General features: G+C 40.0%; 4 protein-coding genes across 18 annotated transcripts in view; 2 read left to right on the plus strand and 2 right to left on the minus strand.

Moving 5' to 3' along the window:
* Window positions 1-1,759: 1,759 nt before the first annotated feature.
* On the minus strand, window positions 1,760-39,453 carry mrs2 (magnesium transporter MRS2). 3 transcript variants are annotated; one of them, XM_034175202.1, is made up of 12 exons: window positions 38,893-39,450; window positions 37,178-37,242; window positions 36,964-37,000; window positions 31,164-31,276; window positions 15,727-15,888; window positions 15,515-15,645; window positions 10,097-10,213; window positions 9,832-9,901; window positions 9,558-9,640; window positions 6,697-6,814; window positions 4,907-5,020; window positions 1,760-2,180 (listed from the first exon to the last, which is right to left on the minus strand). In XM_034175202.1, the coding sequence occupies exons 1-12, from the start codon at window positions 39,212-39,214 to the stop codon at window positions 2,121-2,123; spliced, it is 1,392 nt and encodes a 463-aa protein (XP_034031093.1). In that variant the 5' UTR covers window positions 39,215-39,450; the 3' UTR covers window positions 1,760-2,120. The 3 variants fall into 3 exon arrangements, with proteins under 3 accessions (XP_034031093.1, XP_034031094.1, XP_034031095.1); XM_034175203.1 differs by lacking the exons at window positions 1,760-2,180; window positions 4,907-5,020 and having other exon boundaries at window positions 9,511-9,640; window positions 38,893-39,452; XM_034175204.1 differs by lacking the exons at window positions 1,760-2,180; window positions 4,907-5,020; window positions 6,697-6,814 and adding an exon at window positions 7,408-8,005 and having other exon boundaries at window positions 9,476-9,640; window positions 38,893-39,453.
* LOC117514652 (integrin beta-1-like) lies at window positions 16,479-22,912 on the plus strand. The gene is made up of 4 exons (XM_034175208.1): window positions 16,479-16,557; window positions 21,963-22,173; window positions 22,323-22,452; window positions 22,708-22,912. The coding sequence occupies exons 2-4, from the start codon at window positions 22,063-22,065 to the stop codon at window positions 22,824-22,826; spliced, it is 360 nt and encodes a 119-aa protein (XP_034031099.1). The 5' UTR covers window positions 16,479-16,557; window positions 21,963-22,062; the 3' UTR covers window positions 22,827-22,912.
* Window positions 39,454-42,943: 3,490 nt separating the features above from the next.
* LOC117514655 (cleft lip and palate transmembrane protein 1-like protein) lies at window positions 42,944-59,235 on the plus strand. Its single transcript, XM_034175221.1, has 17 exons — window positions 42,944-43,217; window positions 45,577-45,668; window positions 45,941-46,088; window positions 46,324-46,451; window positions 46,748-46,826; window positions 46,905-47,022; window positions 50,455-50,549; window positions 50,739-50,823; window positions 50,948-51,048; window positions 51,125-51,190; window positions 52,379-52,429; window positions 52,498-52,580; window positions 52,729-52,763; window positions 56,570-56,625; window positions 56,746-56,790; window positions 56,934-57,067; window positions 58,031-59,235. Exons 1-17 carry the CDS (start codon window positions 43,011-43,013, stop codon window positions 58,095-58,097), a joined length of 1,590 nt encoding a protein of 529 aa, XP_034031112.1. The 5' UTR covers window positions 42,944-43,010; the 3' UTR covers window positions 58,098-59,235.
* Window positions 59,236-61,873: 2,638 nt separating this feature from the next.
* LOC117514653 (focal adhesion kinase 1-like) overlaps window positions 61,874-71,790 on the minus strand; it is a 176,274-nt gene continuing 166,357 nt past the window's right edge. For 9 of the 13 annotated variants that reach the window (XM_034175216.1, XM_034175215.1, XM_034175210.1 and 6 more), the window contains 5 exons: window positions 70,840-70,848; window positions 68,865-69,020; window positions 67,188-67,268; window positions 66,974-67,059; window positions 61,874-63,867 (listed from right to left, as the gene is read on the minus strand). In XM_034175216.1, the coding sequence (XP_034031107.1) occupies window positions 63,741-63,867; window positions 66,974-67,059; window positions 67,188-67,268; window positions 68,865-69,020; window positions 70,840-70,848 (459 nt within the window). In that variant the 3' untranslated portion in view covers window positions 61,874-63,740. The remainder of the gene's footprint in view (window positions 63,868-66,973; window positions 67,060-67,187; window positions 67,269-68,864; window positions 69,021-70,839; window positions 70,849-71,790) is intronic. The other 4 variants (XM_034175219.1, XM_034175220.1, XM_034175211.1 and 1 more) reach the window with 2 other exon arrangements.

The following is a 71,790-nucleotide window of genomic DNA, read 5'->3' on the forward strand; positions in this document are numbered from 1 at the left end:
CAATCTTTGTCTCATCAGACCAGAGAATTTTGTTTCTCATGGTCCGAGAGTCCTTCAAGTGCCTTTTGGAAAACTACAGGCAGGCTGCCTTGTGCCTTTTACTAAGAAGCATCTGTCCACTCTATCATACAGGCCTGATTGGTGGATTGCTGCAGAGATGACTGTCCTTCTGGAAGGGTCTCCTCTCTCCACAGAGGAATCCTGGAGCTCTGACAAAGTGACAATGGAGTTCTTGGTCACCACCCTGACTAAGACCCTTCTCCCCCGATCGCTTAATTTAGACTGGCAGCCAGCTCCAGGAAGAGTCCTGGTGGATCTGAATGTCTTCTATGCACCGATGATGGAGACCACTGTGCTCATTGGGACCTTCAAAGCAGAAGAAATGCTTCGGTACTCTTCCCCAGATTTGTGCCTCAGAGACAAGCCTGTCCCAGAGGATTGTCTGAGGCACAAATCTGTACTTATTTACAGTTGTGCTCAAAAATTTACAAGCTCTGGCAGATTTTTTAATTTATTTTTGGCCATTTTTCAGAGAATATGAATAACACAAAAATGTTTTTTTCTTTCACTCATTAGTGATTGTGTGAAGCCATTTATAGTCAAACAACTGTTTACTCTGTTTAAATCATGACAACAGAAACTACCCAAATGACTGATCAAAAGTTTACATGCCCCAGTTCTTAATATAGTGTATTGACTTTATTTACATCAATTACAAAGAAATACAAACAGTATGGCACTCTATGGTAAATCTTTGTGGAGTAGACAGTTCTCAAAGACTGAGTGACTGTGCAAGAAGGAGAAGAGTGAGGAAAGCCACCAAGACCCCCAAACAACCCAGAAGAAGTTATAGGCTTATGTGCCTGTGATTGGAGAAATGCATAGTGCAAGCTTTGCATTTTGTTTCCCCAGTTATACAGCTTCATCATGAAGTGATATAGAGAAGGATCTTCTTAAAAAGATGACCTGAAAGACCGGATGTAAACTTTTGAGCACAACTGTACATGATTTCTTAGTTTATTTTTAATTTGCAAAAAATCCAAAACAAAACAAAAACCCTTTTTTCACATTGTCATTATGGGGTATTGTGTGTAAGATTTTGAGAAAAAAAAATTTCACCCATTTTGGATTAAGATTAACATAAAATGCGGACAAAAAGTGAAGCGCTGTGAATACTTTCCGGATGCGCTCTCTTTTGGGCAAATCAAATTCAAAGCACTCCCTGTTCACATACCACATATGAAACTGGTTTCTATGTGACTGATGCCACTGAAGCTGGTAACGACCAAATGAATAATGTCGCGGATGCAAGTGGAAATGAGATTCCTCCATCAGGTATCTGGGTTTACACTCCCGGAAAGGGTGAAAACCTCAACTATCCGGGAGGGATTTGCGCCAGTGCTTCTTCACATCAAAAGGAGCGAGCTGAGGTGGTTTGGTCATTTAGTGAGGATGCCCCCTGCTTAGCTCCCTAGGGAGGTCCCTCCAGGCACGTCCAACTAAGAGGAGATCCCAGGGAAGAACTAGAACACACTGGAGGGATTATATTTCCTAGTTGTTTTAGGAATGCCTCAGGATTCCCCAGGAAGTTACAGGACTTGGCCAGCAATAGGGAAGTGTGGATTGAGCTGCTTACTCTGCTGCCACTGTGATTAGGACAAGCGACAAAAATAACTAACTAACTAAATAAATGCTACCTGAACCAATGTTTTTTAAACACACATATTTAGGGAATAATTATAGAGATGTTTAACAGACATTACACTTGAATAAAAATAATTTATTTTTAGGATGGGATTTCAAAATTTTCATCTTTGACCTGTGAACAGAGTGAACATAAAACTTTTTGTATGTACAGTGTCATTGTTTAGTCTTCCACTGGCATTTTTTGTGCTTCGCCTCACCTGCACCTTCATCCACTGACCTGACGACGGCGGTATTATCTGCACCCACAGTACAACAGAACCATCCAAATATCCAATACAATCTCTATACTGCACCAGTAAGTGGAATAACTGTGTCTGCAGAGCACTCAGGGGGATCACTGTGGTAACAAGCAGCTTTAAAGCTGTAGATTCCCTAAAACGTCTGTCATGTTTCGGAGAGGAGGAGGAGGAAGATCATCTGAAGCCGACTCTGCTGTCTGAAGCCTTTAGATTTCTCTTCCAGATGGGAGGGATCTGAACACATGACACACAGGAGGCACTGATCTTTAGTCACGTTCTCTTACATCATGTGTAACTCCTGGTAAAAATTAAGGAATCACACATAGCAAACAAATCAGAAACATGACACAAAGCAATTTTTGTTCCATAGCTGAATATTCTGGCTCTGTAAAACGTGCTACAACGAAACTGCATTTATTTACAATGATTAATTAATGGTGTATTTCTGACCCATGTAAAAATGATGAAATCAAAAAAAAATTTCTTGGGGGGGGGGGGAAGAGATGACAATCTGTACTTTGCTGCTTTTCCTTGGCCTTTCCTGACAACGTGAAATCTTTTAAGCATAAACTTTACCCATTTTAAAAATAAATAAAATTCTCCATCAAGCGGTTTCCAACTTTCTCAAATAGCATTTGATAGATCAGCTTTTCCTCATAGACCAGTTTTTAAATAACAGCTACAAACTTTCAATCAGACGGACATCAGGGCTTTGGCTGGCTGTGTCACTGAGTTGATTAAGTCTTCCTGAGGAAATGCGTCAATGCTCGCTGCTCTGAGGCAAAAATACATCATCCTGACACACGAGATGTCATCAACTGTCGCAACAGATTCAACTTTAAGAATACTACTCAGTACTCCAAAGATGATGCCAAACTGTAGGTTAAAGTACATTAAAACATAGGACTCATCATCACAGTATGATGCAGATGAATGAATGAGGAAGTGAAACAGCTGTGCAAGAGGGAGGACACTGATAAATTCAGGGTTTGTTGAAGAAAACTTGCTCCCGGCCAGGTCAATTTCACAGACTACATTACCACAGCAACTGACTCTGAGCTCGACTTGCCTCCCTTTCTGAAACCGGCTTGAGTTGTCCCTGTTTTCCAGGGTTTCATTAACCTCCCTTTCTGAAATAGAAACCCCAGAGTTTGCCCTCATTTTAGGGGACAGTTTTATAATCCTTTCCACTGTTTCAAATGACATGGTTTCTGTATAAGTCCAACAGCTTGTTAAGGTCTGTAAGTACTCTAACTGCAGCCTAATGTATTTATTTACTTTTTACTTGAGGCTATCAAATATGGCCATCGGATATTGCAAAGACTTTGAGTCCATCCGTCTGTCTGTGCTCAGCATAAGTCCAGTCCTATTACTGCCAGAGTATCTAAATTCACAGGGAACATTCTTGGGACACAGACCTTGGACAAGTTCAAAATGGCTAAGTTTGACCCATTTTAAGAGGTTAAAAAGTCAAATTCTGTTCCTTTTTTTTTTTTTTTTTAGGGGCGAGGGTGAGTAGAGCAGCACCGTGATGTAAGTGGCTGGTCTAGCTAGCTGCAAACTTTGTTTTGTTTTGTTTGTGTGTAGTTAATATAACATCTGTCATATAATATGTAAAAGGTAGTGAGAAATAAACACTTCGAAAACTGAAAATGCTGTTTTTAGAATACCTCTGGAGTGATTTACAAGACATTTTGCAGATGTCAGCATGCACGCTAACTTCCACTAACTCAAAGCTAACTTCCACTTTTATCAAAAGCTCATATATGCACACACGCATACCCTCCTGCAGATGCCGTTAAAACATAAATATTGTTTATGATTGACTGATTAATAGAGGGGCTTTATTGAACATGTACAAATTGTATGTAAGACAATAGGATTTTAATAATTATTGTAAATAACAATACACACACACACACGTCTTTGCACAGGGATACCAAATAAACAACCACAAATTATAAAGAAGACAATGCTCATAAGGCCGAGGGAATTTTAGCATTACGTTATTTTTTAGATTTGTGCTGGTCTTTGTTCAAGAAATTCAAACTACAAGGCGGTTCCATGATTGTCTGCTCATCACTGAGTGACCATAATAGGAGAAAAAACCAACAACAAGAAAAATTCAACAACCATATTTTGTGGAGTATAAGTCTGTATTATCAGTGTTTTCATTTGGTATTTTTGTGCATTGTTGTAGGGTATTTTTAATTATTGGCATTTTTTCTTTCATTGGTGGAGTTCATTTTGTTTAGTGTTTTGATTCCTGGGTAAGTCCTACATAAATAGTTAATAATAATAATAATAATAATAATAATAGCAACAATAACATGTAAATCGCATGGGAGTATAAGTTGAAGAACATCCCCAACTAGTAGAAAAACGCACGCACGTGCACGCACACACACACACACACACAAAAAAAGGTGACTTACACTCCGAAAAATATGGTAATCACATTTCATTTGTTTCTGGTGTTACACTGTGCCTTTTACTAAATAAAAATGGTTTTCTTTCACATTTTACTAAATAAAAAATGGTTTTCTTTCACATTTGTGACTGTATATTTGCTATGAAGTAAAGAAGCTGGGTAAATTCATGTGTGGCAATTTTACCAGGGGTTGCAAAAATGAGTATAACAACCACTTGGAGCAATGACCACCATTAAGTGAGCGTGTAAATCAAAGGAATTTGTGTTTGTGACACAAGGAGCCATTAACATGAAAACAGTTCAATACATTTTTGCTGTTACTGTGTCTTACAAGCAGCCATTTCTTCCCATTTTACTGTCACAGGATGCAGTTAGATTAAAAAGGTTTCAGACACTCAGAGCCAAACATAATGGTGTGGTTCAAACAAACTAGTGCATTTACACATTTCAGTTTGTTTATTCTGGTGTTAATGTGGTCATTCACACTCTGGTGTGAATTAGATTGTGCATTTGAGTGAATGGGCCTTACTGGTGGCAGTACTGCAGGGTCTAGACGTTGCCCCAGAAATGACAGTAGTCGCCTCCATATCAGCCCGCTGCCCAGGAACATAAAGCCTGTCACCACATAGAAAGCACTCGGGTCCTGGAAATAGTAACATGTAAACGTAAAGTGGTATGAACATACAGAGTGCCATAACTGAATTCATCAACTGCTACGATCACACTACAGGCTGAAGTGGTTTAAATCTGATGTCTTTCCCTACTTTTGACACCGATAGCACATTTTCTGAATTAAAGTTTTTTCCCTTTAACCCCCCCCCCCCCCCGCTGTAAAAAGTTAGACACCCTTAAAAAAAAAAAAGTCATATCTTGTGCAAATGTACAAGTTAAAAAAATTATCTATACAGAGTACTTGGCATACTGCAGTTTACTGCACCTCTGGTGCTGTGATTGTGTGAGCAGGACAGAATGTAGATGCCGCTTTTGTGTTTCTTTAGGATTAGACCTGAGCTACTCTTACACTGTCAACAGACACCTCATCAGCGACAATGTTGTTAGAGAAATTATGCACCTGACTGTATATCATCACAATATAATCATAATATCATTATATTATCACCAGCACAACTATATATATATATATATATATATATATATATATATATTGTCACAACGTATATTATTGTTTGTTCTGCATCACGTCATATGCATGCATATATCTTTTGCACCATGTAGTTTTGCATGTCTCTGTTGGGATTACGGCCTTGAAGCAAGGACAGTGTCTGTGGGAGGACAGCGAAACAATGGAATTGATGTACACCAGCTGGATTCACGTCATGTCGGGTGACATGTTTGATGGGGAAAAGGAGTACAGGCAGACAGCAGCAAACCCACGGAAACACATATTAGCTTGCAATAGCTCACCAGCTGCACAGGATGTTTTGCTCCTATTCATTGCCTTTATTCATGATATTCATAATAACCGACAATGTCATCACACCCTGCTTGTATGCCACTTTTGCTTAATAAAAATGCTGAGCACAGGAAGACAGTTCGATGAGAGTCAAAGAGAGAAAGGAGATGGCTCTCAGACTGCTCTTCCCTTTGCATGCAAAGCTGAAAAGGTTGCTAGTCTCGTGTTCACTCATTTATAAATGTCCGGTAGGGTAAGGTATTTGACCCTGACAAATGTGCAAATGCAACATGGGTGACAACGGTCAGGTTGTGTTTTGTTGTCATTTTTTCCCCTCATATTTCTGCAAATTTTCATTCTTTCCATCATCAACTGTCAACTGACAACCATTTAAAAATAAAGGAGGAGAGCTGCAGTCCTGACCGTATAACCCGCTTCCACGTACACGTGTAGGTGGGTGATACTACTTTTGCTCTTTGTTTTATGCTGTTCTTCGTTTTTGCAAGCAAACATCCAATAAATAATATCTGACATTTCAACAGACTAAAATGATCAAAACAATTATTCAGCACAATATTCATTTTTACAATCAAACTCCATTTACATCTACAAGTGTGGCCTTTTAGGAAAGACAGAATTTAGCACTGAGAACTGTAATCTGAACATAACTGAGAGGCGAATATACACAAAGAAGCTCATACAATGCAGAAAGGCATGAAAATTACAATGTACACAAGCACAGTTTTCAAGCCACTTAAAAGTTAAAATGTCATTCATGCCAAGGGGAAGAGAAATAAACAAGATCTTCAACAAAGATACGCAACTGTGAAAAATGAGCAAAGTTTAATGTTTCAAAGGCTTCAACTGCAACATACAACACCAGCTTTGACATAAAGGCATCTCACTTCTTCAAAGGAAGACTGAAGATTCATCCCAAAGGCCACGCCCATCAGACCAAATAAGGAAAGGGAGAAGGTCCCCATTGTCAGCTGTAGATTCAGACGCATCATCACATTACGATGGCTAAAATCAAAGGAAAAGCAGAGAAAACAATACCATAGAAATATAAGTTAAGCATTTTAATTTGTAAGCCCGAGGAAGTTCCACAATGAGGTCGATACGGCCGATGTGTGGCACCAGTGTCTGTGCCAAGACTTGATGGGATTTTAATCAAGATTAGTAACTATTTTTTTTTTTTATAATTCACAGAATGAGCAAAATATGAGTGCAAGCGTGACAGAGAAAGATTTCACATATTTTACAAAAAAGCACACGGTGTGTTCAAACACTAGCTACTTAGATTTTTACAATTACAATTAAAAAATAAATTTTAATTAGTCCAAATACCTTTAAGAAGAAGCAATACTGCATTTTACATTTGGTTAAAACCTGTGTTCAGCTACAAACTACAGCAAAACTCATGACAGCAGAAACATTTCAAAGAGCAATTGTGTATTGAAGGAAAGAAAAACTGTTGCGGTTTGAACAAATACACACTAGACAGTGAGCCTTATTCAAAAATATATTCTAATTCACCAGAACTGCACACAGATTGTAACAGATCAAAGAGCTTTAGATTACAATCAGGTGTGAAACACAGGTGCTTTTATTAAATATAAAAAAGCCTCAAGTGTTTTTGAGTTGACAATTGATATAATTCTTTGTTGTGAGATATTGTGTTAAACTGGATGTGTTGGACTCATCCATCTACTTCTCAGTGGAGCTTCTGTAGGACTACAGGTGAACCAATGGTTCACAAATATTTCACCTTCTCCACACACACACACACACACCCCAAAACTCCCCCTCACAATAATCTTTTTCTTCTTCTTCCTGAAAGACAGAAATGTAGTCATTATCCTGCTACAGGCAGAGCTGCTTTTCTAAAATCAGATCCTTACAATTACAATGTGTGAATCAGTGCTACTCAACTGCTTCAGTTGCAGACATATCAATGTAACTGTAGACCATCACCTGAAAGACAGTTCTGTCCATGAAATAATGGTTCACTTGTACAAGTTATCAAGTATCAAGTTATGCAATATCTAGACCTCAATGACTGTCACAAAATGCAGAACCAGTCGGGCCACCCCACTCTGTACGCTGAATATGCAATTGCACAGGGTCTCCCAATGTAATTCTTGGAGTTCCACTTGCATGCATGGTTGTCTTACCAAAAGCTTTGGTCAGCAGCTGCAACTGCTGTCCGTCTATCTGCAGTAGTGTTCAGAATAATAGTAGTGCTATGTGACTAAAAAGATTAATCCAGGTTTCGAGTATATTTCTTATTGTTACATTGGAAACAAGGTACCAGTAGATTCTCACAAATCCAACAAGACCAAGCATTCATGATATGCACACTCTTAAGGCTATGAAATTGGGCTATTAGTAAAAAAAAAAAAAAAAAGTACAAAAGGGGGCGTTCACAATAATAGTAGCATCTGCTGTTGACGCTACAAACTCAAAACTATTATGTTCAAACTGCTTTTGTAGCAATCCTGTGAATCACTAAACTAGTATTTAGTTGTATAACCACAGTTTTTCATGATTTCTTCACATCTGCGAGGCATTAATTTTGTTGGATTGGAACCAAGATTTTGCGCGGTTACTAGAGTGCTTGGTGTCATTGTCTTGTTGAAACACCCATTTCAAGGGCATGTCCTCTTCAGCATAAGGCAACATGACCTCTTCAAGTATTTTGACATATCCAAACTGATCCATGATACCTGGTATGCGATATATAGGCCCAACACCATAGTAGGAGAAACATGCCCATATTATGATGCTTGCACCACCATGCTTCACTGTCTTCACTGTGAACTGTGGCTTGAATTCAGAGTTTGGGGGTCGTCTCACAAACTGTCTGCGGCCCTTGGACCCAAAAAGAACAATTTTACCCTCATCAGTCCACAAAATATTCCTCCATTTCTCTTTAGGCCAGTTGATGTGTTCTTTGGCAAATTGTAACCTCTTCTGCACGTCTTTTATTTAGCAGAGGGACTTTGCGGGGGATTCTTGCAAATAAATTAGCTTCACACAGGCATTTTCTAACTGTCACAGCACTTACAGGTAACTCCAGACTGTCTTTGATCATCCTGGAGCTGATCAATGGGTGAGCCTTTGCCATTCTGGTTATTCTTCTATCCATTTTGATGGTTGTTTTCAGTTTTCTTCCACGCGTCTCTGGTTTTTTTGTCCATTTTAAAGCATTGGAGATCATTGTAGATGAACAGCCTATAATTTTTTGCACCTGCGTATAAGTTTTCCCCTCTCCAATCAACTTTTTAATCAAACTACGCTGTTCTTCTGAACAATGTCTTGAACGTCCCATTTTCCTCAGGTTTCAAAGAGAAAAGCATGTTCAACAGGTGCTGGCTTCATCCTTAAATAGGGGACACCTGATTCACACCTGTTTGTTCCACAAAATTGACGAACTCACTGACTGAATGCCACACTACTATTATTGTGAACACCCCCTTTTCTACTTTTTTTTTTTTTCTTTTCCCTAATAGCCCAATTTCATAGCCTTAAGAGTGTGCATATCATGAATGCTTGGTCTTCTTGGATTTCTGAGAATCTACTGAATCTACTGGTACCTTGTTTCCCATGTAACAATAAGAAATATACTCAAAACCTGGATTAATCTTTTTAGTCACATAGCACTACTATTACTCTGCACACTACTGTATTCACTCCCTGCTTTTTACAGGTTTACATACCTAGGCTTTTTCAAAGCCTAGTAATATACGTGTGTGTATGAAGGTACCTGTCCAGATTGATAAAGATGACACTTTCAGCATCATCTATCAGTCCCTTCAGCTCTCTGGTCATGTTCGCCAACTCTTCAGCCTGAAGGGACAATTTACAATCACTATCGCAGCATAAAACACAGTACAAATAAATTTATTATTACTATTATTGGCAACATCTGACTTAAATGTATATTATACGTACATATTGCAGATGACATTCAAATTTCAGTATTGGTTGAACAGTGCAATAATGAAAACATTAAAGTTCTGTGAGGTGAGAGATAATACCTGCATATAGTAATTCTCCAGTAGCAGTTCCATCTCCTCAGCGTGGTCAATACCCAGACCGCTTTCCTCACTAGAAAGGCAGGCAGGAAAACAAAAGAAAAAACAAGCTGCATTTTAAGGAAATGCTTGATTTTTTTTTTTTTAAGCATGTCTGTCTTTTTAATACACCTACATCCACCCAAAACCTTGCTGACGACAGCCACTAAATCAACACTGCATGAAAACAGTTTGGGTGCCTTTAAAGTGTAAATGAACGTGTACATACAAAACTCTGGGATCCATCCACTTGGTCAGGCAAAGTTCTTCAATAATCTCATCCTCATCTAGAATTTTTAGCAAGGAATCCTTAAAAACCTTGATGTCTGTTTCCAGCTCTGACAAACTGACAAAGACACAAAATACAAGAATCAAACAACATATTCAAAGTCTATTGCAAATTTTTGGGGTTTAATTGAGAGTTAAGCTCCTTTTACAACGGTGTTGCCAACTGAATGGTCCCCCCTAAAAATCAGTCCACCCTGCCTTTACTGCGTATGTGTCATTAGCCACGGTTCACCGATTATCACCTTGTTTCTGCTTACCACTGCACTCCAGTCATCATCTACCTCAGCGACAGATATCTGAAGCTTTTGTACAACAATCATTTCCACATAAATTCAGCATTATTTCATCATAATAGACAAATGAAGCAATCAGAGCACCATGGCTACACGAGCTGCTAGCTGATGCGTTCACTGCGTCACAACATTTTGCAGTTTGTACTTAAAACTGGCTTGAGAATGATTTAGGAGGTTTACCTTGTCAATAATCCCAATAATCCATGTGATTGCTTTGGGTGAAGAAACTGTCTCAGACATGCTAGCGTGGTCCGAAATGACACATGCGCAGTGAAGGCAGGCAGGCAGGCAGGCTGATTTTGGGCGGGTGGGCGGGCGCTCAGTATGCGACACCGGGCCTGCGTACAGTTCCATTGTGCTGCGTATCTAGTACGCAAGAATGGCTGTGTAATTTGGGCGGGGGGGCTTGGCAGGAATGGCTGCGTAAAGCCCCTTTCACATTGGCGTATTCGTAGAGCTGCGTATTGCAGCCTTGTGTTTCATTTAAATATGACCGAAATGCTCAGCCTTTTTCCATGTTCATTTCATTCTTGCAGCTGCGTGTGTTGGCTTTTTTAATGTGTGTACACAGTCGCATGTACCTTGCCACTATTTAAACCCAGTTCACTCCTGCTGGCTGTGCAGAACACATCACTGCACTTGGAAAACAGTGGACTGTATCATGAGGTTTTTACAGTTGCATTACTGCCACGATCAGGGCGTTTAATGAGCGCACCGACATGCAGCGAGTGCGCTTTTATTTTAAAGTCACAGGTTTGATGAGAGAGAGAGAGAGAGAGAGAGAGAGAGAGAGAGAGAGAGAGAGAGAGAGAGAGAGAGAGAGAGAGATGCTGTGGGCTGTGTGATCATGTTCTCCGCTGATTCCTCTGGATGCAGCACTCAGTTTTTATTGTGTACGGGAGCGCCGTGTTGCACAGACTTGCATGCAGTAACGCTGTGCTGCGCAGACCTGCTTAAAACTGTGTCCAGCGCTCTACGCCAAAGAAAATTAAACATGTTTAATTTCTTCCATCCTACGTGTGTAGCCCTCAACATACTGCTGCGTAGGGAGAAAAAACTTGACGTAGAGCTGCTAAAAGTGGGCGTAGAGCTGCTCATCTCAGCGCAGACGATATGCCACAATGAGCAGCTCTACAAATATGCCAATGTGAAAGAGGCTTAAGTTGTGCACAGGGGGAGAAGCTTGGCTCCATGATGCTGTTTTTACAGACCGCCTGGACATGCAGATAGATTTGATATATTGGGAAAAAGTCAGAATGTATTATTTCCAGGAGTTAATGGACTTTATTTAACATGTCACAATTGTGAACTTGAAGAGCTGAGGGCAGAGCTGCAGCCGGTGATCACTTGTGCGATCCGTCCGTGAGGAGTTATAGCGGACACGGAAGCTTGGTCCACCGATTCTTCTTCCGTGGATTATAAGCTTCACTGCCAGCAAAATTCAGCAGAGTCCAGCGAGATGAATAAAATGTAGCAATGCAAGTATGTACTGATAAAAAAACCTGAAAAGATTTTTTGCTGGACTGGCGTAGGATTGTGCACAATTGCAGAGGCATGGTGTACAGTAGCACAGTGTTGCACAGACTTACATCATGGGTTAAAGCAATAAATTTTCATCTGACTGAAATTTTTTCCTGGCAAAAATCAATGCCAGAAATTCCCTAAAATGTGGCGTAGTGGGGGCACACAGTTTTTTCCTCAATAAATACAATAAACACATTATACAGCATACAAAATCAATTCTAAATAGCCTCTAAGGAGAGACAGACAAAGCATAAAAAGAATGCAAAACCTGAACATAAAGGTACATAAAAGGGTGGTGGGGGTGGGGTGTAGTCTTGATTCATTTTTTTTAAAGACCAAGTCAAATTTTGTGTATTCTGGTGAATTTTAATGGGTATGAAGCCCTCTGAATCAAATAAAACTCACTTCAATCTGTGAAGTAAAAACACAGTATTGATTATGGGGGGTCTGGGGGTGCTCCCCCAGAATTTTTTTTTAAAAGAGCAAGTCAAATTTTGTATATTCTGGTGAATTTTAATGGGTATGAAGTCTTCTGAAACAAAGAAAACGCACTTCAAACTGTCAAGTAAAAATTCTTTGTCTTCTGTAGTATTTTGATTTGTTCTAATCCGGTGAATGCACCAAATGGATGCTGTGTCGCTGTACAGTCAATAAAATACACAATTAGGGCCTAAAGCAACTGACAACGTTGTTCTGCTGTGCACAAAGTAACACTGTCACCAGTTTTGAAAACGCATGCACACTGAGAAACTCAAAACTGGCTTATTCACATTTAATCTGTAAAATGCTCACTCCTAAAACAAACTGGGGCTGCAACTAACGATTATTTTAGTAATTGATAATCATTTTTTTTGTTGTTTTTTTTTTTTTTTTTTTTTTTTTACTTACATGTGAGTTTTGCCATTATTTCTTGAAGTGAGTTATTATTAAATGGCCTTTATCACGCAACATCAACCTTTGACCTTGTAATAAAGTTATGATGTTATATTCTCGTCAAAAACATACCTCGAATAATGTTTTGTTTTATTTTGAGAGATTTCCATCAGGTTTCATCCGATTATGAGCATTTTTATATGCCTACAGAAACTATCTCAACCACTGACAACATATTACAGCAAGAGTCCACAAAAGTATTTTAAAGGCCTGACTAAAGTGTAATATGTGATCTTTAATAAGTTATTTTCATGAAAAAGACACAAATGTGCAATTTTTTTGTATAAAAACACAGCTTAGATGTGGTTTGACCGAAACAAATTGTCATTAAACTTAACCAGTTGTATATAATTCTCGTTTTACATTACTTAGTCCACATTTCATTTTACATTATGTTTATATTAGTTGTGCATATACTCTGCGATTCTGATTCTTCTGATTATTATTATTAATACATAAATAAAAATAAATTATAATTCGTAATACATTTGACTTTTATGACAACAAACACTAAGCCATTATTTATTATACAGAAAACATGCACACAAACTGTGCTGAGATGCGAACTGCTTAATGCTAACTTTATCATTGAAAACACCAGACATGCTAACGCGTTAGCATCGGTCCTGTTTTTAAGTTATAAAATACATCTATCAACGTATGCGTGGTTAAATTTTCCAAATGACGGAAATCTGTCGCGGTGACGGAGAACTTTAACCCATGACTTACACACAGTAGCGGAGTGTTGTGCCCTGAGCGTATTGCCACATAGGGCTGCATAAACCCAGTACGCCGCATTACCCAACTCTACGTTGGCCCGGTGTGAAAGGGGGCTTAGGGCCCAGTCACATGAAAGCTGAACAAAGGAAAAAAAAAGTCACAAAGTCAGAAATTGTTGAGAAAAGGTGGATGAAGGATCCTGCACTTCTCCCATTACTGACAAGCCAAATCAAGAGCGCCAAAAGTAATGAAACAAAACCAAAACTAAGAAAAGAAAAACAGAGAGAACGGCGACCTTGATGCTTTAAACAAAATATTCATGATGATGTGACTGACAGCGGGTAATGAGTCCGAGTGCAGCCAGCCGTTTCCACATGTCCGCAGCACTGGGTGATGCGAGGTTTGGTTGTCTTGACAGCAACGTCTGTGCACATGCAGGCCAGCTACTAGCGGCTGGGACGTGCGTAAATATTTACAGTAGTTGATAAAACGTTCTTGCCTCTATTGTTTTTGTATGAAAACGTTTTTTGTCCCACACATGGAAGTGTCACGTTCAGCGCGTCGGATCTTTAGTCATTGATCCGATCAGATATCGTCAGTGTTCGTGCAAGACGTCGGACTTGGGAGGCTGGACGAAGTTGAACAAAGATCAAACGGAACGCTGACATTATGGGAACTATGCAAATGATGAGGAACCATCAAGACAGAAAGCAAAACGGAATACGGACGAACTGTGGTTGTCGTCAGGATTCGTTCACATTTTCTCAACAGTTTGAAAATTCTGACGATCAGCTACAGGAACGAAACTGGACGACGGTTAAACGATGTCTCTGAAAGTCAACGCAAGTCCAGATTTCTTGTTTCCTTTTGGCTTCGGTGTCCTTCGTTAGTGCCGTGTGATTGAGGCTTTAGGATGAAATGCAGCTATAAGGGAATTAAAGCAAACAGGTTGTTAAATATCAACAAGAACAAAGAATCAGCATTTATCAATAAACTCATTTCTAATTTTTTTAACCACTGTATTCCACTCTGAAAAAGTGATGTCCTGGTCAAAATCTCTGTTTCATTAATTGTATTTTGAGAGCAATTTAACTTTTAGTTTGGTTGACTGGAAAAAAAGTCTGACATGTTAACAAATTATATAATTAATCTGTAAAGAAAATCATTAGGAGTTACAGTACAACTGTTTTGCTTTTGCTAGGAAATCAGATTCATTCATTCATTCATTCATCTCCTACCGCTTAGTCCAATTAAGGGTTCGGGGGGCTGGAGCCTATCCCAGCAGTCAGAGCGTGAGGCGGGGTACACCGAGGACAGGACGCCAGTCTGTCGCAAGGCCACAAATAGACAAACAAACACAGACACACCCACACACACACCTACGGACACTTTTAAAGAGTCCAATCCACCTAACCCGCATGTCTTTGGATGTGGGAGGAAACCGGAGCACCCGGAGGAAACCCACGCAAACACGGGGAGAACATGCAAACTCCACACAGAAAGGCCACGGGAATTGAACCCACGACCTTCTCGCTGTGAGGCAACAGTGCTAACCACTAAGCCACCGTGCTGCTCGGAAATCACATTCTTTCAAAGAAAAACAACCTCACAAAATAATACCAGCCAGTGAACAGAGACTTAAAGATAGTTGAATGTCCTTATCTAAATGTGCAGTCCAGATAAGAGTGTTGTTTCTCCGAAATACAAACAAGATGAGAACGACAACAGATCAATGGAAGGTGTTTAATTAAGGGCAGGGGACTATTTTGAATGACTGAGCCAAAGGACATTCATCCAATACCAAAGGTACCAAATCAATGCTGCAGCTGTCGCTGAAAGAGCATGTCTCACAAACTCTTTTCCCACATTGATGTAAATGTGCATATTACCTCTTGCTGTTTTGTAGTAGTACATGTAGTTTACTTCTATCAGCAGAAAGGATTTTAGGATCCACTAAGGACTCCAATGTGTCTAGTATTACTGGATGGACTTCATTCAGCTGTCTTTGAAGAGTGTTCACCTTTGACAGACAGACACGTGTAAGGACATTCAGGACTGTTTGAACTCTGCCAAAACATGCTTTAATACACAGAACTCTTACCCTGTATTGTAGAATGGCCTCCAGTGCTCTGAACTCAAAGGGCAAAGTGTGTGTCGGTGATGCTAGCTGTGGGGCGAGCTCCAAGACCAACCAACGCTCCAATCCCAGACCACGAAAATCCAACACCAAAAGACTCTCCGGGGTTACTATGGCTTTCAGTGTCTGTGGAGAGACAAGGGAATGTTGATAAATGGATGCCAATCTCAAACATTGTACATTTGGACAAAAACTGACATTTTCATTCCTGTTTATAGGTAATTTATCAAAGATTGTGTAATGGAGTCTGTGTATGCAGACTGAGGTCACAGACCTGCTCAATGAAGAACACAGATTGCATTTACAAAACAAACAGGACAGTGTTTGTTTTGTAAATGCATAAATAGTCAAAATAGTCATAATATAAAACTCCCACTTATTCAGATTTTATATATTTGCCTTCAATCTAAGGGTTGAAACATTTGAAATTCCTGCAAAATAAAAGCAATTTAATATTAACCCAGTAATAGCCCATTTGTGACTGTGCCAGCATACTGTAGGTTGGTACGATGTTACACAGACATGAATTACATTTGAAGGCTTTTGAAATATTTGTTTCTTCTTGTACTGTAGTTAAATTAAACTGCGAGCCCACTGCAATCTATAGCTTCAACAATGATCAGATAACTGAATCAACATTCCTTTCAGACGATGATAACATGAAACAAGCAGCATGCAGCCCCACTCAATATATAAACTCATCAGGGCGTCACAGCACACAGTCTGCAGAGGCTAACGGCCCAAGGAACGATAGCAGCACAGAAAGGACTCAATACACAAGAAAGTGGCTTTCAGGTAATGTGTTTAAATAAAAAAAAAAAAAAAAGCACAAAATCAATTAGAGAAGCAAAGAATCATACCTGTGCACAGTTTTAGGCACTTCTGTGACTTTTGTCACCATTTTAGTCATTTTTACACAATTTCATTTGCAAATGAAAATGCAGTGTATGAAACAAGAACTCTGGTAATACAAAAATGTGCAATATCAGGTATTAAAGACTATGTGCTAAAATGATTAGACCTCAACACTTAAAACTCTCTGCAACAGTCATCAGAAAGATGTTAATCAGTAAAATCTCATTATACAGCATGAGAGCAAGAGAAAAAAAATCCAGTCTCTGCCCTTTTTGAAACCAGAATGAGACCACCATTTAAACAATATCAAATCCCATTGGGTGGAGGACTTTTTCTCCCCGCAAGATTATGAATGTTGTTCATTCGGCTGCTCCTGGTTTTGTTCGGGGTCTCCACAGCGGATACAGCCAGATCCGCATCGGTAATTGCCACAAGTTTTACGCCGGATGCCCTTCCTGACGCAACTCGTTTTACCTGGACAAACACACAGCCGCTGGTGTTCCAAAGAGGTCTCCTATCTAAGTGCTTAGCTTCTGAGATGTGACGGGATCAGGCAGACACAGAGCTGACTGGCTGCTCGCAAGATTATTAATGGAAGTTAAAAAAAAAATAAAAAAATGCAAGACTTAAGTATTTTATTTTCCGGAAAATAAATCTACGGCCACAAGATGGCAATGTCTACATGTATGACAAGCTGTTCCTATGTACTGATGTGAAAGACGGACTGTTATTCACAGTCTGGAGCAGAAGGTGGCAATAATGCACCATTAAGCTGGATACCAACTGCCATAAAACAAGACAATAATCTGAATGAGAAGGACAAGCTGGATCTTAGAGAATGAGTGAAATAAATAAACCACGTCTTCAAAAAGACTACATTCTTGAAGAAATGGAGGTAACTAATAACCTTCATATTATTCAGCACTCCATTTGTTGGGACTCTGTGGGCAGCCAAAACAGCAACAAGAAGAAACCTTTTCTAGGGGAAGGCTAACCATTAAGATTTAAAAATGTACAGGCGTTTTACAGATTTAATATTTAGTGGGGCAAATATGCAGCAGTTCACACTTTACGTGTTTGTACTTCGTACAATAACAATTAAACCATTAACTTTTGCTTGCTAATGCATTATTTTTTATTATAAATAAATGCACAGATTAAATTAATTAATTCCTGTTGTATGAAGCAATAGCACCATATTTCAAAGATAAATACAACTTATAGATAGACACGATATGTTTTTTTTCCTCTTTATAATGCATTTTTGAACAGATGTGACTAATGCTCCAGAAAATACGGTATATTTTTTTAATGACAGGTTCCATAAAAAGAAATATGAGAGATTTTTTAAAACAAAGAATAAAGTACCATAAAAATGTAACCATTTTGTTGTGTTAACAGAAATAAGTATGAGGGGCAATTGGGAAGTTATGAGCCTGCCCCAAAAAAAGTAAGGCGTGTCCATCTTCTGCATTCTAAGAAACCAACATTTCTCAACACTGCACCCAGTGAGTCAAAACACACATCCTCAAAAATTGTTGATTCTGGGCCAGTTTCAAAACTTCTCAAGTATGCTCACAGAATGTGTGGGGAAAAATTGGTTTGTAGCCCAATTAGTTATTTTACACTCGCCAAATATACAGGAAGCAAGCACATCCTATCTTGCAATGTTAAAGAAAGTGTGGGTGAATTCTGGACCGCCCCTTAAATCAAAGCACTGTGCAAGTTGTGAGGAATGAAAGCAGGTTAAGTCCCAGCTTGAAACATTTTGTGATTTCGAACCAGCAATACCTGTACCTCAGATGGTACTTCAGCAGATCCCAGATGCTACATGGAGATTTTGAACTACGGATTAAAACTACAAAACGAAGATTTCTCCAACAGCAGAAGATCGTGCCGTAGTTTAAAAGAACAAGAAAAACTTTTCATCAGATGTCACAAAACATAACTATATTACCACATCAGATCTTACAGGGTGTGTGTGTATATATATATATATATATATATATATATATGTGTGTGTGTGTGTGTGTAGTTGAACATGAAGCTTACATTTCAAGTCTTTGTATATAACACCACATCACCACATTTAGTGAACATCTCTACTTTTTAGTAACCCTAATTTCTTTTTTTTATTAACTGATGTGTGAAGTCACTTTTGTTGGCATAGGAAATGATGTTAACAATATAAATACTATATTTTTTGCCAGAGTAGAAGTCTTGCTTCTTTTTTGTTTGTTTCTTTGTTTTTAAATATTCCAAAAAGTCATGCATTCATCACTGCTGCTACCACTACTAGTAGTAATAATACTGTTATTGGGCTTTACCAGGAATCAAAGCACAAAACAGAATAAACTTCAATAAATATCATTAATATATCATAAATGAAGTCAATATCATAAAAAAATGTCAAGAATAAGAGTACACTACAACAATGTACAAAAATTCCAAATTACAACAGCTATACATAGAAGTGAAACCTGTTCTACGGAGCGACTTGTACATGTATGTTTTTCCATTTTTTTGACAGGTGTGATATATATTCTGGAAAACATGGTATATGAAGAGGTATGGACAAAGTTTGATATACAGTTGTGAAGGAGTTTTGGTTTTGTGTCAACACTAGGATACCAGTGCATTACAAATAATACTGAGGTGGTATGTAAAATCTAAGGGTTGAGAAACATACTGATATGCAACTGTTCAGGAGCCCCCACCACAGTCAAATGCGTATTCTCGGAACTGCGAAAATTATACTGACTTTCGCTAACTGTTCAACACTGTAGTGTCCTTGAAATCCAACATAGAGCAGAGTAGCTACCTAAACTCTGTAAGGGAGTTAGAGTATCTTGTCAATAGTTTTACATCCTCATTGAAGACAACTTTGGATGCTGTAGCTCCTCTGAAAAAGAGAGCTTTAAATCAGAAGTGTCTGACTCCGTGGTATAACTCACAAACTCGTAGCTTAAAGCAGATAACCCGTAAGTTGGAGAGGAAATGGCGTCTCACTAATTTAGAAGATCTTCACTTAGCCTGGAAAAAGAGTTTGTTGCTCTATAAGAAAGCCCTTCGTGAAGCTAGGACATCTTTCTACTCATCACTAATTGAAGAAAATAAGAACAACCCCAGGTTTCTTTTCAGCACTGTAGCCAGGCTGACAAAGAGTCAGAGCTCTATTGAGCTGAGTATTCCATTAACTTTAACTAGTAATGACTTCATGACTTTCTTTGCTAACAAAATTTTGACTATTAGAGAAAAAATTACTCATAACCATCCCAAAGATGTATCGTTATCTTTGGCTGCTTTCAGTGATGCCGGTATTTGGTTAGACTCTTTCTCTCCGATTGTTCTGTCTGAGTTATTTTCATTAGTTACTTCATCCAAACCATCAACATGCTTATTAGACCCCATTCCTGCCAGGCTGCTCAAGGAAGTCCTACCATTATTTAATGCTTCAATCTTAAATATGATCAATCTATCTTTGTTAGTTGGTTATGTACCACAGGCCTTTAAGGTGGCAGTAATTAAACCATTACTTAAAAAGCCATCACTTGACCCAGCTATCTTAGCTAATTATAGGCCAATCTCCAACCTTCCTTTTCTCTCAAAGATTCTTGAGAGGGTAGTTGTAAAACAGCTAACTGATCACCTGCAGAGGAATGGTCTATTTGAAGAGTTTCAGTCAGGTTTTAGAATTCATCATAGTACAGAAACAGCATTAGTGAAGGTTACAAATGATCTTCTTATGGCTTCGGACAGTGGACTTATCTCTGTGCTTGTTCTGTTGGACCTCAGTGCTGCTTTTGATACTGTTGACCATAAAATTTTATTACAGAGATTAGAGCATGTCATAGGTATTAAAGGCATTGCGCTGCGGTGGTTTGAATCATATTTGTCTAATAGATTACAGTTTGTTCATGTAAATGGGGAATCTTCTTCACAGACTAAAGTTAATTATGGAGTTCCACAAGGTTCTGTGCTAGGACCAATTTTATTCACTTTATACATGCTTCCCTTGGGCAGTATTATTAGACGGTATTGCTTAAATTTTCATTGTTACGCAGATGATACCCAGCTTTATCTATCCATGAAGCCAGAGGATACACACCAATTAGCTAAACTGCAGGATTGTCTTACAGACATAAAGACATGGATGACCTCTAATTTCCTGCTTTTAAACTCAGATAAAACTGAAGTTATTGTACTTGGCCCCACAAATCTTAGAAGCATGGTGTCTAACCAGATTCGTTACTCTGGATGGCATTTCCCTGATCTCTAGTAATACTGTGAGAAATCTTGGAGTTATTTTTGATCAGGATATGTCATTCAAAGCGCATATTAAACAAATATGTAGGACTGCCTTTTTGCATTTACGCAATATCTCTAAAATCAGAAAGGTCTTGTCTCAGAGTGATGCTGAAAAACTAATTCATGCATTTATTTCCTCTAGGCTGGACTATTGTAATTCATTATTATCAGGTTGTCCTAAAAGTTCCCTAAAAAGCCTTCAGTTGGTTCAGAATGCTGCAGCTAGAGTACTGACGGGGACTAGCAGGAGAGAGCATATCTCACCCGTGTTGGCCTCCCTTCATTGGCTTCCTGTTAATGCTAGAATAGAATTTAAAATTCTTCTTCTTACTTATAAGGTTTTGAATAATCAGGTCCCATCTTATCTTAGGGACCTCGTAGTACCATATTACCCCATTAGAGCGGTTCGCTCTCAGACTGCGGGCTTACTTGTAGTTCCTAGGGTTTGTAAGAGTAGAATGGGAGGCAGAGCCTTCAGCTTTCAGGCTCCTCTCCTGTGGAACCAGCTCCCAATTCAGATCAGGGAGACAGATACCCTCTCTACTTTTAAGATTAGGCTTAAAACTTTCCTTTTCGCTAAGGCTTATAGTTAGGGCTGGATCGGGTGACCCTGGACCATCCCTTGGTTATGTTGCTTTAGACGTAGACTGTGGGGGGGTTCCCATGATGCACTGTTTCTTTCTCTTTTTGCTCCGTATGCATCACTCTGCATTTAATCATTAGTGATCGATCTCTTTTTCCTGGTTCTTTCCCTCAGCCCCAACCAGTCTCAGCAGAAGACTGCCCCTCCCTGAGCCTGGTTCTGCTGGAGGTTTCTTCCTGTTAAAAGGGAGTTTTTCCTTCCCACTGTGGCCAAGTGCTTGCTCATAGGGGGTCGTTTTGACCGTTGGGGTTTTTCATAATTATTGTATGGCCTTGCCTTGCAATGTGGAGCGCCTTGGGGCAACTGTTTGTTGTGATTTGGCGCTATATAAGAAAAAAGTTGATTGATTGATTGAAATAGTAATTTTCTTGCTATCACTACTGAGTCCCTGTAGAACTGGTCCAGCAGAAGCCAGGTCTCTGTTCCTGCAGCCCCAGGAGCTTTCCATTCATTTGAGGCTAGGTGTGAGCCAATCCTTCCTTCTCACTATAACTATGAATACAGACCAGCCTGTCACAGACCTGATCATGGACACCAGTCCTCTGCCACCAGGAGTCAACATCACATTCAGCAACATCACAAATGGCAACCCTCTGGACATACAGGTCAGAAAACCCTGAGACAGACATCCACATGCAGACAATGTCCAGGGCATTAAGTAATAACCTCTTTATAAGAAGATCAGGTATTTATCATTGTACATAACATTAGAAATAAGCAACATAATCACAAAATAATAAATTATTTACTCTAGGTGAACGTGGAAGCTAATGAGTGTCCCAGTGACGACTGGAATCAGATGCAGAATAGTACTGGGCCCTGGTCTGTTCACATCACACCTCGAGGTTTTTCACTCAGTGTGCAGCTGCACCTAACTTTGGAATGTGAGTATGTCTGCAGAACTATACAAAAGAAATCTGCTGATTACATCAACAGTGCACAAATTAGTAAATTAACTAAGGTGAATCTTTGAAAAATGTTCTGCAGGAAGTGCTGGCTATCTTTTATTATTATCTGTACATTTTGATGTTAATGTCGCTCTATAATGCAGAAGATTAGCACACATTTTCTGCAATAATATACAATTTACTGAGTGGAGAAAAAAAAGTTGGCATGCATTGAAGAATGCTTTTCCTCAGGTCAGTGTGACTGTAAGCATTTCACCATGGCTGATACTAACCATGCCCAGAAGCCTTATACGACTCGTGCCGCCCAAGCCCAACTGCTCAGTTGTGCAGCGGCAGGGGATCGTGTGTGATGGGTGACTGTGTGTGCAACAGGCGACCAAACCCGAAAGATACACTGGACGCTTCTGCGAGTGTAGCAACTTTGACTCTCCACACTACAACAGGTACAGTGTGGGATGACATGCTAAGTTGCAGCAGTGCCTACACACATTACATCGATGTGAATATATTTAACTCCGTTATATTTGTTATGCACCATCCAACCTTGACAGCATTTCAAATTCCTGACACAGAACTCTGAAACCAGTGATTTGTATGAACAACAGTACTTATTTTCAATGTAACAGGCTGTGTGGAGGCCACAGGATTTGTGAGTGTGGAAGGTGCAGGTGTGATCACAAGTGGACGGGTGATGACTGCGCATGCTCTATGGAAACTGCTTCCGGTAGGGCAACGAACCATCAGCTGTGTAACGGTAGAGGGAGGTGTCTGTGCAGAAAATGTGAATGTTACCCGCCATACAGAGGCCCAACCTGTGAGGAGTGCCCTTCTTCTCCTGGAGTTTGTTCTCAGCATGCAGAATGTGTGGAGTGTCTGGCATTTGGGATGGGAATGAATAAACCCAGGTGAGAAAAAAAAAAAAATAAATAAATACTGGAGTGGTGAAAGGAGTGTGATAAATTAGAATAAAAATTCTGCTTAAAATGATTTTATAGCTAAATACATGACATTTGAAAGACAGTGGAAAGTAATTTAGAATGCCTTCAGATCTCAAAATCTGACTGATTACAAAGGATATTTGCAGAGGACTTGATCATTAGAATATAAGAATGCATTTTTAAAACTGAGTCAACACGACAGTTTGAAGGCTTATAGCACTCCATTTCAAATCATAGAGGATGACACACCTCTAATATTCAATCAATCAACTTTTTTTTTTATATAGCGCCAAATCACAACAAACAGTTGCCCCAAGGCGCTTAATATTGTAAGGCAAGGCCATACAATAATTATGAAAAACCCCAACGGTCAAAACGACCCCCTGTGAGCAAGCACTTGGCAACAGTGGGAAGGAAAAACTCCCTCTTAACAGGAAGAAACCTCCAGCAGAACCAGGCTCAGGGAGGGGCAGTCTTCTGCTGAGACTGGTTGGGGCTGAGGGAAAGAACCAGGAAAAAGACATGCTGTGGAGGGGGGCAGAGATCGATCACTAATGATTAAATGCGGAGTGATGCATACAGAGCAAAAAGAGAAAGAAACAGTGCATCATGGGAACCCCCCCACAGTCTACGTCTAAAGCAGCATAACCAAGGGATAGTCCAGGGTCACCCGATCCAGCCCTAACTATAAGCCTTAGCGAAAAGGAAAGTTTTAAGCCTAATCTTAAAAGTAGAGAGGGTATCTGTCTCCCTGATCTGAATTGGGAGCTGGTTCCACAGGAGAGGAGCCTGAAAGCTGAAGGCTCTGCCTCCCATTCTACTCTTACAAACCCTAGGAACTACAAGTAAGCCTGCAGTCTGAGAGCGAAGCGCTCTATTAGGGTGATATGGTACTACGAGGTCCCTAAGATAAGATGGGACCTGATTATTCAAAACCTTATAAGTAAGAAGAAGAATTTTAAATTCTATTCTAGAATTAACAGGAAGCCAATGAAGAGAGGCCAACACGGGTGAGATATGCTCTCTCCTGCTAGTCCCCTTCAGTACTCTAGCTGCAGCATTTTGAATTAACTGAAGGCTTTTTAGGGAACTTTTAGGACAACCTGATAATAAAGAATTACAATAGTCCAGCCTAGAGGAAATAAATGCATGAATTAATTTTTCAGCATCACTCTGAGACAAGACCTTTCTGATTTTAGAGATATTGCGTAAATGCAAAAAGGCAGTCCTACATATTTGTTTAATATGCGCTTTGAATGACATATCCTGATCAAAAATGACTCCAAGATTTCTCACAGTATTACTAGAGGTCAGGGAAATGCCATCCAGAGTAAAGATCTGGTTAGACACCATGCTTCTAAGATTTGTGGGGCCAAGTACAATAACTTCAGTTTTATCTGAGTTTAAAAGCAGGAAATTAGAGGTCATCCATGTCTTTATGTCTGTAAGACAATCCTGCAGTTTAGCTAATTGGTGTGTGTCCTCTGGCTTCATGGATAGATAAAGCTGGGTATCATCTGCGTAACAATGAAAATTTAAGCAATACCGTCTAATAATACTGCCTAAGGGAAGCATGTATAAAGTGAATGAAATTGGTCCTAGCACAGAACCTTGTGGAACTCCATAATTAACTTTAGTCTGTGAAGAAGATTCCCCATTTACATGAACAAACTGTAATCTATTAGACAAATATGATTCAAACCACCGCAGCGCAGTGCCTTTAATACCTATGACATGCTCTAATCTCTGTAATAAAATTTTATGGTCAACAGTATCAAAAGCAGCACTGAGGTCCAACAGAACAAGCACAGAGATAAGTCCACTGTCCGAAGCCATAAGAAGATCATTTGTAACCTTCACTAATGCTGTTTCTGTACTATGATGAATTCTAAAACCTGACTGAACCTCTTCAAATAGACCATTCCTCTGCAGGTGATCAGTTAGCTGTTTTACAACTACCCTCTCAAGAATCATTGAGAGAAAAGGAAGGTTGGAGATTGGCCTATAATTAGCTAAAATAGCTGGGTCAAGTGATGGCTTTTTAAGTAATGGTTTAATTACTGCCACCTTAAAAGCCTGTGGTACATAGCCAACTAACAAAGATAAGTTGATCATATTTAAGATTGAAGCATTAAATAATGGTAGGACTTCCTTGAGCAGCCTGGCAGGAATGGGGTCTAATAAACATGTTGATGGTTTGGATGAAGTAACTAATGAAAATAACTCAGACAGAACAATCGGAGAGAAAGAGTCTAACCAAATACCGGCATCACTGAAAGCAGCCAAAGATAACGATACATCTTTGGGATGGTTATGAATAATTTTTTCTCTAATAGTCAAAATTTTGTTAGCAAAGAAAGTCATGAAGTCATTACTAGTTAAAGTTAATGGAATACTCAGCTCAATAGAGCTCTGACTCTGTCAGCCTGGCTACAGTGCTGAAAGGAAACCTGGGGTTGTTCTTATTTTCTTCAATTAGTGATGAGTAGAAAGATGTCCTAGCTTTACGGAGGGCTTTTTTATAGAGCAACAAACTCTTTTTCCAAGCTAAGTGAAGATCTTCTAAATTAGTGAGACGCCATTTCCTCTCCAACTTACGGGTTATCTGCTTTAAGCTACGAGTTTGTGAGTTATACCACGGAGTCAGACACTTCTGATTTAAAGCTCTCTTTTTCAGAGGAGCTACAGCATCCAAAGTTGTCTTCAATGAGGATGTAAAACTATTGACGAGATACTCTAACTCCCTTACAGAGTTTAGGTAGCTACTCTGCTCTGTGTTGGTATATGACAATAGAGAACATAAAGAAGGAATCATATCCTTAAACCTAGTTACAGCGCTTTCTGAAAGACTTCTAGTGTAATGAAACTTATTCCCCACTGCAGGGTAGTCCATCAGGGTAAATGTAAATGTTATTAAAAAATGATCAGACAGAAGGGAGTTTTCAGGGAATACTGTTAAGTCTTCTATTTCCATACCATAAGTCAAAACAAGATCTAAGATATGATTAAAGTGGTGGGTGGACTCATTTACTTTTTGAGCAAAGCCAATAGAGTCTAATAATAGATTAAATGCAGTGTTGAGGCTGTCATTCTCAGCATCTGTGTGGATGTTAAAATCGCCCACTATAAGTATCTTATCTGAGCTAAGCACTAAGTCAGACAGAAGGTCTGACAATTCACAGAGAAACTCACAGTAACGACCAGGTGGACGATAGATAATAACAAATAAAACTGGTTTTTGGGACTTCCAATTTGGATGGAAAAGACTAAGAGACAAGCTTTCAAATGAATTAAAGCTCTGTCTAGGTTTTTGATTAATTAATAAGCTGGAATGGAAGATTGCTGCTAATCCTCCGCCCCGGCCCGTACTACGAGCATTCTGACAGTTAGTGTGACTCGGGGGTGTTGACTCATTTAAACTAACATATTCATCCTGCTGTAACCAGGTTTCTGTTAGGCAGAATAAATCAATACGTTGATCAATTATTATATCATTTACCAACAGGGACTTAGAAGAGAGAGACCTAATGTTTAATAGACCACATTTAACTGTTTTAGTCTGTGGTGCAGTTGAAGGTGCTATATTATTTTTTCTTTTTGAATTTTTTTGCTTAAATAGATTTTTGCTGGTTATTGGTGGTCTGGAAGCAGGCACCGTCTCTACGGGGATGGGGTAATGAGGGGATGGCAGGGGGAGAGAAGCTGCAGAGAGGTGTATAAGACCACAGCTCTGCCTCCTGGTCCCAACGCTAGACAGTCACAGTTTGGAGGATCCAAGAAAATTGACCAGATTTCTAGAAATGAGAGCTGCTCCATCTAAAGTGGAATGGATGCCGTCTCTCCTAACAAGACCAGGTTTTCCCCAGAAGCTTTGCCAATTATCAATGAAGCCCACCTCATTTTTTGGACACCACTCAGACAGCCAGCAATTCAAGGAGAACATGCGGCTAAACATATTATGACATAAACAGCAAATGTGGTCTTATGTGACAACAGTAGCTGGCTGACCACCTGAACCACATCAGATTGCCTCCACTGAGACACACACACACACTACTAGAGCAAAACAAGTCCCCCAAAATATATAAAGTTGGCAAAAACAAGTTACATTTTGAAATGTGAAATTTACTGGCTGATACTGACATACTGATAGTGGTGTCACCGACCAAACGGTCCCCCCTAAAAATCGGCCCGCCTTGCCCTCACTGCACATGCATCCTTTCAGAGCATCAGCAGCAATTCACAGATTATCACCTCGTTTCTGCTTAAAACTGCACTCCAGTCATCATCTATCACAGCATCAGACATCTGAAGCTTTTCTACAACAATCATTTCCACATAAATTCAGCATTATTTCATAATAAAAGATGGGGGAATAATCAGAGCGAGACAGCAGTACGTCTGGCTCTCTACTCCCAAAGCGATGAAAGGGAATAATGTGATTATTAACCTTCAGATGACAAATTAAAAGCTCTTAAATCATTCTAAAGTCAGTTTTAAGCAGAAACGAAGCAATAATCAGTGAATTGCTGCTGATGCTTTGAAATGACACATGCGCAGTGAAGGCGGCGGGGGGGCGGGGGCGGGACTGATTTTTGGGGGGAACCATTCGGTCGGCGACACTGGTATTGTCAATACATGAAACAAAAATATATTTTTTTTCAATAAGTGGGACACACAGACAAACATTTCTTTGTTTTACTTCAGGTGTCTCTAACATTTGTGGCACTGATTATGATCTATTATTTTTTCATCAGGTGTGATGAATGTGGACACTACAACCTGACAGTGGTGGACAACCTAGACAACATCCCTCAATCAGGAGGGAAAATGTGTGTAAAATGTGGAGTAGACATGACTCGTGCTACTTCAACTATTACATTTATATGCCTTCTAAATTAATCTTTGTGGTGTGGGACAGGCAATGTCCCGCTATAAAGTGATCACCCAGTTTTAGATTTGGTTTTACGAGTTATTATTGGCAATTCACAAAAAGCTGCAATAATAAATGTAACAAGTAAAAATCAAAAATGACTACATTAAATGCAGACTACTGATACTTTGTCTTCATGTCCTTTGACTCCACAGATATTTGTCCATTTTTATTTTAAGCCACAATGTTTTCCTCTAGGTCACATAAAGGATGCTGTTTACAAAGCAAAACAAACAAAATCTCATGAATCCACTCAGATTCAAACATAACAGACATGAAATATCAAGATATGAAATAATAAAACTATTAAACACACCATGAGAACACATGAGGTGGATTTTTTTTTAACATGACAATATATTGTTTACAGGCATGTCATTTTTTGAGTGAGTGGTATATGGTGCATCCAGAGTATTCACAGTATTTTGTTATGTTACAGCCTTATTCCAAAATAGAGCTAATTCATTTTTTTAACCCCTCAAACATTCTACTCACAACACCCCATAATAACAACATGAAAAAGTTTTTCTTTTGTAATTTTTGCAAATTTTATTGAAAATAAAATAATAATAAAAAAAAAACTAAGGAATCGCATGTACATAAGTATTCACACCCTTTGCTAAAAACTTTCTTGATGCACCTTTGGCAGCTATTACAGCCTCAAGTCTTCTTGAATATGATGCCAAAAGCTTGGCGCACCTATCTTTTGGCAGTTTTGCCGATTCCTCTTGGCAACACTACTCCATCTCCGTCAAGTTGGATGGGGAGCGATGGTGCACAACCATTTTCAGATCTTGTCAGAGATGTTCAATCAGATTCAGGTCTGGGCTCTGGCTGAGCCACTCAAGGACATTCATAGAGTTGTCCTGAAGCCACTCCTTTGATATCTTGGCTGTGTGCTTACGGTCACTGTCCCGCTGAAAGATGAACCGTCGCCCCAGTCTGAGGACAAGAGCGCTCTGGAGCAGATTTTCAGCCAGGATGTCTCGTACATTGCTGCATTTATCTTTCCCTCAAGCCTGACTAGTCTCCCTGACCTGTCTCAGAGGTCTACAGACAATTGCTTTGACTTCATGCTTGGTTTGTACTATGACATGCACTGTCAACTGTGGGACCTTATATGTAGACAGGTGTGTGCCTTTCCAAATCATGTCCAATGATCATGTTTTTCATGGAAAGAAAAGCAGACGGATGCGCCACCGCACTGTTCATGGCGCGGCACAAAACCACCTCTGTGTTGGTCTTTCAGACGGCTGTCGGTGTGTTTTCAGTCATGTGACTAACCGAGAAATTGTGGATGAGCTGGACATGCCAGAACATGTCCTGTGAGGCTTCATCACGGCATTGCGTTGCGCCATGCGGCACCGCCGCAACGCGCGGAATTCCTCTGCTCCTCTTTCCATGACAAAAACTCCTGCAACAGTGGAATGTGCCGTTCATTTCCAAACTGGACGCTTTGTTTTATCCGGGACGTCCTCTGTCTAGCACAGGAATTGCGGAAGACGTGGACATCAGCACTTTTTCGGCACATTAAGTCAGACGTGCGGAGGAATTCGGCGCGTCACGGTGGAGCCGCATGGCGCAAAGCAACGCCGTGATGAAGCCTCACAGGACATGTTCTGGCATGTCCAGCTCATCCACAATTTCTCGGTTAGTCACACGACTGAAAACCCACCGACAGCCGTCTGAAAGCCATCTCAAAGCCGTCCTGTGAGACCAACACGGAGGTGGTTTTGTGCCGCGCCATGAACGGCACGGTGGTGCATCCGTCCGCTTTTCTTTCCATGAAAAAAACTCCTGTAACAGTGGAATGTGCTGAAAAAGAACTGATGTCCACGTCTCCTGCCATTTTTGTGTAAGTCAGACGACGTCCCGGATCAACAAAGCCTTCACGTTGGAAATGATCTGGTTGTTTCAGCGGGGTTTGAGCCTGTCGATCGGCGCTCGGAGCGCAGCGCGCTCTCAGCAGCTGTGGGCGGTCTTTAAACTGGCTGGAGCACTCAATCTGTGTAATCCCCATAAAATCGTCCCTGAAAGCCAACAGAATTTTCCGAATGGTGTCCACCTGGAGGTCTCTCACAGTCTCTGGAAAAAATTGATGCAGCAAAGCTCCAAATCGTTCAGACATTTATTCGCAATAAAAATCCGACGAGAGGGGTGGACCACTGCTCACACAAAGCCTGCTCACAGGCGAATGACGCAACCGACAGGCGTGAAAAAACTCACGCATGCGCACGAAGGTTCAAGCTTGGCTGATGCAATCACACATGATTCAAATCCATATGGTTTTTGAAAAAAATAAAAAGGCCCGATACTTTTCTAACAGACATCATATGTATATGTTTTTCTTTCTTTTTAAATTTTTAATAAATTTGCAAAAATCTAAAAAACAACAACAACAAAAAACAAAACTAAATTTTTTTTTTCACATTTTCCTTATGGGATATTATCTGTAGAATTTTGATGAAAAAAAAAAAACATTTCATCCATTTTGGAATAAGGCTGTAACATAATAAAAAGAGGAAAAAGTGAAGCACTGTAAATATTTTCTGGTTGCACTGTATATACATTTAAATTAATATTTGATTAAACTATAATCCTGCCAACTATAACAGAGCAAATGGTAAATATTTATGATCAATAGATTATGAAATACAGCTCAGTACACATCTGATCAAAGCTGTGAGAAGCCTTGCCCCTAAGGAGATCAATGTTGTAGTCAAAATGTAAAAATAGCAAGGTGTTTGTAATGTTACAGTCTGTATGTCTGCAAAGAATTTGTTAATGTGCTTATGAGAAAGATAAAGAATGAATACCTCCATTCGTATGACAATGCAGTTGTGTCTCGCAGTGAGGCTGGTACTGTGCTGAAAGCGAAGATCTCTGGCCTGCAGACTAAGCTCCTGGTACAGCTCGGTTTTCTTCTTCTCTGCAAAAAGAAGAAGACAAAAATCTAACCCCCCCCCAAAAAAAAACAAACAACAAATCTATCATCCACTAACATCCTTATTACACAGGCAAAACAAATCTGGATCAAAGTTCACCAGACATGAATGTTTAACCTCATTTTATGGCCTTTAAATCTTTGTGAGTTACAAACGGATAGTATTTCCTATTGTTGAGATACTAGCAGATTACCCACCATAGGACGGGTTTGAGTCAGAAACTGAAATGAAAACTTCATCTTCACCAACAAGCTATCACCCACCCATCCTGGATTCCAGAGAACTGTTAGGGCACAACTAAAGCTGCCTCAAGAATAGACAGCTGCTGCTACTCGACGTCTACTACTCCATTTACCATTTTACTACTACTACTACTAGCAAAAATGAAGAGGTAAAAAGTTTAAAGGAAAAAGACAAAATTAGAAAACTATGATACCAAACTTTTAGCAGACTTGCCATTAAAGATGCAGCACAAAAGTGTCTCTCCCCTTAACTACTAGTACTACTGTGCTCAATAGTCTATGTCCCTCCCTATATGTCAAAGTATGTGTGTGCCAAGTTTGGCTTATTCTGCAGCACAAACATATTTCTCCCCTTAACTACTCCTACTAAAGCGCTCAATAGCCTATGTCACTCCATGTATGTCAAAGTATGTGTGTGCCAAGTTTGGCTCAATTCTGAGGTGCCGTATGGACAGGAGAGGGAGGAATGAACACACAAACTCACAGTAGAGCTGTCTCTTAATATATACTATAGATGTTGAACTAGAGGCGATGGATCCATTTATCGAGCTATCTGGTCATGCATGTTAGGGGGAACATGCCTAGGTATTCTTAAAGTCTAAGAAAATGAAAACTTAGCCCTTTTATTCATTTTGTTAATACATTTTTGCAATAGTATAGGATTTTGTGTGAACAGCCAGCTAAATACAAAAATCCAACATCAATAGTACAACCCCAATTCCAATGAAGTTGGGACGTTGTGAAAAACATAAATAAAAACAGAATACAATGACTTGCAAATCCTCTTCAACCTATATTAAATTGAATACACCACAAAGACAAGATATTTGATGTTCAAACTGATAAACTTCACTGTTTTGTGCAAATATTTGCTCATTTTGAAATGGATGCCTGCAACTTGTTTCAAAAACCTGGGATGACGGTATGTTTACCACTGTGTTATGGCCCAGTAACACGGCACATGACGATTCCTGAACGAAGGGAAAAAGTAAAAAAAAGTCACAATTCATTGAGAAAAGGTGGACGAAAGAGCTTTATCACCGAACAGCCTGCGAAGCAAGAGCGCAAAAGGGACAAAAGAGGAACTAAACAAAACCAAAGCAAACAATCTCAACGCTTTAAACGAAACACACCTGGAGCCACTGCTGGAGCAGTATGTGTCTGCATCTCTGTGTTCCAGGACTTGGCGCTGGGATGGAGCTCATAGCGCCTGAGTCCTGGAGAAACTGCAAACAGAACTATGGAGATCTGTGCCCCACCTGCTTTGGTTCCTCGTCCAGAACAAAAGAGGGATCGTCTCCTTCATCATCAGAATCCACACTGTCTAATGACACGCTGCGCGCTCCATCTTGCTCCAAAAAAACCAAAAAAAACAAAACTGCAATTTTGCAAGTTCTCCCACTTAGAAATCATGGAGGGGTCTGAAATTTTCATCTTAGGTGCATGTCCACTGTGAGAGACATAATCTAAAAAAATAAATAAATAAAAAAAAAATCTGCAAATGACAATGTACGATTTTTTTAAAATAATTTATCTGTATGTTACTGCTGCAAATAGGTATTTGAACACAGTGAAAATCAATGTTAATATTTGGTACAGTGGCCTTTGTTTGCAATTACAGAGGTCAAACGTTTCCTGTAGTTTTTCCACCAGGTTTGTACACACTGCACCAGGGATTTTGGTCCACTCATCCATACAAGTCTTTGCCAAATCTTTCAGGTTTGGAGTTTCAGCTCCCCCCAAAGATTTTCTATTGAGTTCAGGTCTGGAGACTGGCCAGGCCACTCCAGGACCTTGAAATGCTTCTTACGGAGCCCCTCCTTAGTTGCCCTGGCTGTGTGTTTGAGGTCATTGTCATGCTGGAAGACCCAGCCATGACCCATCTTCAATGCTCTTACTGAGGGAAGGAGGTTGTTTGCCAAAATCTCGCAATACATGACCCCATCCATCCTCCCTTCAATACGGTGCAGTTGTCCTGTCCCCTTTGCAGAAGAGCACCCCCAGAGTATGATGTTTCCACCTCCATGCTTCATGGTTGGGGTGGTTTTCTTGGAGTTGTTCTCATCCTCTAAACATGGTAAGTGGAGTTGATTCCAAAAAGCTCTACTCTGGTCTCATCTGACCACATGACCTTCTTCCATGCCTCCTCTGGATCATTCAGATGGTCACTGGTGAACTTCAGATGGGCCTGGACATGTGCTGGCTTGAGCAGGGGGACCTTGCTGCCCTGCAGGATTTTAAACCATGACAGCATCATGTGTTACTAATGTAATCTTTGTGACTGTGGTCCCAGCTCTCTTCAGGTCATTGACCAGGTCCTCCTGTGTAGTTATGAGCTTTCTCAGAATCATCCTTACCCCACAAAGTGAGATCTTGCATGGAATCCCACACTGAGGGAGATTGACAGTCATCTTGTGTTTCTTCCACTTTCTAATAAATAATCATAACAGTTGTTGTCTTCTACCAGCTCTTCTACCAGCTGCTTGCCTGTTGTCCTGTAGTCCATCCCAGCCTTGTGCAGGTCTACAGTTTTGTCCCCGGTGTCCTTAGACAGCTCTTTCGTCTCGACTATGGTGGACAGGTTGGAGTGTGATTGATTGTGTGAACAAGTGTCTTTTATACAGGTAACAAGTTCAAACAGCTGCAATTAATACAGGTAAAGAGTGCAGAATAAGAGGGCTTCTTAAAGAAAAATTAACAGGTCTGTGAGAGCCAGAATTCTTGCTGGATGGTAGGTGTTCAAATACTTATTTGCAGCAGTAACATACAAATAAATTATTTAAAAAAATCATACATTGTGATTTCTGGATTTTTTTTTTTTTTAGATTATGTCTCTCACAGTGGACATGCACCTAAAGATGAAAATTTCAGACCCCTCCATGATTTCTAAGTGGGAGAACTTACAACTGTCCTCCGTGAAGCGCATGTCTCTGCCTGCTGTCCTCACGTGGAAATGCATAAAAAAAAATCTTTCGCCTCTGCGCCGGGCTGCAGCGGCTGCATACAGCACACCTCGGCAGACTGTGGGCCAGCCCGACACGTGTGTCCATACACCATCTAATTTCTCTTTTTTGAAACCATACATTTATCTCCTTGTTGATTTCAAGCATTTCACATTCGTGTTATAAGATTGCAGTGCAGTGGTAAAGCTTCCCTCTGTTAATCAGCGCTTTTGTAAATCGCAGGTTCGATTCCCGTGAGTTTTTTTTTTTTTTAACCGTAGGATTCTGTATTGGGTCCCATTTTATTTACACTCAACAAAAATATAAACAACACTTTTGGTTTTGCTCCCATTTTGTATGAGATGAACTCAAAGATCTAAAACTTTTTCCACATACACAATATCACCATTTCCCTCAAATATTGTTCACAAACCAGTCTAACTCTGTGATAGTGAGCACTTCTCCTTTGATGAGATAATCCATCCCACCTCACAGGTGTGCCATATCAAGATGCTGATTAGACACCATGATTAATGCACAGGTGTGCCTTAGACTGCCCACAATAAAAGGCCACTCTGAAAGGTGCAGTTTTATCACACAGCACAATGCCACAGATGTCGCAAGATTTGAGGGAGCGTGCAATTGGCATGCTGACAGCAGGAATGTCAACCAGAGCTGTTGCTCGTGTATTGAATGTTCATTTCTGTACCATAAGCCGTCTCCAAAGGCGTTTCAGAGAATTTGGCAGTACATCCAACCAGCCTCACAACCGTAGACCACGTGTAACCACACCAGCCCAGGACCTCCACATCCAGCATGTTCACCTCCAAGATCGTCTGAGACCAGCCACTCGGACACCTGCTGAAACAATCTGTTTGCATAACCAAAGAATTTCTGCACAAACTGTCAGAAACCGTCTCAGGGAAGCTCATCTGCATGCTCGTCGTCTTCATCGGGGTCTCGACCTGACTCCAGTTTGTAGTCGTAACCGACTTGAGTGGGCAAATGCTCACATTTGCTGGCGTTTGGCACGTTGGAGAGGTGTTCTCTTCACGGATGAATCCCGGTTCACATTGTTCAGGGCAGATGGCAGACAGCGTGTGTGGCGTTGTGTGGGTGAGCGGTTTTCTGATGTCAATGTTGTGGATTGCGTGGCCCATGGTGGCGGTGGGGTTATGGTATGGGCAGGTGTCTGTTATGGACGAAGAACACAGGTGCATTTTATTGATGGCATTTTGAATGCACAGAGATACCGTGACAAGATCCTGAGGCCCATTGTTGTGCCATACAGCCAAGAACATCACCTCACGTTGCAGCAGGATAATGCACGGCCCCATGTTGCAAGGATCTGTACACAATTCTTGGAAGCTGAAAATGTCCCAGTTCTTGCATGGCCGGCATACTCACCGGACATGTCACCCATTGAGCATGTTTGGGATGCTCTGGACCGGCGTATACGACAGCGTGTACTAGTTCCTGCCAAAATCCAGCAACTTCGCACAGCCATTGCAGAGGAGTGGACCAACATTCCACAGGCCACAATTGACAACCTGATCAAGTCTATGCGAAGGAGATGTGTTGCACTGCATGAGGCAAATGGTGGTCACACCAGATACTGACTGGTTCCCCCCTCCCAATAAAACAAAACTGCACCTTTCAGAGTTTCCTTTTATTGTGGACGGTCTAAGGCACACCTGTGCACTAATCATGGTGTCTAATCAGCATCTTGGTATGGCACACCTGTGAGGTGGGATGGATTATCTCAGCAAAGGAGAAGTGCTCACTATCACAGATTTAGACTGGTTTGTGAACAATATTTGAGGGAAATGGTGATATTGTGTATGTGGAAAAAGTTTTAGATCTTTGAGTTCATCTCATACAAAATGGGAGCAAAACCAAAAGTGTTGTGTTTATATTTTTGTTGAGTGTATATCAACCCAGTGATTTTTACTAATGATACACCAATATCTCATCTATCAGTATCCGATGACTGTATTAATTATTTATATACCCGGCTGGACATAAAAAGAGCATACTGCTTCATTCATGTCATTTCATGACTATAAATCTGTGACCATGGGTCATATACAGAGGCAAAGAGGGATCATACTTGTGTGTAGTTTTTATTTGTTTCTCCACAGCAGCTGTGCGATATGGTTCAACATGTTCCAGCTGGTTTTTATTGTTTTTATCTTCGCAGCAGTGGTGCAATGTGGTTCCACATGTTCCAGCTGGTTTTTATTGTTTTTTTTATCTCCACATAAGTGGCATGAGGTGGTTCCACACGCTCCAGCTACTCACATACGCTCCCGCTCCGACGGTTTCATGCACGAATCCGTCACAGCGGGATCGTTCACACCTGCCCGACTGTGTGTCCCTCCCAACGTTGGCTCGATGTTTTCGGGGTTCACTCATTTGGGCTGTTTCGCTGTGATTCCTACTTATTTGTGGTATGTGTGAAGGGGCCCTAAATGTTGCATCACTTACCAAACGATGTCACATTTCCCTCTTGGTCAAACTTCATCTGTGAAGTTAATGAAACATATGGTGATTCAGATTATTTAGAGCTGTGAAATCCAACAGTCTGAATCAGTTTCTTGCATCTTGTTCTTCAGTACAAAAAAAAAAAAAAAATCTAGATTTAATGTTTTAAAGCCACTTTATAACTCATCTAAAAGTGGGATTCTGAGACATGTCTCACCACAACAAAAGTCTGAGTTGCACTGGAAAGGGGGGTGTCTGTCACTTTCTGTCGGCTCAAAGGCACTGTTTCAAAGACAACAACAAAAACAAGGTAAAACACATATTCATTCATTTTATATATGTTTATTCCAATTAACCGTCACAGTGGAACTGCACAACATACAAAGTAATCACCAGTGTAATGATGCATCACAATACAAGAAAAACCTGCCAACATATATTGCTAAGATAGAATATGGATGATAAGTTAAATTCTAGTTTTAAGAACATAATTTTATAATCTTTATAATGTATCACTGTCTCTAGGGATTACAGATCATGTTTTAACCATGGGCCAAAGCCAACACAATTAATACCAAGTATCTGCAAATACAGAATTGCGAGCAAATAATAGTATTTTCCCACATATTGCACATGCACGGAGTACAATGCAAGCACACTAAAGTCCTGTGCCATGCATCAAGGGTTAAAAAAGTAAAACTAAGCTGCTTATTATGTTTTATTTATTTGTTCATTTTAAATTTAAGTAAACAGCTTTTTTATGATTAATAAATTCCACTCAGTGCTCAATTATAGTAATAAAATAAGGACAGTCAGAGTAATATTGACTGCACATTTTAGCTGTTAAAAATGTATTCTAATCCAATTACATTTTTTTCCGCAAATCTGATTGGTTAATCGTGTGAGATTTCAGACCATAAAATATCGCATGGACGGTGACAAAATATTTGACCATTTCACATTTGATGTATTACTCCATACCCTTACTGCGCGTGCTGCTACACAGATGTCATTAATGGTGCTGCCAGCTGAAAGCGAGAGAAAGTAGCGTAGCAACGATAACGCCGAAATGGATTAATTTAAGCTACGACACAAAAGTACTGATGTGGATTTTGCTCACAGAATTTCCAGTTTGGCATGAAGACGCTGCTGCTACGGTAAGATTCCCTGCAACCTTACTTCCAAAGGCATTCCTGTGACGAGTAGAAGTTTGAAAATTTCGGGATTTAAATTTTGTATTGAAAAACTCGAAAACATTTGCCTTGAAAGGCGAGTAGGATCATTTTCAAATCATGTAGACTATTTAATTCATGTAATTATCTACCTTTCTGCAAAGTTTGGAGGCAATTGAAGCCTCGCATGCATATTTTTATGAAGCTCCAACACCGATGTCAAGTTGGCAAGACGGGTCATGGTGAAATTGACGGTTTTTTAGCTTGGAAACTCCTCTCAGAAAACAGTATTTAAACAGTGGATCTTTGCAAATCACACATTTAAATGAGATAATAATTAGGTTTGACAGAGTATCATCATTTTGAAATGTAAATGATAAGAAACTAGTTACAGCTTTCTGTCAAAGACGGAAATTACCAAGATCTTCCAAAATGTAACTGCTCATCACTTTCATCATATTTGACACAGAACAAATATTTAAACGCTATATTGAAAGTCTCTAAGCTCTTTCCAGCCATGCCATTTCTGTAACAATTCCTTTGACTTAATTTTTTGTCACGTACCTACACGACCTAACAATAACACTAGAAGGATCCAGGTCTCGCTCACATCTGGGCCATCATCTGAAGCTGAGGTCACTTTGAATTTAAAACTAGTGGAGAACAAATACGTATATGTGGCCAAAACTAATGAAAATAAATGCATATTCACGCTGTTCAGGAAAGATTAGATTAAGGTCACATGCCAAAATCAGATCACCTGTCGACAGGGCGACTGCAGATGAGGTAGCACCTCCTTGTAGCAGGGTCTCCCTTCTGAGCACGTTACAATGAGGTCTCCAGAGTGGACGTGTGAACGCAAACAGCATTTGGTTTAACGTGCAAACATCACTGTAGCTCCTGCTGCAACGTCCAAGAGGCAGCGTGGACCTCAGCATCGTGCGTCCACCGCTCCCACAAACACGAGCTGAACTTAAAAGTCGTTTTGACGAGAAACAGTCGCCAAATGACAACAAATGTACCTTTCTGCAGTTCAAGCAGCGAATCATCATGTGCATGTAGAAGGAGGTTGTTGACATCATCTCCTGAAACTTTCTCTACCAGTCAGGCAGCACACTACATGTTCTGCTAGCTAACTTCGCTGCTAAGACTGTCGTGTTTTTTTAAATAAATCTTTTCAAGTTTATGCTTACAGTAGGCTAAAACTCAAGCAGTACCAGTGTATTTATTACCTACCGCTAACTACAACTGCCCCAAACGAATACACAAAATTGCGTTTAAAATAAAAACCGTCGTTCTACCGGTTAGCAAGGACAGCACCCATAATGCACCGCGAGAGAAGACGCACGGGAAGGGGAGGGGGAGTTGGGGAAAAAAAAAACTTAAAATGAATAAAATACACGAAATTAAATGCAGCAAGTATCTCGTTACTTATTATGAAAGGCAACAAATCGTGTAACAAAAATATATGTCAATTAATTTGCACGGTTGCTTGTGGCTAGCACTGTTACCTCACAGCAAGGTCATGGAATCGATTCCCACCTGGGGGCCTTTCTGTGTGGAGTTTGCATGTTCTCCCCCTGTTTGTGTGGGTTTCCTCCCACATTTTACGACATGCACGTTAGGTAAACTGGAGACTTTATAATTGTCCAGGTCTCCCTTGCAAAAGAGATCTTGGCCTCAATGGGACAAACCTGTTTTTTTTTTTTTTTTTAAGGTTTTTGTTATTTTTTAAAGATCATACGAAAAATACAAACAAAAATGGAAGGCCAAAAACCTTTTTTTTTTTTTAAGAAAAGAAATGATAGTAATATTAATAATTAATTTTCTAATCACTTATCCGGGTATGGGTCATGGCAGCAGGAGCTCATTCCACACTTCCCTATCCTCGGCCAAATCCTATAACTTTTCTCGGGGGATTCCGAGGTGTTCCCAAGCCATCCATCCATTTTCATCCGCTTTATCCAGAGTCAGGTCGCGGGGGCATCAGCTCAAGCAAAGCCATCCAGACCTCCCGATCCACACACACCTCCCCCAGCTCCTCCGGGGGAACCCCGAGGCGTTCCCAAGCCAGCCAAGAGACGTCGTCCCTCCAGCGTGTCCTGGGTCTTCCCCGGGGCCTCCTCCCAATGGGACGTGCCCGGAACACCTCTCCAGCGAGGCATCCAGGGGGCATCCAGAAAAGATGCCGAGCCACCTCAACTGGCTCCTTTCAACGTGAAGGAGCAGCAGCTCGACTCCGAGCTCCCCCCTCTCCACCTTGTCCTGGGTCTTCCCCATGAACTCCCAGTTGGCAGGTGTTACCAGTGTCTAGAAGACTTCCCTAGTGAGACCACCAGGGGGCAGTCTCGCCAGATGCCTGAACCACCAATTATTTAATTCGTTTTCTCTACCCGCTTACTCTAATCAGAGTTGATAAAATTTACTTACTTTTTTATCAGGTAAAAACGTTGGTGTGAAGTAAACTGAGTTTTTTTTTGCGGTATATATATATATATATATATATATATATATATATATATATATATATATATATATATATATACACACACACACACACACACACACACACACACACACACACACACACACACACACACACACACACACAAAAGGTTGGGTAGGATTACTTTGAAATGTAATCCAAAAGTAATCAGATTACACGTAATCCAAATGTATGTAGATACACACATGTAATCCACATGTGTTCTTTCAAAGTAATCCTACCCAACCTTCTATATATATATATATATCTATATCTATCTATCTATCTATCTATCTATATATATATATATATACACAACCCCTGGCAAAAATTATGGAATCACCGGCCTCGGAGGATGTTCATTCAGTTGTTTAATTTTGTAGAAAAAAAGCAGCTCACAGACATGACACAAAACTAAAGTCATTTCAAATGGCAACTTTCTGGCTTTAAGAAACACTATAAGAAATCAGGAAATAAAATTGTGGCAGTCAGTAACGGTTACTTTTTTAGACCAAGCAGAGGGAAAAAAAAATATGGAATCACTCAATTCTGAGGAAAAAATTATGGAATAATGAAAAACAAAAGAATGCTCCAACACATCACTAGTATTTTGTTGCACCACCTCTGGCTTTTATAACAGCTTGCAGTCTCTGAGGCATGGACTTAATGAGTGACAAACAGTACTCTTCATCAATCTGGCTCCAACTTTCTCTGATTGCTGTTGCCAGATCAGCTTTGCAGGTTGGAGCCTTGTCATGGACCATTTTCTTCAACTTCCACCAAAGATTTTCAGTTGGATTAAGATCCGGACTATTTGCAGGCCATGACATTGACCCTATGTGTCTTTTTGCAAGGAATGTTTTCACAGTTTTTGCTCTATGGCAAGATGCATTATCATCTTGAAAAATGATTTCATCATCCCCAAACATCCTTTCAATTGATGGGGTAAGAAAAGTGTCCAAAATATCAACGTAAACTTGTGCATTTATTGATGATGTAATGACAGCCATCTCCCCAGTGCCTTTACCTGACATGCAGCCCCATATCATCAATGACATTTACATGTTCTCTTCAGGCAGTCATCTTTATAAATCTCATTGGAACGGCACAAAACAAAAGTTCCAGCATCATCACCTTGCCCAATGCAGATTCGAGATTCATCACTGAATATGACTTTCATCCAGTCATCCACAGTCCACGATTGCTTTTCCTTAGCCCATTGTAACCTTGTTTTTTTCTGTTTAGGTGTTGATGGCTTTCGTTTAGCTTTTCTGTATGTAAATCCCATTTCCTTTAGGCAGTTTCTTACAGTTCGGTCACAGACGTTGACTCCAGTTTCCTCCCATTCGTTCCTCATTTGTTTTGTTGTGCATTTTTGATTTTTGAGACATATTGCTTTAAGTTTTCTGTCTTGACGCTTTGATGACTTCCTTGGTCTACCAGTATGTTTGCCTTTAACAACCTTCCCATGTTGTTTGTATTTGGTCCAGAGTTTAGACACAGCTGACTGTGAACAACCAACATCTTTTGCAACATTGCGTGATGATTTACCCTCTTTTAAGAGTTTGATAATCCTCTCCTTTGTTTCAATTGACATCTCTGTGTTGGAACCATGATTCATGTCAGTCCACTTGGTGCAACAGCTCTCCAAGGTGTGATCACTCCATTTTAGATGCAGACTAACGAGCAGATGTGATTTGATGCAGGTGTTAGTTTTGGGGATGAAAATTTACAGGGTGATTCCATAATTTATTCCTCAGAATTGAGTGAGTCCATATTTTTTTCCCTCTGCTTGGTCTAAAACAGTAACCGTTACTGACTGCCACAATTTTTTTTCTTGATTTCTTATAGTGTTTCTTAAAGCCAGAAAGTTGCCATTTGAAATGACTTTAGTTTTGTGTCATGTCTGTGATCTGCTTTTTTTTTTCTACAAAATTAAACACCTGAATGAACATCCTCCGAGGCCGGTGATTCCATAATTTTTGCCAGGGGTTGTATATAAAACCTGTGCCAAATCAATATGCAGATCCATATCTGGCGACCTAGATCGTAAAGGGAGATGCAAAAAGAACTTAAGTGAGAAAACAAACCAAAAATACAGCAGTTAAAAATGGCCAATTTTTGTTTTCATTGTATCAACAGTGCAATAATGTTCATTATTACTGCAATTATTATTATTACTAATTTCGGATCTTACATTTAATTATTTTAGAGTGCTGCGTTTCTTTTGACGTTGCTTGTTTCTTTTCACATGATCTGGCAACAACGTGAGTCGGCGGCGTAGCCGCGGGTCTCTCTTGCTGGATGCTGCCGAGGAGTTTTACGGCTTATAAATTCAAACAGATCGCCACCATTTCTTATTATCCTCCTTGTTTCGATGCGCACGAGCCGTCATGTTGCCGTGGTGCTGCTCCAAACCCGGAGGGAACAGCAGAGGAGCTAAGAGGAGCTCCATAGCCAAGCTCCTCCTCGGCGTGTTTGTGGTGTATTCGCTCCACACCTGCTGGCTCCTGCACGGCTTCCTCAGCACCAAACCCTGCGACGGAGGTAGAGGAGAACTCTGCATCGCCTCCTACCTCTCAGCCAGACCCAGACTGCAGGTCAGTCCGCTCAGCCTCGGAGTCCTTCAGAACCGGTTTATCTGTGGTTTGATTCTGCAGCTCACGGCGAAACCTGCAGTAGGGGAGACCGGGACAGCTGCAACAGAATTTCACTTCAACCATTCGAGATTTGGTTCAGTTGTCTCTGTAAAGACAAATTGAAGCTTTCATGTAGATTTTTATTTATAAAGTCTTCCGTGCGTCCATCGTATTCAAATATAGCACCATTCATCAATTTTAAAAAATAACTAGCTAAATTTACATGAAGGATTTCCTCACAACACCAGTTAAGCGTCACAGGAGCCTATCCCAGCAGTCATAGGGCATGAGGTGAGGTACACCCTGGACAGGATACCAGTCTGTTGCAGGGTCACATGTAGACAAACAAACACATTCACACCCGCACACACACCTACAGACAATTTCAAGTTTACTGCATGTCTTTGGATGTGGGAGGAAGCTGGAGCACCTGGAGGGAACCCACGCAAACACAAGAGAGAACGTGCAAACTCCACCACAGTAAGGCCACAGGTGGGAAACAAACCCACAACCTTCTTGCTGTGAGGCAACAGTGCTAACCACTAAGGCACTGTGCTGCCCACAGCTAAATCATTCTGGTAAACAAACAACAAAAAGTGTGAGGGTTTTCTTAAAGTAGAAGAAAACGTGTGTAGATGATTTTAATGTGGTTCCTGCTGGAGAAAATTTCTGCACTTTTATTCGTGATGTATCCAGAGGTAAAGATTCCTGTGATCACTACAAATATACGAGGTCTGTCAATAAAGTATAGGTCCTTTTTATTTTTTTCAAAAACTATATGGATTTCATTCATATGTTTTACGTCAGACATGCTTGAACCCTCGTGCACATGCGTGAGTTTTTCCACGCCTGTCGGTGACGTCATTCGCCTGTGAGCACTCCTTGTGGGAGGAGTCGTCCAGCCCCTCGTCGGAATTCCTTTGTCTGAGAAGTTGCTGAGAGACTGGCGCTTTGTTTGATCAAAATTTTTTCTAAACCTGTGAGACACATCGAAGTGGACACGGTTCGAAAAATTAAGCTGGTTTTCGGTGAAAACTTTAACGGCTGATGAGAGATTTTGAGGTGATACTGTCGCTTTAAGGACTTCCCACGGAGTGAGACGTCGTGCAGCGCTCCCAGGCGCCGTCGTCAGCCTGTTTCGAGCTGAAAACCTCCACATTTCAGGCTCTATTGATCCAGGACATCGTGAGAGAACAGAGAAGTTTCAGAAGAAGTCGGTTTCAGCATTTTATCCGGATATTCCACTGTTAAAGGAGATTTTTTTAATGAAAGACGTGCGGGCGGATTGCAGCGTCAGCTCGCAGCCGCCGCGACGCTCCACCACAGGAAAAACACCTCCGCTGGAAGCCTTAAGGACAAGTTGGAACATGTCCAGCTGTTAAACAATTTCTCATATACTCACTCCACTGAAAGCCATCAAAATCCGCCTGGATTTTACAAATGGTTGTCAACACGGAGGTGTTTTTCCTGTGCCGCCGCACTGCGCTGGCTGCATCCCGACGCGCGGACCCGTCTGAGAGCGCTGCACAACGTCTCGCACCGTGGGAAGTCCTTAAAGCAACAGTATCACCTCAAAATCTCTCATCAGCCGTTAAAATTTTCACCGAAAACCAGCTTAATTTTTTGAACCGTGTCCACTTCGATGTGTCTCACAGGTTTAGAAAAAATTTTGATCAAACAAAGCGCCAGTCTCTCAGCAACTTCTCAGACAAAGGAATTCCGACGAGGGGCTGGACGACTCCTCCCACAAGGAGTGCTCACAGGCGAATGACGTCACCGACAGGCGTGGAAAAACTCACGCATGCGCACGAGGGTTCAAGCATGTCTGACGTAAAAACATATGAATGAAATCCATATAGTTTTTGAAAAAAATAAAAAGGACCTATACTTTATTGACAGCCCTCGAATGTGAGCAAGAAACCTAAAGAACAACAAATTTGATGTATGGGAAGAAGTGATTTGAATTTGTTTGGGATCAGCCAATCGAGGTCAGAGGTCAAGGTCAAATTTGTAACTTTTTCTCTATACCAGAGCCTTTGAAATGGGGGTGTGGCCTGGCTGTGCTCTCTGAGCAGGAACTAATCTGTTGCTGGATACAGTGTCACTGCTTTTACAAAACACACGTGTGTTCTTCAAATGAGAAAAATAAAAAATTGTAATTATTTTTATTTTTCATTCAACCTTTAATATTGTTATATTGAGTAGTTGTTTCAGGAATGCACTTCTCTCAGCAGAGGAAGCCCAAATGATGAATGTATGAATTGAATTAATTATTTTGTTAAGATTGTTTAAATTTATTAGAAACTATCATCTCTTGCAGCTGAGCGTGTTCACCTGCCTCGTGCCAGATGACAGCGAGCTCCGTCTGGCTTTGAAAATCGAACCTTTCAATCCGCATTCTACATTTTCCAGGTTGGTTTGCTGTAGTGATCTCGTTTTGTTTTATTCATCATAAATGATGCAGTTCATCACACTTATCACACAGCAAAAAGCTGTGTTAAAACAATAAACAATTTAAAATCATCAAAATAATTTCAACATTATAGAGAGTAATTTAATAGTTTGGATTTAAAATAGTAATATTTTTGCATACTATATAGTACGTGTATTCAGATGTTTTTTCTGCCTTTTGTCCGTCAGGTTAGCTGTGTATTTTTGGACTTTCTCTCTCTCTCTCTCCATAGGCAGGTGAATGTCTCTCTGCCAGAGGCCACTCAAGCTAACGGCAGCCTGTACGCGGTTGTGTATGTTCACAAATCCGGCGTGTCGCCTTTGGAAGACGGTAAAGAATCCCACTCTGCAGCTCAGCTCACTGCTTACATCATCCCAAAGGTAAAAACCGTCCTGACCAGCTTTTGCAGAAGGTTGTGATCAAACTCCACAGTCACACTAAGTTCTAAATCAGTGGTGTGCAAAGAGTTCCAGAAAGGGCCAAGAGGGTGCACCCTCTTGGCCCTTTCTGGAACTCTTTGCACACCACTGATCTAAATCAATCACTGCGTTAGCTCTGAACAACACAGTTAAGAGTATAAAATGGTGTAAATGGGTTCTTTTGTGGTTCCATCAGAGGTCTGGCGTCAGATCAGACGCTCCCATGTCCCACTGGAAAGCACACCTGTCAATCACTGTGATGGCCGAGGACTTCGCCTTCAACAAGGCGAGGCTTCCCAGCGACGTGCGGCGCCACATGAAGCTGTAAGTGTCACGTCGTGAAGGCCGCGCTGGATTCCAGTGTGTGAACTGTCGGTGCAGGATGTTGAGGTTGTGTTTGCCACAGAGAAGAATGTTTGAGAGGTGGATCCAGAATCTTTGTTTTTTATATATTTTAAAGCCTCCCATTCATTTTTCATGTTATTGTACTTTCTGCCCCAGCTGATGCTTCACCTCAGTGAAAAACAGATGAACTGGGAGTGTTGGGCCTCGGGGGAGGTATGAGAGTTATCAGTGACCTCTACTCTTTTAACTAATTATCTCTGTGTCTCTCCGTGAAGTTCTCAGGAGGGCAACCAGATTATCTACCTTCCTCTACTTTTGGTTGATGAGCTGAGCTTCAGGGTCAGAGATCTCATGGTAGGACACTGAAATATCTCATTACCACTGATTGAATATTTATGACAGGCTCACAAAGGACAGTGTCTCCATCCACAGGAGATCAGCAGCAGCACCGATCAGCTCCCTCTGAACATCTCCTATCAGGGAATCTCCTTAAGGAGGTTCAGGTTCTGGATCCATCTGCAGGATGTGGTGTTTTCCCTACGACAGTTTGGTGAGTAAATGGAACATCTTGGAGGTGGTTTTTAGGTGTTTTTACAGCAAGACAGATTCTCCTTTTTGCAGCATTTTCGAGGATTTTATTTTGTTGTATTGAATCCTATACAATCCCCGAGGCCCATTGCTGCCCTTGCAAATACACTTGCACACTGAGTTACAAACAGTGTGCACCTGTCAAATGCACAAAATAGCACATGTTGTCAATTGAGCACATTAGCCTTTATGGATTTGGGGTTTGTCCACTTGAGCGTGCAAAATTCTAGGAGGCAGCATGCAACTACGTGATGTTTGAACACACAACATGATTTGTCAAGGTCAAAAAGAAATTTATCAGGTGCTGATCGTGTCTGTATTTTGTGAGTTTGAAACGTGCTTGATAGAATGCTGCTCCAGCAGAGAGGCCACACAGGTAAAAAAAAAAAAAAAAACTAACAGAAAACCTTCATTATAAATGTCAGGCATACTTAACTTTATTTTGTGCTTGCCTCCATGCACAACAGGTGGAAGACACACAGATGCATATATCTGTGTGGGATATCATGGCTGTGCACACAGGACGCTAAGAGCATGAACACGCACATGTGCTGGCTATGACAACAAACAAAATCATCTCCTATTTCAGACATTTAATTAATATTCTGTCTATGGTATTTCAGCAATCTGGTGAAAACAGAGTTGGAAGAGGTTATGTTTTCAGCCCTGTTTGTTTGTGAACAGCCTGGAGCCCATGATTTTTCATATATCATGAAATGTTTCACTAAAGATTCATATCCTCATAGATAAGAACCGATTAAGTTTTCTAGGTTAAAGGTCAAAGTCAGGAAAAATCTTGAAAAATTGGAAAATCCCTATTCTTTAACATTGAATGAATTTTCAGAAATTGATAACTGTCAAAAAAGATCAAATTTCTTTCATATTTGAGGGTGTTATGTAGGATAGTATTCTTTATCGACTGACAAAGTTTGATCCGGATCTAATCCGGATTACAATTTTTGTGGCCATTTAAATTTAACATTGAAAACCCAAATTTAATGAATATTTTTGATTATATCTTAATCAAACATGCCCCAATCACTCTCATATTTGAAAGTGAGGTGCAGACTGGCACTCACTATCACCTGATAAAGTTTGATCCAGATCTGATCCAGATTGTAGATTTTGTGGATATTTGAATTTAATATTGAAAAGCCCATTTGTTGTACATTTTGCATTGTATCTCAATCAAAAGTGCCTCAATCACTGTCATTTATCTGTTAAGGATTCACCTACACCACCAGAATTGGATGGCGGTTACAATTTTATGCCTGTTTGTCTGTGTTCCAGTTGTCAGTCAGAAACCAAGTGCCAAAAAGCAATGACAAATTGTGCATAGCAGAGATAACCAATGATCTGTGAAAACTGTCTGAAAAATAATTCAGAAACCAAAAAAGGTGGAAAAAAAATCCTGACAGCACCACAAAAAACTTTGATTCAAGTGCATGAACTAAATTCATACTCCTGACATTTGATCACATCTAATTAATCTAATCACATAAAAGGAAAGGAGTATTGCAGTAAATGGTGTCAAATTATGGAACAATCTTAATAAAGAAATTAAAGAATTAAGGTCACTTAAATTATTTAAAAAACATATTAAATTAGATGTATTAAGTAAGTATGAAACTATGAAGTAAGTCAGTGGGCTGCAAGAAAGTCAAAAAAAAAAAAAAAGTAAACTGTTAATGTTTGGAGTGTCTTAAGTTTAAATATAACCTGTCAGTGATGTAATCTATTAATTAATGGTCATAATTATGAAATGGGTCAGTGGTATGTGACAAGTTAAAGAAATGCAATCTGTTAAATAATGTTGACTATGATGCTGTATATTGAAAGATTGTATTGTTAAAAGGGGCAGAAATCATAAGACTTGTTCTTCTTTCTGCTCCTTTTCATTCTGGTATTGTGGTGCTTTTGTTTTTTGCTTTTCTGTTTTTCTTTTAAATGAATGAAATAAATATTAAAAAGAAAAGAAAGAAAGAATTAAGCTTGTGCAAAGCCGCTTCAAACAGGACTTTGACCTTGAAAATTTTTTCCAAGGTAAAAATTTGTCTTGTCTAAGGACATGTGAATTAATTTTACATTACTTATAAGACTATTTCTATTATGAACATTTCCAGTGCCCCAATTTCTTCCTTGCAGCTGCATTTCTTTGCAGATTGCATTAGTCAGCACTTGCATTAAAGGGGTCATACTTTGCAAATTTGTTTTTTATAATCTAAACATGGGTGAGGCATCATATTATTCATCCTCATAGTATCATGCCTGAGTCCAGATGTATGCATGTGGAAATGTACCCACTGCAAACATAAGCAGTGGCAGTTTAGCCCAAGGCTTTGGAAATGAGAGAAACTGACAAACCTTCTTGTAATGGCCCTCTCACACAGAAGACATGTGCATGGCTTCTTAGTGGCCACGACTGACGTGCTATACTTGCAAGTGTGTGCGCGTCACCTGCTGCTTCCTGTCCAGCGTTTTATCAACTTTGTCTCTGTTTTCCTTTTATTTTTATCATGGATTTGGAGTTTCTGAACAACCTGGTGGTTTTCAGCTTGTCACAGAGGCATAAGGGGCGACTGTAAGACATGTGCATTTGACTGGCGGGTGTTTTGAACATGACCAAAACAATTGTCACACCTTGGCAAGTGCTGGCAACCATGTGGCGTTGTGTAACGTGTTTGTTGCAGGTAGCGGCGACCGTTACATGAGCCTCTAAAGGTCACCAGCACACTGTGTGTGAGAGTAGTAATTTCCATCATCTATCCAGTAGCCATATCTGTGGTATCTACTACGATAAGCAACAGCTTCGGGTTGTCATGTCTCAATGTTCTTGAAATGGACCAATATCTCCACCTGGTGGCCATTTAACAATAATGCAGCTAAATTGGAATTTCACCAAGAGCTCCAGTATTACATGTTTTTTTTTTTTGTTGTTAATTTGATACATCAAAGTTAACCAATGTCTAATCAGTTCATCCTTGTTATATGCCTTTTTAATTGGTGCGTTAGAAGACGATAGCATTTCTTGTTGTTGAGCAAACTGGATGAGATATGTTAATTTTAAAGGGTACAGACCAAGGCTTTTCTATGTCCTTGGAAAAATTTTGGCCTGAAATGATTTTCCAGCTTGCTCTGCGAGACAGCCACTGAATCAAATTGTTCTCCATCAGACATGCTTATTATCTGTATGGGAGAGGGCCGTACACATACCCCCGTCTCTCTCAAGGGACAAGGGGCGTGGCCAGCAGCGCTCTCCTTTCTATTTAAAGCAACAGGCAAGAAACGGGTTGTTTCCATGGTTCTCTTTTCAATGTGTAATTCTTAATGTGGTTCTTTGTTCCTCTTTAGAATATAACCAGGAGATTAAATGTGTGTTTTGTTGTGTGCTCAGGCTTCACAGAGGAGCACATTGACCAAATTAAAGAGACTCTGCTGGACTCTAACCTCTACATACTTATGCTGAATGCTCTCATCACTGTGCTGCAGGTGAGATGATACATCATCACCTGGTACACACTCTCTACTGACTGTTATGTGCTGAGTGTCGGTTCTTTTATGCAGCATCACAGGATGTCCTGCAGCTAGAATTACAGTCAAAACATATTATAATATACTTATAATATACAGTGGGAGAAAATAAAACCAACAAAGAAAAATGTGTCTGATCTGCTGCAGCTTGTCTGTGAATTCCTGGCTCTTAAAAATGACATCAGCTCATGGAGAAAAAAGAAGAGCATGGCAGGAATGTCCAGGAAGTCAGGTGAGAAAAAAAACTTTATGTAACTTAAAAAAAAAAATCCACTTTAACTATGAAGATTGACACACAGAAGCAGCCCAGTGCACAACAATCATGTTTAACTTATAATTTTACTTTCTTCTTGTAGTACTGTGGCGCAGCCTGTGCACTTTGTTTATCTTTTTGCATCTGCTGGAGGAGACCAGCCTCCTGGTGCTGCTCCCCGTCGGGCTGGCGGGGTGCGTCGAGGTACTGAACACGATGAACAGAGCCACGCCGTTTGTTTACTGACCTGGTTTTACTCAATGAGCTGTCGTCCCGCCAGGTGTGGAAGGTGTTTAAAGTATTTAAAATTCAGATGCAGCCCAAAAACAGCAAGACCGTCCTGCATGTGAGTAGACACGCCGCACACGTACAGCGCCCCCTTCAGCTTTTTCACATTTCAATGTGTCAAAAAACCCCAAAAAACTTTATATTACATTTTATAAAATGATGCCATTTTAAACTCATAGTGAAAACAAATGTCTACAATGTGACAAAAATTAAATAAAAATATCAAAGCCAACACAGTGGTCTAAATCATCACTTTTATAGCCAGTCAGGGGATGGACACATGAACATTTCCAGGTCACTAAGTCTTGGACTTCATTAATGTCAATGTCTCAGAAATACAAACAGCAATACAAACTGTGTGGTGAATCTGTCTGGAGTAACCGGTTCTCAAAAACTGAGTGACTCTGCAAAAAGGAGACTTGTGAAGGAAGACACCAAGTCAAGTCTGGGAGCATGTGCTGGTGTGTCGTATCACTGGATCCACGACATCATGGAACTGCCTTGGGTGCTGGATGGCAACCACCCAGGCAGACAACTAGTCCATCCCCAAGACACCCAAAGACAAATTACACTGGTCAAGGAAATCTGAGCTCAGATTTGGATTCAGCACCCAAAAATTACCCTAAATCAGTTCTCAAAGTCCATGTCCACAATAATTTTTTTTTTTTTTGACCAGTGTTACAGGCTTCTGTGTCTATGATGAGATACTATGAATTGTCAAAAATTTTGTCTCTTGCATCATCATGAAGCTGTGATTTTCTTAAAAGATGTGACATTTCAGCCAGTTTTCCAGAAGGCACACGTGAGACTCGAGCCTACATTTGACCAGCTTTCTTGAAATGTTCTTGGAACTGTCCCCAACTTGTGTAAAGAAAACTGCTATCAAAGTTCTGATTTTGTTGTTATATTAATGAGGGCACATATTTATGTACACCATTGATTTGTCTTTGATACTTTTATTTAATTTATGAGTACATCATGCTGTAGAGCTTTTTTTTTTATTGTGAGCTTAGACACAATTTTATCAATTTTAATATGAAGCCTATTTTTTTTTTTTTTAATTGATGTTATTAAAAATTGTACTAGTAAATGTTTAAAAGCTAGGGGCGTACCAACATTTTTGCAGCACTGCACAGGAAAACGTCTGAAGCGGTCACAGATATTTGAGGAATGATTGTGGTTTGTGTCATTGAAAAAGGTGAACATGTTAAATAGACTTTGATAACTTTTCTTTTGTTGCATGCAGGGAAACAAACTGGACGATGATGAAAGAAAGACGGTGGAGTACGACACACAGGTACGACCTCTCTAAATGTTTCTGATGTGCTGTGCTCTAATTTTCTAAATGCTTATTTTCTGCTCCAGGCTTCCAGATATGTATCCTACTTGGTCTATCCTCTGTGCATCAGTGGAGTTATTTTCTCTCTAGCCTACTTACGCCAAAAGAGGTGAGCCGGATCTTTCTGCTGCAGCACATTACTGAGTGTGTGTGTGCAGCGACGTCACATTTGTGCAGACAAACTGCAAAAGTACAAAACATTTCTGGATCTGACTGCTGCACAGACACCATCAAACATCCATGTTTTGTATTGACAGTTATTATTCCTGGATGATCAACAGCCTGGTGACTGGTGAGTTGAATTGCATCCATTATCCTTCAATGTAGACGTAGCATGACTCCACAGACCAGTCCTCCAAAATGTCCACAACAGCCTGTTTGTGTTTCTGCAGCTGTAATGCAGGATTTCATTTAGAACAGACTTGTACAGGCTTAATTTTTAACTTATCTGCAAAATGTAAGTTTCCACATCATCTCATGGAGCAATTTGCCAAAAAACTGATGCATTACCACGGCAATGACCAAAAACAGAGTCTACAACTCATATGTCAGTAAACAGTAGGAGTGGAGAGCAGATTTAAGCCATAAATTACTCAGATACACCAATTTTCGATTGCCTTCAGTTAAACATTTGACCAGAAATGTTTGCTGGATTTTCCCAGTCGGCATTGGGACATCCCAGGAGTATGAAGGATGCGACCTTACATCCACAGTACAGAATCAAATAAGCAGATAGATGTACAGTGAGGAAAATAAGTATTTGAACACCCTGCGGTTTTGCAAGTTCTCCCACTTAAAAATCATGGAAGGGTCTGAAATTTTCATCTTAGGTGCATGTCCACTGTGAGAGACAATCTTAAAAATCTGGAAATCACAATGTATGATTTTTTTTATTTATTTATTTGTATGTTACTGCTGCAAATAAGTATTTGAACACCTACCAACCAGCAAGAATTCTGGCTCACACAGACCTGTTAATTTTTCTTTAAGAAGCCCTCTTATTCTGCACTCTTTACCTGTATTAATTGCACCTGTTTGAACTTGTTACCTGTATAAAAGACACCTATTCACACACTCAATCAGTCACACTCCAACCAACCACTCCACCATAGTCAAGACCAAAGAGCTGTCTAAGGACACCAGGGACAAAACTGTAGACCTGCACAAGGCTGGGATGGACTACAGGACAACAGGCAAGCAGCTTGGTAGAAGACAACAACTGTTATGATTATTTATTAGAAAGTGGAAGAAACACAAGATGACTGTCAGTCTCCCTCGGTCTGGGATTCCATGCAAGCTCTGACTTTGTGGGGTAAGGATGATTCTGAGAAAGCTCAGAACTACACAGGAGGACCTGGTCAATGACTTGAAGAGATCTGGGACCACAGTCACAAAGATTACATTAGTAACACATGATGCTGTCATGGTTTAAAATCCTGCAGGGCAACAAGGTCCCCCTGCTCAAGCCAGCACATGTCCAGGCCCATTTGAAGTTCACCAGTGACCATCTGGATGATCCAGAGGAGGCATGGGCGAAGGTCATGTGGTCAGATGAGACCAGAATAGAGCTTTTTGGAATCAACTCCACTTAACATGTTTAGAGAATGAGAACAACCCCAAGAAAACCATCCCAACCGTGACGCATGGAGGTGGAAACATCATACTCTGGGGGTGCTATAATGCAAAGGGGACAGGACAACTGCACCGTATTGAAGGGAGGATGGATGGAGTCATGTATTGCGAGATTTTGGCAAACAACCTCCTTCCCTCAGTAAGAGCATTGAAGATGGGTCATGGCTGGGTCTTCCAGCATGACAATGACCCCAAACACACAGCCAGGGCAACTAAGGAGGAGCTCCGTAAGAAGCATTTCAAGGTCCTGGAGTGGCCTGGCCAGTCTCCAGACCTGAACTCAAGAGAAAATCTTTGGAGGGAGCTGAAACTCCAAACCTGAAAGATCTAGAGAATATCTGTATGGAGGAGTGGACCAAAATAAGGTTGGATTGTTAGACATCTCCAATGCCAGGGTTCTTGTGACTTATTCTCCAGTCAGCGGTGAGCCACCAAATGTTCACGAGATCTTAAAGACCGTGAAACAGCTGAAGGCAAGGAAAGCTCCAGGGATCTGCGAGTAGTGATGCCGTTATCACGTCATTGCAAGAAATCTTTGTTTCAGTCTGGGAGACCGATATCACACCTATTAACTGAAAGAAAGGACTTGTCCCACTTTGGAAAGGAAAGATGAACATTGCAACAACTATAAGGAGATTACACTCCTCTCTGTGTGGGGAAAGGTGCTTCTAAGGATTTCTCTTAGTGGGATTTAGTACCAGTTACTTGCTGCTCGGTGTCCGGAGCGGTCAGTCTTCATGCCCAAGAGGTCAAGCATCGACCCCGTCCTAATAATTATTGAATGCGTGTGAATATGGGCAGGTCTATGTTCATTTCCCCAATGAGTCTGAGATGACTGTGCTGCTCTGTGTGACATCCTGAGAATTTGTGGATCCCCAAGAAGGATGATGCTGTGACCTTTGAAGAATCAGTGGATACCCTGATCCCAGCACTTGAGAAGCTGAGCAAGGAAGCAAGCTGTCTGGATTTGTGATTAGCCTGGATCAAGACTAAGATCCAGGCTTTAAATGACTTAATGGGCTTTGTCATCAGAAGTGTATCTGTATGCAGCAAAACTGTTGAACTTGATGAGGCATTCGATTATCTTGACGTTCATGTCTCTGGGTTCTCAACCTCTGAGGGTGAGAGATGCCTGGGAAGACCTTATGGACTCAGAAGGCCACTGGACAGAGGTGTTTGGTGATGCTGATGTCTTTGCTGGAAAGTACACATCCAAATTTTTAGGGTCCTGGAGCTTCTCGTCTTACTGAGTGGTTGTGAAACCTGGACACAAGCCAGTGACCTGAGGACTAGATGTACGCAGACTAGATGTTTTTGATGCCAAGTCTCTTCTGAGGATCTTTGGGCATGATTGGAATGATGAGTATAACTTGCATTGTGAGGAAATGTCAGCTATGACATTTTGGGCATATGGGGTGTTTCTCTGTGCATGTAGGTGTTGAGAACCCTGATGGTTGTAGCATCCAACCACTGGATGTGGCAGCTACATGATTGTTTATCTTGTGGAGATGGAATGGTTGTCTGCTGGGGTGGTTGCCATCTAGGACCGACAGCGGTCCTGTGGTGCTGTGAATGTGCCAATGTGTGATACCAGTGCTTACTCCCAGAACTAATCTAGGTTCATGTATTATACATCATACGGACAAAGTGAGGAACCTTGGGGTAATTTTTGTCCTGAGACATCACGAGGACTGCTTTCTTCAATCTGTGAAATATAGCAAAAATTCGTCCCATCTGGTCTATGGCTGATGCTGAGACCCCGATACATGCATTTGTTTCTTCTAGATTGGATTATTGCAATGTTTTATTTTCTGGGTTGCCGCAGTCCAGAATCAGGGGTCTTCAATTGGTTCAAAACGCTGCTGCCAGTCTCTTGACACGAAGCAGAAGGTTTGACCACATTTACTCTCATTTGGCATCTCTTCACTGGCTCCCTGTCTCAGCGAGATCAGATTTTAAGGTCCTGCTCCTGGCCTATAATGTTGTTCACAGACTGGTGCCACCCTTCTTGGGTTATCTACTTAGGCCCTACGTACCGGCCCAGGCTCTGTGTTCACAGGACGCAGCATTGCTTTGTGTCCCCAGGGTGAATAAAAAGTCTGCAGGAAATAGAGCCTTATTCCTATCGTGCCCCGGTCCTGTGGAATGATCTCCCTGTGTTGATGTGGCAGTTGGACTCCGTTTTTGTACGACTTTTATATGATTAACAGATTGCATACTATGCTTTTTATTTACTTATATGCTTTTTATACTACTTATTTTTACCTTTTTTATTATGATTTTAATTTTTTAATCATGTTCTTTAATCCGTGATTTAATTTGTTTTGGTTTTTCATTGTTTAGTTGTTCCTGTGAAGCGCCTTGAGGCGACGTTGTCGTGATTTGGTGCTCTATAAGTTCAATAAATTGAATTCAAATTGAATTGAATTGCACCAAACAGTAATCGAGTGTGTGTCTTCCTCTCAGGAGTTTATGCCTTTGGCTTCCTGTCTATGGCACCACAGCTCTTCATCAACCACAAGGTCTGTCCTGCAGCTGCATCAGCACCTAAATATCTACGATTATACTGTTAATTCAACACAATCACATCAATAAAAAGACCTTTCAACACACTAACCATTTCTACACCTCTTTTCATTCAGTTGAAGTCCGTGGCCCACCTGCAGGGGGCAGCACTGATGTACAGAGTGAGTACAAACATCTCTCCTGGTCAGTTTTTATTTCCCCTCCTTTTTTTTCCTGGGAGTTTTTAAAAATGCAGATCTTCTTATTTTGGAATTGTAACGTAAAAGAATGAGTTTGTGACTCACAACCTTTCTCTCCTCATCAGGGAGTCAACACCCTGATTTCAGATCTGTGCTCCTGTGCCTCCTTTTTCTCCTCCTCCGGATCAATCTCCTCATCTCATCAACTCTCCTGCTTCAGAGATGAGCTGCTTTTCCTCATTTATGTCTGCCAGAGCAGGTTGGACACATTACACAACTTGTACACAACAAAACACATGACTCAGCCAAACCCATTCAACAATTACAGAAAGAAAAAGCAGTTTAAAAGCAAACAACATGTAAAACACCCTTTAAAAGAATTTAATATGGCAACTGTAGTTTCCGAGCTTTTGCCCTTCTATAGTTTGGTAGATGTAATTATCCTGATCATCTCATAGCCATTTGTTTAATTTTAAAATGATTAATTCTATAAATATCAGTAAGACGTTATTAAAAAAAAAATCAGTGACTCTCTACAAATTACATTTTGGTAAAATACTCATTTAAAACTCACATATACACGTGTTTTGAATAAACAGTTCAACAACTCAGAAATTACAATTTAGGTTTAAACCAGCTTGTTAAATGTTTAGAGCTGTTTAAAACAGTTTATCTTAACCTTGTTAAAGCATCTTACCAGCACTAATGTAACCTTTCCTCAATGGAAAAGCTGTAAGATAACAATATTAATGCATGTTGAGGACATTTTACTGTGGGTTTAATATTGTTTAAAGTCAGTGAAAAACAACTTAATAACTGGATTTATCACAAACTGAAGTTTAAACTGGTTTATTCCTCATTTAGAGCTAATGCTAGTTCAGTAACACTTTCTTGTCATAAAACCCATTTATAGCAAACAGAACTGTATAACAAACCTTCCTTGGTGTAAAACCAGTTTTAAAACTATTATCTTATTTCAAACTGATTAACAGTACTTCACGAAACATTTCCACACTTTCTTCAGTGTAAAAAATGAAATCAGTCTAGTTACATTAATGCATGTTTTACAAATTTTTACTGTTGTTTTAAAGCCAGTAAGAGTATGTTAATTTCTGGATTAAAGAAAAAACAAAACTGCAGTTTAAAACAGTTTATCATTTTTCCAACAGTTTAGAACTGAGGAGGTGCAAAACATTCCTAATTTATTTCAAACCTCCAACAGGTGTTACCTCCTCAAAGCCAGACGACGAGATTCTGAGACCCACAATAAGAAGATGAAGACTCAGTGAGGACAGACAGACAGACGCAGGACTGGACGAGTTCCTCTTTTGTTTCACAGATTTTTTTTTCCCTCCTTTGTAGTCTGGCGGAATTGATCAGTCTTTAAGAAGTGAAATGGAGTCACAGAACCCTCAGCAGGTAACAAATTTTGCTTCCGCTTTGCTGTATGGATGGTGGACGTGGTGACGCACAGAATCCACGTGTCCTCCCAGATCCGGTGTGATCTCGCAAAAGAACGTCTTTCGCCTTCTCCCGCCGCACTGGATCCTGTTCAGATCCATGTTGGATTTGGCAGATGCTTTACACCGGGTGCCCTTCTTGGCAGGACTCCAGTTTCACCAGGAGAAGCACACACAGCCCTGGTCTCCCATCCAAGTACTCATTAGGACCTTCCCTGCTTAGCGTCCTAGATCTGCTGGGATCAGGCGTGGCACACAAAGCGGAGCGGCTGCCAACACCGGAACCTCGACTCGCTCATTATTTAACACGTCAGTTCTTTCGAGGCAGTATTAATGTTTCTTTATCAATATATAGTGTTAAAACCTGTAAATACTGAAACATAAAAAGTGCTTTAGAGCACATAGTACACATATGACATTTATACTACAATGTGGACCTCAGGAGTGGCTTTAATCTGCGTGATGTGATGTGAGCACCGAATGTTAAAAAGTTGGAACCTGATCCTAAATAAACTGTAGTGCTTGAACGCTGTGATGGATTCTCAAAACTATCACCTAAAACCACAATAAAGATTCTGGTTCCTAGATTACAGAAAATTGTACTGTACTAGAGGGGTACAGCTCAAAATATAAATCAGCATGGGCTATTTTGGACAAGGCCAAACTATACATTTGTATAATTTGTCAGGATGTTAATCTGGGCCGACACACTGCTTCAGACCTCCTTAAAAAAAAAATAGACAAATGACTAATATCTGGCTACTACTACTACTAACTACTTTCAACCAGGCTGTGATTCATGTAGAAACATCAAAAATCATATTATCTGTAATTTAGACAGAATAAAATCCATAACTATTGTTTACACACATTTGCACTGCAAAAACACAAAATCCTGCCAAGTATATCAGTATAATTTCTAATCAAAAACCTCATCTACCATATTTTCAGGACACCAGAGTATTAGTCACATCTGAAATAAAAATCTGTCATGAAGAAGAAAAAAACAGTCTGTGAGTCACATATATTGATGAAACATGGTGATACTGCTTCATGCAACAAGAAGGCCCACCACCAGAATAACTTCCTGTAAACCCGGCCCCTCCGCTTCATTCACATCGGTGTACAGGCGCAGCGTTCAGGTGTCACTGGTGTAGATGGTGCCTTCTTGTGGCTCGGTTGCTTCAAAATATAAGTCGTAGGAACAGGTAAATAATTAAAAGAAAATTGTGATTTATAGTCTTGTAGTACACTTAATATAAGACACAATCACTTAATACTTAAAATTTCAGTAAAAAGGATTTTTTTTATCTTAAAAATATTAATTGAAAGTATCTTTGAAGCATCTTGTTTTGAGTCATCTGAGATAAAACAAGCATTTTTTTTTTTTTACTCACCATAAGATTTTTTATCGTGTAACTAAATATTAGTAAAACAAATGTCAAAATGAGTTTTCTCTTCAAGATCTTAATTCAAGAAACCTCACTAAGTTACAAGTTACAATGCCTTGTTTTTGTGTGAGTACAACCCCTGGCAAAAATTATGGAATCACCGGCCTCGGAGGATGTTCATTCAGTTGTTTAATTTTGTAGAAAAAAAGCAGATCAGACATGACACAAAACTAAAGTCATTTCAAATGGCAACTTTCTGGCTTTAAGAAACACTATAAGAAATCAGGAAAAAAAATTGTGGCAGACAGTAACGGTTACTTTTTTAGACCAGGCAGAGGGAAAAAAAATATGGACTCACTCAATTCTGAGGAATAAATTATGGAATCACCCTGTAAATTTTCATCCCCAAAACTAACACCTGCATCAAATCACATCTGCTCATTAGTCTGCATCTAAAAAGGAGTGATCACACCTTGGAGAGCTATTGCACCAAGTGGACTAACATGAATCATGGCTCCAATATGAGAGATGTCAATTGAAACAAAGGAGAGGATTATCAAACTCTTAAAAGAGGGTAAATCATCACGCAATGTTGCAAAAGATGTTGGTTGTTCACAGTCAGCTGTGTCTAAACTCTGGACCAAATACAAACAACATGGGAAGGTTGTTAAAGCCAAACATACTGGTAGACCAAGGAAGACATCAAAGCGTCAAGACAGAAAACTTAAAGCAGTATGTCTCAAAAATCCAAAAATGCACAATAAAACAAATGAGGAACGAATGGGAGGAAACTGGAGTCAACGTCTGTGACCGAACTGTAAGAAACCGCCTAAAGGAAATGGGATTTAATACAGAAAAGCTAAACGAAAGCCATCATTAACACCTAAACAGAAAAAAACAAGGTTACAATGGGCTAAGGAAAAGCAATCGTGGACTGTGGATGACTGGATGAAAGTCATATTCAGTGATGAATCTCGAATCTGCATTGGGCAAGGTGATGATGCTGGAACTTTTGTTTGGTGCCGTTCCAGTGAGATTTATGAAGATGACTGCCTGAAGAGAACATGTAAATTTCCACAGTCATTGATGATATGGGGCTGCATGTCAGGTAAAGGCACTGGGGAGATGGCTGTCATTACATCATCAATAAATGCACACGTTTACGTTGATATTTTGGACACTTTTCTTACCCCATCAATTGAAAGGATGTTTGGGGATGATGAAATCATTTTTCAAGATGATAATGCATCTTGCCATAGAGCAAAAACTGTGAAAGCATTCCTTGCAAAAAGACACATAGGGTCAATGTCATGGCCTGCAAATAGTCCGGATCTTAATCCAATTGAAAATCTTTGGTGGAAGTTTAAGAAAATGGTCCATGACAAGGCTCCAACCTGCAAAGCTGATCTGGCAACAGCAATCAGAGAAAGTTGGAGCCAGATTGATGAAGAGTACTGTTTGTCACTCATTAAGTCCATGCCTCAGACTGCAAGCTGTTATAAAAGCCAGAGGTGGTGCAACAAAATACTAGTGATGTGTTGGAGCGTTCTTTTGTTTTTCACGATTCCATAATTTTTTCCTCAGAATTGAGTGATTCCATATTTTTTTTCCTCTGCTTGGTCTAAAAAAAGTAACCGTTACTGACTGCCAATTTTTTTTTTTCTGATTTCTTATAGTGTTTCTTAAAGCCAGAAAGTTGCCATTTGAAATGACTTTAGTTTTGTGTCATGTCTGTGATCTGCTTTTTTTCTACAAAATTAAACAAGTGAATGAACATCCTCCGAGGCCGGTGATTCCATAATTTTTGCCAGGGGTTGTATATGTGAGTACAAATTTGAGAAATATACTTGGCAACATTTTGTGTATTTGCATAGGATATGTGCCATTATCTGGTTCAGATATGGTTAAAAAAGCATGAAGAATTTTAAAATTAGTCAACAACATCTTAAAAGAAATATCTTCATACTGCAGATGGAACAATCAAAATGTGTTTTTTTTAAGTTTTGTTTGGGGAAAACAAAAACTGATATTGAAATCTGAAAACAATAAATGTTATTTATTTGCTTTTTTGACATGCTGGAGACTAAAGGATGAATAAAAATGACAAATGATGGCATTAGAATACTTGTTATTGTGCATTAAAGCTCTGAAGGCATTGTTTGTAATAAAGCTGTGTCATTGGAAGAATATGAGAAGACCATTTGTTATTTAATTTCATTACTTTTATTTCATTTTTTTCCTCCTATTTGACAAGAGGGCCGACTTGGCCCAGGAGACAAAATAAAAACCAGTGTTTACTAGAACATGTCCTGTACAATTTACCAGTGATGCACACCAGTATAGCTTACAATAGAACAGCGTGAGCAGATTTACACAACAACAAACAGATAAAATAGAATCTTTTAAAATCCCTATAACACTCAGATATTTCACTGTTGGCCAAACAAACACTCCAAATCTTGGTAAAATAGGATTAACATTTTGTGATTTTCTTTTTTTTTTTTTTTGGTGCTGTGCAAATATGCTCTTGTCCATACCAGTAATTCATGCTCTGCCAGTACGGTCACTGGCACGACTCGTAATGATGTGTCAACTTTCCAAGTGGGGTTGATATTAACAACTGTCTTTGCATGTCAGTGTTTTTCGTCCACGAGACGAGCTCTCATAGCGCGTCTCCGTATTTTGTGTGTGTTTTAGTTCCCCTGGAGACAAAAGACAGTGTGTCACCTGACGGAAACGTGAGGCTCACAGCACGAAGGTGTATCGTCAGTGTCTCTGGGAATGCCAGTGGGCGATGGGACCGTTAGGTGTGACGCCGGAACTGCAGGTGAGGAAGAAGACTGAAGAACACTTAATTACAGACAGAAGACCAGACAGAGCCTGAGACGTGATCGTGGAGCCGGAGTCCACCCTCAGCTTTTTGTTTGCTCAACAGAGTCAACAGGACTGAAAATCGGAAGTTACCATTTTAAGAATGGAAGAAGACAACATTGAGGAAAAAAAAACCCCACCCCAAATCAAGGAACCAGCTGGTTACGAGTGTAGGCAAAGTGAGTGCACAAAGCGGGTTCCCTGTCTGAGGCGCTGACTCGGTAGAGTTGGATTCTTCACATTTGGAGTCTTAAGAACCTGCTTAGATTGGAGCTGAGGAAGACCGCAAGAGAGGAACAGGGAGAACTCGAAGGAGCAAAAGAAGACAAAGAGGGAAGCTCTAGATGGTCCACAAATGTCCTCCAGTGCCTCCCACAAACTGCTCCTCTGCAAATTCAGTCTATAAATAAAAGCTGGAGAGAAGGATGGAGAAAAGAAGGGAGGAGCAGCACAGAGTTCTGACGAAACTGTGTGTCCTGTGGAAGCGTTCGCCCGCTGCTCGTCAGCATCACGTGTCATCTGCTTGAGATCCATGTGTGGTGATGTGGAGGTATTTCAGCTAAGAAAGGCGTTCACGTCGAGGACACAAATCACATGACGTCGACAAACGCACCAAAATGGCTGTAGGCTTGTCCAGTCCATGGGAGCAGATAAGCTGTAAACAAATGTAGGCCAATCAGGTTTCCCGCTTTGAATGGCTTTGATTAAAAGTTGTATTCCACCAAAAGAAAACAGCTCCACTACAAGCTGATGTTATCACGTGCCCACCTTTAAGAGATAATCCAGTACCCGAAGCAGGACATCAGGCTCACTTCAGGTCAAGTTCCTTGATTTAAAAAACACCAGTAAATTCCTCGTCCTCGTCTCATTTAGTCCACAACAGTCCGAAGAAACTGAAGCTGCCGAGTCCCTGATTCAGGAATAATTTTTGCTGCTTGTGTGTTTTAGAAAATCACAGTGGTGGTGAGTTCAATCTCCAAAGAGCTGACTACCACAGCACTTCCTGTCCATTTCGGGGACGCCCAAAGATTCTTCACAGACTTTTATCACAGTATCACAGCCACTGAGTCTCACCTAATGGAGGTTTTTTTATGTAAACATCAGCTCATCCAGGAGTCTATTTTCCACTGCTCATGGTAACCATAGTGATTTTGACACCATCTCTCAGATAATGAATGAGCTCCTACTGGTCAGCTCTGCTGACACAGGGCTAGTGTGGGCGGGAATGGGCCATCATCTTCAGCCGTGATTGGTCAATGACATCCAGCAGGTTCTTGGCATCGACCGCAAGTGCGTGAGCAGCTGTCAACATCTGTTTCTTATAGTCCTGCTGGAGACTAAGACAAAGAACAAAATGGAAACGCATATTGGAAAAAAAAAACAAATCCTCTTTTTTTATAACCAGTAGGTTATACAATATTCACCAACAGACACTGAAGTTGTTACAGTATTTCCTTCAGCCCTGTTTAACGGCTAGAAAATTAGGTCAATTTGTTTGTCATGTTTGTGACAACAGTGAAAACAAGGTAAATCATGGCATATATGGTACAGTGCATCTGGAAAGTATTTTGTGAATTGTTCTGTAATTTGTGTCTGTAGCATGGCCCAAGCAGAGGGTCACCCCTTTGAGTCTGGTCTGCTTGAGGTTTCTTCCTCAGAGGGAGTTTTTCCTTACCACTGCTGCTGTGGGGGTTAGTAAGGTTAGACCTTACTTGTGTGAAGCGCCTTGAGGCAACTCTGTTGTGATTTGGTGCTATGTAAATGAAAAATTGAAAATTGAAATATTCACAGTACTTCACCTTTTTCACATTTTGTTATGTTACAGCCTTATTCCAAAATAGAGTAAATTCATTTTCCCCCTCAAAATTCTATTCACAACACCCCATAATGACAACATGAAAAAAGTATCTTTGAATTTTTTGCAAATTTCTTAAAATAAAAACTAAGAAATCATATGTACGTAAGTATTCACACTCTTTGCTCAATACTCTATTGATGCACCTTTGGCAGCAATTACAGCCTCAAGTCTTCTTGAATATGATGCCAAAAGCTTGGTGCACCTATCTTTGGCCAGTTATGACCATTCCTTTTTTCAGCACCTCTCATGCTCCATCAGGTTGGATTTCAGATCTCTCCAGAGATGTTCAATCTGGGCTCTGGCTGGGCAACTCAAGGACATTCATAGAGTTGTCCTGAAGCCATTCCTTTGATATCTTGGCTGTGTGCTTAGGGTCATTGCCTTGCTGAAAGATGAACCGTCACCTCATCCTGTGTCAGAGGTCTACACACAATTCCTTTGACTTCATGCTTGGTTTGTGCTCTGACATGTGCTGTCAACTGTGGGACCTTGTATGTAGACAGGTGTGTGCCTTTCCAAATTATGTCCAATCAACAGAATTTACCCCAGGTGGACTCCAATTAGGCTGTAGAAACATCTCAAGGATGATCAGTGGAAAAAGGATGCACCTGAGCTCAATTTTCAGCTTCATGGCAAAGGCAGTGAATACTCATGTACATGTGATTTCTTTTTTTTTTTAAATAAATCTGCAAAAATCTAAAAAAAAAAAAAATTCACATTGTCATTATAGGGTATTGTGTGTAGAATTTTGAGGAAAAAATATATTTCAAACATTTTGGAATAAGGCTGTAACAAACTGTGGAAATAAGTGAAGCACTGTGAATACTTTCCAAATGCACTATATATATATATATATATATATATATATATATATATATATAATTAGCTGGAAGCATCAATTAGGGGGCCAATTTGTGCTCGATAGAGGTTAATTGACACCATCTTTATTTCTGTGCTGCTTCACAATTGGTCCCTGAGTCAAAGCATAAAGTTTGGTTTTAATACATCAGAGTGTTGCTGAGATATGACCTCATTTCCTTTTTTGGCAGCTTTGCCGCCAAATTTCATTGGCTGTGACAAATGGACACTTTGAAAAATCAAACAGTCATATGGACAGAATTACATGGGTTGGTCTGAATATCAGCTGTACCAATTTCCATAAAGGCAAGACATTTTGTGGGTTGTGAAAGTTTTTTTTTTTTTTTTTTTTGCTTTAAAAAAAAATCTAATATGGTTAAAATTATGGTACAGTGGAAATTGACTGATCAACTTGGCTTGATCCAAGGAATCAAACTGTACCTGTTTTTTGAAAATCAAGCATACAGCTCAAAAGATGCATACACACACCTTCAACTGTGACCCAATGGTGGCGCAACAGTGCCAAAGGTGCAGATATGAAAATTGCTGAAAAAAATGAGAGGACTGTCTATTTTTAAGTTAATTTAGTGTTTGATTTAATATAAGGCTGTTCTTTCTCTCTGAATCATAGTGCAGTAGCTACTGAAATCAGACGATGCAGGGCTCAACATAAAAACATCATCACCACAGCGACCACTGGCTAAAACAGTGGCTGTTGTATTGGTCATTGGAGACCTTGGAACCAAACAACCTCGTTAATAGTGGTACTGATACGATCTTGGAGCCACTACATTATCAGAACTGCTATGATCTTGGAACCATTACGATTTCAGAACCAGTACAATCACAGTAACACATGTATTAATGCACTAGTAACCACTACAATCCTTGGAACCACTGCTGTCCCAGGGTCGTGTGGTTCTGAGGTCTCTAACCAATTAAGAAATTTCATATGTGTTTCATATGCATTCATCTTGCTTAATATTTGTCCTATCGTGCTAAATATATTTATTAATGTGGTGTTGTTCCTCACATACAAACTGTTCAGTGTTAATCTCCACGAGTTCAAAAATGACATGAAAAAGCAAAACTTCTGCAGCGGACTTTAAGACAGCTTGAAGAGTAAGTACATGCTGAGGTCACTCACTCATGTAATTCTCTTCAAGAATCATAAATTGAATTTTAGCAATTTTTTTACAAATTGGAGCCCATTTTTAACGTCCAGTTTTGTGGCGCTAACTCTATACTGGCGGTGACCTTTGGCCCCCGGTGATGACTGCACCTTGTGAAGGAGGAGCCTTGAAAGCTCCTTCATGCTCACAGAGCCATGACACTAACATTGAGCATTTATCCCTTTCCACGATGTGGCGGATTCCAAGGTCTCCAGTTACCTTTGGTCTGCTGTCGAAAAAATTTAATATGTGATTCTTGAAGAGAATTATGCAAGGAACACATAAAAAATAAATTTGTGCGATAGGGCATTTTTACAGTAAATACAGATAAAAATGTAAAACGACATTTCGGGACTATTTACCCCTCAAATCAAATTTAAGGGTATCCTTAAACAAATATTGAGGGAGAGCAAAATCATACTGGTTCCAAGATTGTAGTGGCTCTGAAATTGCTGGTCCCGTGGTTGCGTCGTTCCGAGGTCTCTAGAAACTTGTGTCACATGTTAAAAAAAACTAAGACACTAAGAAAAGTGGCGTGCTAGTGTCTGAACTGACCTCGTCATTACATATTGTTGGGCTAACTTCATCTTTCCAATCAACTCTGCCAAGTCAGAGTTCAAAAGCTTCTGTGCCATCTCAATCTGTTAAAGAACACCAAACCATGAACGAGAAAGGACAAAATACAAAGTAACACATGATATGAATGTGACTTCACTTCCAAAAATGCAACACCATCTATTGACAATATGAAAATATTTTGTGTTTTTACCTCTCTGTGTGTGCTGGATGGAAGTTGTGGAATAGTCTCATCTACTGTGGCTAGTAATGTCCTCAAAGCAAGACCTACATCCTACAAACAAACAAAAACACAAACATATTATTATTACTGTTAATAGCATCAAATCACTGATGTAAACCTGCTTCCCTTTCAAAATTAATACTTGGCAAACTCACAGGGGTGTGTGTTCATGACTCATGTCACTGTTCAAATACAATGTCCACGAGTGTCTATAATCACTGTTTTTACTCCTCAGTTGAAGAGAATAATGGACATAGTGCATGTGCACATGCATACAGGCAGAATGAGCTGGTTAAACTGACATAACACTAGAAGCTGTATAAACTGGCTCTTCACATACAAATTCTGGAATGAACGGAAGTTCAGAGTCACCTGCAATATCTATGAAAGTAAGTAAAAAACTGTCTGTCCTTAAATGGACCTTTACTGTCATGTACACTCTCATGCACATTTTGGTGCAGAGATGAGCTTTCTTTTTCTGTTTACACTCTGGGGTCCATGGAAGTGCCATGTTTCTATTTAACAGATCAGTGATGATGGAATGTTACATAGACTGCATTCCACCACTTCCTGAAACGACAGAGTATCACCTCTTGTTTCCACCCCCGTTGTAGATTATCTTTGGTTCACAGCTGATTCTAGGGCTCGGAGAACGTTACATGGGTCTGCGTCTCTTTACCTGCCGCTGCCCAAGGCTGCAGCCGGAGCACAGCAGCTCTTCGTGTAGGACTAACACTCACTAAGTGCTTATAAATGCTAAAAGAACAATCCTGTCCACCTGGAAACATTTTATAATTTTTATTTAGTCCTACAGACCAAGGATATTGTCATGGAAAAACATGTGGAGGGACTATTTCTTCCCCCAGGATCAAAAAGCTGCCCCACACACTTTTATCACTGAAGAATATTTATAGACATTTCTGTATAGAGTGAAAAGAGAACACATCTAGATGGACCTGGTGGGTGATTTTATTGGGATTACTGTTACTAAGATCTATTCTTATTAAGATCTTAAGTGTGAATCTGCTATTGACAATTCCCAGTGGCTGGAACTGCTGCAGTGCACTGAATATAAGTTTTGTAATTTATTTTTACTTTTCATATATAACAACCTTTTTCATATATTACACTACTTTTGTGTCCTGAAGACTTTGCTACACCCATCTCTAGCACCAAAACAGTTCATCCACATGAATGAAGGTCTTTTTTCAATACAGATGAAGAATTTTCTTAAAATGCACTTTACTTGTAGGCACAAAATTACTTGTAGACACATTGTTCTAGACAAACATGTAACAGATCTTCTGAAAGCTGAGATTGTTGTGAACATTTTGATCTGCAACACGAGCATTAGACTACAAAAAAGTATTTTAACACATATTACTGAAAGCATGATACATTTTAGAAAACATCAATGGATCTCAGAGGGTTCACAGCTGTGCAATTAGTGTTTGTAATGTGTTTTTGTAGGTTAAGCATTATTGGTCAGAAATACAAATGTGTTGCACAAAGACTGTACTAACAGAAGAGCACTAATATTTCCAGTGTTCTAAAATATTTAGCTCCAGCTTGGTACTTTTAAAGGGACACAAGCTCTTGAAAGTTTAACTGTACAGATTGCTAAGATGTGCATTCAATTTGAGTTACCTTGACCATGGGCACATATTCCTCTGGAGGAGCTGGCTGGATCTTGCTGGACATCTCAATAACAGCTTTGACCAATCCTGTTACGTTCTCATACACCTTGTCATTGGAGCGATCAAGGTTAGCGGTGGGGGGCGGGCTTATCTCTTGGGGCTGCAGCTGAAGCAGGAAGATAACAATAACAGGTGAGTGACAGTCAAGGAAATAAAAAGGCCTCCAAGGCTGAGACATACAAAATACAGAAATACACAGAAAGACAAGTAAATTTAAAAGATGAGTTTCACAATAACTGAAATATATGCAGCAGTAATGATTAATAGAGCTGTTAGAAGTTTAGCTCTGTGCTTATCTCATGGGTAAAGTGAGAAAATTTAATTTTGATCAGCTGAAGATGAAGAAGAGAAACCATAATTAGAAAAGCAGGCCAACATCTGCATAGCTTTCTAACTTTGTAATTAGCTCTTCCACAGCTGTTACATAGCGCCCTCTAATGGCCATTAATCAGGATTTAAGATAACTGATTCAATGTGTAAGGAAAGGAAATATGTTAATGAATGGATGAATGAGGACTAGAACATGACATAGCACCTTTTAAAACAAAATTCTCAGACGTAAGTACAAGGTGTAATTGCCTTTTCAGACCATTAGCTGACAATGAGACATCTGAACAACTACTGTTCACTTATGCAGAGAGTAGCAACTGGAAATATGTGAGGCATTCGAGACGTTTTTGATTCCAAAATTCCAGAGAATTGATGTGTCTGCTCCTAAAAGCATCAGTAAGTGTAAAAATAAAGAATAAAGCATAGTCATTTGATCATATCAGAGGACGCTTTTGGACGTGGCAAAATATGTGCTGACTGATATTTTTAAACTTTAGAATTGTAACTTTGGCCTAATTGTAACAGAACTACATGTATAAATCACGACTTTTGTTAAAAATTTAACAAAATGGAGGCACTGAAATACAAGGTACTGGATGGAATGATGTGTGTGTGTGTTTACGTGCGTGTGTGCGTACGCAAGCATGCTTGCAGATGTGTACTTCACACTGAAAGTAACAACAACTGAGTAAATGTAACAGTAAATATCAGATTAACTAAGTGCTACTGAGTAAATTAAGCAGCTCCTTTGATCTGACCCTATAAGGCCTTTTGCTGTGTGACATCACAGGAACACTGAATATTCTACTCCAGTTACATAACTTACGAAATCTGGCATTTTTGCCTTATTAAATCAAAAAGGGAAACCAAACACTGTTGTCCTGTGACATCAAAAAGAAAAAATATTAAGATCAAGTCAGCTATCAGGATCAAAGGTCAGAATCGAGGATTAGCCATCAAACATGAGTGACTAGGATCAAAGGTGAGTGTTCTGGGTTCAACTTAAATTCAAGAGGACTGCAGAGCCTTGGCTGATGTAAGCACTCTCTGGAGGACATTCTAGTTTCAAAGTCTGTGCACAAAGACTGACTCTTGCATTCAATAAATTTACCTCAGCTACTAAAATAGGTTTGACTCTGCTCTATCCATTGATCTTCTTCTGCCCATGCTAACAATCAGTGAGAATTCTCAAATTCTCAAAAAATTCAATTCCACCGTTTGAGCACAATGGCCGTTGTAAACCTCCACCTGCAGAGTGTTTTTGTGGACTTACTCTAATTGTGCATGTGCTCATATTTAGCAGACTAAAACAAAAATCCCTTCACCTACTTGATATTGCAAATGATTTTCAGACAATTATACCCAGAAAGAGGTTAAGACAGTTCGAAAGATTGTTAAATGTTATCAGTGTAGGAAAACTTTAGATATTAGATTTGAGGGAAAGCACAAAAACAGAGAAGAAAAAAAAAATTGGAAATTTTTAACAGGATTCAAATGAACGAATTACGAAAAGGTGGGAGAAAGGAAAGACTAAAAGTGTGATTAAGTAGAGGACAACACGCACAGTAAAAACACACAGAGAGTGTACTGCTTACCCGCCAGGGCTGGCAGAGTGCAGGAGGAAGAGGAGGAGGAAAAGAAGAGAACAGGAAAATATTAATTCTAGTAGTAAAAAAAACACGGGGTGCATATATTTGGCAAAAACAAAATGTGGATTTATGTTGGTCTGTTTGTTTGCAGGGTTACTACAAAAGTTACCTTTCTTTTTAATTTGTTGGCTGGTTTAGTCATTATAACATGAAGAGTACATTCAATTTCAGCACTGATTTGGTTCCAGAAATGAATTACCACTTATTTAGCATTACTAGATATGTTCTTCGTGAACACATTTGTTAAAATAATTTAACACATTAAAAACTGGAGGGCATGTGTACTGCACGCAGAATTGATTGAGTTCCACTAATGGTAAAAATTTTTTTTTTTTAAATGTGATATTAAATTCCAGAAATCAGATCTTCATACTGTAGATTTGATTTGTGTCCAATCAAATGTGACTTCTGTAATCAGACAGGCTTTTGGATATACCGATCCAAGTTAACATCCAAACCAAATAAATGGCAACATTTGCAGAATTTGTTTAGAGAAATCAGAAATTTTGCCTCCAATGTGAGCGAGACAATTCCCCCAAAGAACTTTACAGAATGATATTATGGAACCCAAATCCAAGTTTGAACTTGACTGGTCACTTATGCAACACTACTTGAGGAGACTGGATAACAGACCAGTCAGTGCACAAGACACATTTAACAGACTAATCTTCCACCTGGCACGGAGTGCAGCGCACAGCCCAAGTGTCCTCTGTGCACGCGTGTGTCGTTTAGGGAGTTTTCCACACACGAAAGTCTGGAACAAGGTCTGAACCAGTGTTCATGCTTGTATGTGTTTGGCCCGATTAGTTTGGTTTCACACTGTAATTTCACAGTCAGGGTAAAGGAGTCTTTATGAAGTACATCATTATCTACATTATTGGTTTATAGACAGTATGT

This window comes from Thalassophryne amazonica, chromosome 7 (genome assembly GCF_902500255.1).
Source record: "Thalassophryne amazonica chromosome 7, fThaAma1.1, whole genome shotgun sequence".
Lineage (NCBI taxonomy): Eukaryota > Metazoa > Chordata > Actinopteri > Batrachoidiformes > Batrachoididae > Thalassophryne > Thalassophryne amazonica.

Excerpts from the sequence above, each read along its gene's own strand:
- LOC117514652 (XM_034175208.1), top strand. The coding sequence starts at position 22,063 with ATGAATACAGACCAGCCTGTCACAGACCTGATCATGGACACCAGTCCT. Across the intron at positions 22,174-22,322 it reads GCAACCCTCTGGACATACAG|GTGAACGTGGAAGCTAATGA; the intron begins GTCAGAAAACCC and ends TATTTACTCTAG. Across the intron at positions 22,453-22,707 it reads GCTGCACCTAACTTTGGAAT|GTCAGTGTGACTGTAAGCAT; the intron begins GTGAGTATGTCT and ends GCTTTTCCTCAG.
- mrs2 (XM_034175202.1), bottom strand. The coding sequence starts at position 39,214 with ATGATGTCAACAACCTCCTTCTACATGCACATGATGATTCGCTGCTTG. Across the intron at positions 37,001-37,177 it reads CAACTCAGACTTTTGTTGTG|ATGAAGTTTGACCAAGAGGG; the intron begins GTGAGACATGTC and ends TTAACTTCACAG. Across the intron at positions 6,815-9,557 it reads ATCTTTATCAATCTGGACAG|CCATCGTAATGTGATGATGC; the intron begins GTACCTTCATAC and ends CTTTGATTTTAG.
- LOC117514655 (XM_034175221.1), top strand. The coding sequence starts at position 43,011 with ATGTTGCCGTGGTGCTGCTCCAAACCCGGAGGGAACAGCAGAGGAGCT. Across the intron at positions 43,218-45,576 it reads CAGCCAGACCCAGACTGCAG|CTGAGCGTGTTCACCTGCCT; the intron begins GTCAGTCCGCTC and ends CATCTCTTGCAG. Across the intron at positions 52,581-52,728 it reads GCCTACTTACGCCAAAAGAG|TTATTATTCCTGGATGATCA; the intron begins GTGAGCCGGATC and ends TTGTATTGACAG.